Source organism: Sapajus apella, unplaced genomic scaffold, assembly GCF_009761245.1.
Source record: "Sapajus apella isolate SASKATOON/1434 unplaced genomic scaffold, GSC_monkey_1.0 scaffold31, whole genome shotgun sequence".
NCBI lineage: Eukaryota > Metazoa > Chordata > Mammalia > Primates > Cebidae > Sapajus > Sapajus apella.
In genome coordinates, this window is record NW_022436971.1 from 4,662,306 (window position 1) to 4,734,394 (window position 72,089).

The window sequence follows — 72,089 nt, forward strand, 5'->3', positions numbered from 1 at the left end:
TAAGTTCATCTCAGTCCCCAAAGAGCAGCCAGGCTTCCCAGCATGTTCTCTGGTCCTGGTCTTCCAAGGAGCAGCATTGGCAAGGGAGATAGATCACAGGAAAAGAAACACATTAGAACTTCCATTCCCCAAACCGGGCACTTTGGACTCCAGCAAGCACTGGGTGGTGCCACTGTTTCCATCCCACTCGTGCTCTGTTGCGAGTGTGGGACACATGTGCAGAAGGAGGTACTGGTCTCTCTCAAACCCCATGCTCACCGCCCCCCTTCTTCTCCATGGTTCAGTAGTCCTCAGAGTTTCAGCACACAGCTTAGTGTTATCATATTCCTCCTAAAACTGTTTTTCCAAGTTCTTAATCCACAAGCATTGACATCTTACTAGTTGTAAGATATTAAGGATATAATAAATAAGACATCATGTTTGCCTTCAAAGAGATCACAGTCTGGAAGGAAGACGAACACCTAAGTAGACAATTATAAGACTGTGGGGGGACAACAGAGGTAAGAACAGTTAGTTACTCAGAAGAGAGTAACTAACTCTCCCTGGAGTTGGGAGAGACTTCATTGAGGAGGTGGCATCTGAATTGGAAGCAGTAGATGAACAAGAGTTTGCTGCAGTTGACAGAGAGTGTCAGAGGACATGGCTTGCACCAATGCACAGTAGAAAGAACCAGAACCATGGAGGCAGCCAGAAATTCAGATACTAGAACAAGGTGTGTGGGAAGGGGAAGAGGAAGGGAGAGACTGAGGCCAAGTCATGAAGGGTGTTAAATGCCAAACTGAGGAGAAAGTCTCCCCATTTCCTCAGAAACAGGGCTGGTGTCCTTTATAGTTCTATCTCTCCCAGACCTTGCCCAAAGCTGATGAGCTGAGAGCGGTCCTGTCCCCACCACACACACTTGGAGCTGGACCACTTGAATCCCACAAAGAAGAACTAAGTGCCTCGGGAGACTTGGGATGGAAAATCCAGCTTCATCGCCAAGGCTTCTTCCCGGTAGGAGCTGTCCCTGTGAAAACGAGACCCGGAAGCAGGATGGAAAACCTCCCTCTTGTCTGGCTGCTGCGGCTTCGCGGGATCACATAAGCCCAAGTTGCCTGTTCTCAGCCACCGAACCTTTGTAGGGACATGGATGAACCTGGAAACCATCATTCTCAGCAAACTGACAGAGGAGCAGAAGATCAAACACCGCATGTTCTCACTCATAGGCAGGTGTTGAACAATGAGAACACATGGACACAGGGAGGGGAGCACTACACACTGGGGTCAGTTGGGGGGAAATAGGGGAGGGACGGTGGGGGGTGGGGGGGTGGGGAGCTTGGGAGAGATAGCAAGGGGAGAGATGCCAGATGTAGGCAGCAAACCACACTGCCACGTGAGTACCTATGCAACAATCTTGCATGTTCTTCACATGCACCCCAAAACCTAAAATGCAATAAAATAAATAAATGGAAAAAAAAAAAGAAACAGACCAGCTGTCTGCCTTAACTTCCTTCCTGACCCAGGAGAAAGGAAAGAAAAAGACAGACAGACAATAAGACAGAGCTTTATGAGCAAATACAGACAGATACAAAATGGAATTGGGCAATGAGACATGGTAACAAAGAGCAAGAAATAGAGTGAGACAGAGACACAGAGTCAGCCCAGGAAAATAAAAAAGCAAAATTACATTTTAAAAGAAAGCTGAAGCGATCGAATAAAACTGGGGGAGTTATAACCATGTTAAATGATGAATAAATTCGGGGCTGAAAGAAACATGATGAAAAGATTTTTCTCTTCCAACGGTTTGACCACCAAACAGAAAAAGAAAAGAAACATAAGGAAATTCCCTGAGTAATGCTACACCGGCCAATGCTGGGGACTCTCTCCATCCAGCATTTTCCTGAGGCCAGAAGCAATGCTGGGCTCTGGAGCCAACTGCTTGCCAAATGCTGAGTCCTGAAACACCACCTCCACCTCCTGCATTCATAAGTTCCTCCCGCAGGAAGCTAACTAGGGCTGGATTCTCCCTTTACTGAGGAGACAGAGAGAGGAAAAGCGCTAGGATTTTGTGGAAGGCTCTAATTACCTTGGAATTACTCAGAAGAAGGCGCACACGTGTATTTTATTTATTTATTTATTACTGTCAGAAATCTCAGTACGGCTCACTAGCATGACTGGTTCCAACTTCTTCAGCAAAAGCTCTTCTCTCCGATTTTCCTTCTTTAAAAGCCTGAGCTCTTTGCTGACCTCCTGTCTGGGGGCACCTGCCTGCATACTCTGCCCGAGCCTGCCTGCTGCACAGCCCAGGGCCAAGCTCTCTGTCACCTCACTGCCTGCGTCATGGGCTCTCTCACTTCAGCGGCTCCTGGGATGCTCCAGCAGCAAAACCCCAGGAGATACTCAACTCCCGTTGTTCTTCCCTGAAGGAACTTTAACAGATACAAGGATTAGAAAAAATGCAAAGCAGACACAGGAAGGCAGAAAAGGCAGATGAAACTTCTACAACTTATACCAGCAAACATGTTGCCTCCTCTATGTGGCAGACACATTTAGATGCATTGTCTTTTGTTAATTCAGTGCAATTCTAAAATAACCTGCTCCACTTGGAGCACAGAGACAAACCCAGAGACGTTAAAAGGGCCTCTGAATCTAAAAACAGCTGTCAAAGAGCCCATACATTGTACTCTAAAGAAGAGGTAGTACCACCTTCATGTCCTTCCCTGTGGACTCAAAATCATGTTTAAAAATAAAGATACCTAGGATGTTTTTCCTGATCCCAGGTCTTGTCAGTAATTTTTAAGTCCACGGACAATGGATATCACTAAAAGGAACAGCACTGAGAAGGAAGAGCCAAGAGGAATAGTTCAGGATAAGAACTAACTGCCACAGTTTCATGTTGGAAGAAAATGGGTTCTCCTAAAGATCAAGAGAATTTAGAGCTATGGGGGCACCATGTGGAGTATCAGCTTCATTTTACAGATGGGAATACTGAGGCCCAAGGATGAGACACCCTAGGTAATATGGTGTCCGGGCTGCTGCTTTAGGAAGCAATCCATCTTTCCAAAACAGTTCCAGGAAGTATGTGCACATCTAGCCAAGGAGACTTCTGTAATCTGAAATATACACTTTTGCAGACCAGTTCCTTCCCCAAGGACACAAAATAGGCAGTGTGTCCAGGCACCAGGGAGAGGGGGACAGAAATCCAGTTGCACAGAAGTTGTACAGAAGGCAGGCAGCTGTGCTTAGTGCAGGAAGCTAACACAGCCGGCAACAGCAGGTCTGTCTGCCTGGGATCCGGACTCCCATCTCTGGAGACCTAAAGAACGAAAAATCACGTATGGCCAGAGGCAGGGAAATCACCCAGCAAGCCTTGGGCACGCTACTGGATTTGGGCAGCTCCTCTGCTGAATTTTAATGAAGTAATTAAGAGCTAGATAATAGAGATGGGCTCTGCAGAGCAACACTCATGGACCTAACCTCTTTGATATGTTCCTTCATCAGGAAGCAACTCTATCACTAGATGACTTCATTAATATTCAGGCCAGCTCTCTAGCTCTTAAAGTGATCTATGCCAAAGTTTGTTAGTCTTTTAAATTACCTGCCGAGGCCTCCTGAAAAAGAAGAATGAATACATTCTAAAGAAAGGACACCGTCACAGAGGGTGCTAGAAGAGATAAAACCGGCTAGTATTTCCTTTTCAGAAAGTAGTCTGGATAATCAAGAAGAAATAATTATGGGACCACTCAGTGCAGACTGACGAGGGAAGATGGACTGGGGCAGAAAAGATCCAGAGAATGGCAGCCCAGAAGGGCGAGCAGCCTGTTTTCAGCAGGGATACCTGTCTTTTAGCGTTGTCCTCCTGGCAGATACCTTGACTACTGGACAACCCAGCGGTTAACTCCTTAATCCAGAATAAAGACAAAGAAGCCTAATGCCTGGGCTCCAAATGGCCCAGAGAACTTTGTTCAGAGAACCCTAAACTTCTACCCAAGAGGTATACCTTTGTACCCCACGGTCAGGGAACAGAGAAGGGCTGACTCTCCTTTCTGCTCACCTGGTATATTCTCCCTGTTCCCTTTGCCTCCTTGTTCTTCAAGGCCCATATGAAACCTCCCCTCCTGCAGGGAAACTTCCTGTATAATCACAGAGGCTTAGAGTTGGGACCTCAGACTTCAGCCTACTCCATCTTCTCTCCCCGTCCTGTATTATCACTTTAAACAATTCCCAATTAAGAAGATCCAGCTTCGGCTGGGTGCAGTGGCTCACGCCTGTAATCCCAGCACTTTGGGAGGCCGAGGCGGGTGGATCACGAGGTCAAGAGATCGAGACCATCCTGGTCAACATAGTGAAACCCCGTCTCTACTAAAACTACAAAAAATTAGCTGGGCATGGTGGTGCATGCCTGTAATCCCAGCTACTCAGGAGGCTGAGGCAGGAGAATTGTCTGAACCCAGGAGGCGGAGGTTGTGGTGAGCCAAGATCGCGCCATTGCACTCCAGCCTGGGTAACGAGCGAAACTCCGTCTCAAAAAAAAAAAAAGAAGATCCAGCTTCTCCATGACTATTACTAAGGACAGGAAGACTACTCTTTTACAAGTTCAGCATCAGGCATTTCTTGCTATAAACATGTGCTTCTACTGAAAAGGATTCAATTTCCCGAGTACTTAAATGCATTAAAAATAGCTTTCTGGGGCCAGCTTTAGCTCAGCGGTTACTTTGACAATGCTTTCTTTGGTGGAAAACAACCACTCTGTGTGGTTCGAGACCCGCAGGTGCTCTCCGGCCTTTTAAAAAAAAAAAGAAAAAAAAATAGCTTTCTGGTGTGGCTATAAGGGAACAGCATGGGGAAGCCTTATTGTGACGTCTTGTTCTGTATCTTGACTGGTGGTTACATGAAGCCATGATGACCTCTCCCCTGCCCCCACACACATGTGAATTCAGGCAAAGCTGGTGAAACCTGAAAAGGCACTGTGGATTATATCAGTGTTAATTGTCTGATATAGATACAGAATCACAGTTATGCCAAGTGTCAACAATGGAGGAGGCTGGGTGAAGAATGCAGGGACAGTCCCATATATGTCTTTGCAATTTCCTGCCAATCTATGGTTATTTTAAAATAAGAAGTTAAAAAAATAGCAGACATCTTTTGAAAGAATGTGTGTGCCATGCACTGTTCAAATATTTTTTAGGTATTAACTCACTTAAACCTGAAAACCACCATAGAAAGTAGGTACTATTATTTTCCCCATTCTACAGATGGAGACACTTACGCACAGAGAGATGAAGTCACTTTCCCATAATCACACAGCTAGTGGGTGGTGGAGCCAAGATTAGAACCCAAGCTGTCTGATGCCAGAACATCCCTGCCTGACTGGCACTTTGCCTCATGACACTACAGATCTGGCAGGAGGAAGATGAAGTAAACTTCATCACTTATTTAATACACCATATTCGTCACCATAATGAATCTGTTAACAACTCATGTCTCTACAGAATTCTGTCACTCAGAGGAGTTTCACACACTCTATCTCATTTGAGCCTCACAACAATCCTGTGAGACAAGTTTTTATTTCCTGTAATTCCCAGATGAGAACATTGAGCTTCCAGCCCTCAGACACCAGGTCCTAGGCCCCTGCCACCTGGCATTCTCAGTGTTCTGCTACTTTCTTGCAGCTATCAGAAAGTAACCCAGCTATTCCAAAATGATGAGCCTTCATTAATTTTAGTCAGCCTTTCCCTGGAAACACTAACCTGAAATGTCCACTCCCTTGAGTAGCTGGCTAAAGGAAGAGGATGGAGTGACATGCATTTAGGCATCAGGACTGGCTGGCTTAATGAGGCAGCAGGAAGCAGTCTCTGGAGTCCCACCCCCTGGAGAAGTCCCAGGGTATCCTCTCTACCTTCCAACAGCACAGTGTCAGGGCAACCAGGCACTCTTGCAAGCATATGCCCCGAGGCCCCCAGTAATTCTAAATAAAACCAGCTTGTACAATTCATTGCCTACCTCTCTGCCTCATCCAAAAACCACAGAGGAAAAGAAGTGACAGGAGCAAATGAGCAGGCTTCGCCCTAATACCGGAGGATTTAGGGAACCTCTACAGGGGGATTGGGGTGGCGGGGTAGGGGAGCACACAGAACTTTCTACCAGAAAATAGTGACAGTCTAACATAGCGTTTGATATTCTATCATCGGCAAGTCATTTACTTGCGAAGAGAAGACTTTTTTAACTCCAGAATCTCCTTTAAAAACACAGCTATCTCTGAGAAGGTTTATTTCTCACATTCTTATGGAATAAGGTAAATCAAGATCAGCTGACAGCCAGCCTTTTCTGGGATGAAACATCGCAGTGGGTTCTGCTATCTTCTGAGGGGTGAGGGAAGTTGGGAAGGGAGTACAGAAAAAGGAAAGAGGAGCATGATTAAGAGTTGTTTCTAGAAGGGAAATTGCTATGATCTGAATGTTTGTATTCTCTACCCCGAAAATTCCTATGAGGAAACCTAACCCCCAATGTGATGGAACTTGGAGGTGGGGCCTTTGAGAGGAGATTAGGTCCTGAGGCTGGTGTCCTCATGTATGGGATAAGTGCCCTTATAAGAGATAAAGAGAGTTTATTTTCTCTCTGTTTCTCTCTGCTCTCCACCATGTAAGGGAAGAGCAAGAAAAAAGCCCTCTGCAAACCGGGAAGAGAGCCCTCACCAGAGCCTGACCATATTAGTGCCCTGACCTCAAACTTTCCAGTCCCTGAAACTGTGAGAAATACACTTCTGTTGTTTAAACCACCTGTTACTCTGTTAGAGCAGCTTGGACAAATTGAGTCCGAAAATGATATATTTCTAGGCATATTCTATAGCAACCCTCAGAGAGCAAAGCTACAACAATGTTCATGGGTTCGGGACATTTCTAAAAGTTCTCCTCGCATTGACCTTGCCCTACAGGACTACGCCTGTCCTTTTCACAGACTCTCCTCTGATTTGCATCCTGGATGCTCCTACAGAAAGCACTAATTTTGGAAATCAAGCCTCGTCAGCCTGGCTATGTTTCAATTCATTTAAATAAGATTTAGCATACATTTATCATCTAGATACTCAGAGTAGGGTACCAGAAGAGGTGTTGGGAGCACAAAAGGGGATAAGCCATGCCCAGCCATGCTCTCTATAGTCCCCTCTTTGGGAAAAGGTAATCTGAGCAACCCAGTCCAGAAAAGTCAGAGTTTCTCTCTAAGGGACTTACATCAGCCAGCCTAGAGCCATCAGATTCTCCTGCTGATCCCTTCTCTAGTAGAGAGTCCATGTGTCAGTGAATTCATCAGCGGTTGCTTCAAAATAATGATGCATAGCAAACAATCCCCAGGTCTCATTGGGCTTACAACAATAAACATTTGTTTTTCTCCCTCATTCTGCAGGTAGGCTAGGATTCAGCTAATGTCAACTGGGATCAGCAAGGCTTGGATCTGAACTAAGAATTGAATTCACACCAGTAAGAATGGCGATCATTAAAAAACCTGGAGACAACAGATGCTGGACAGGATGTGGAGAAATAGGAACACTTACACTGTTGGTGGGAGTGTAAATTAGTTCAACCATTGTGGAAGACAGTATGGCGATTCCTTAAGGACCTAGAAATAGAAATTCCATTTGACCCAGCAATCTCATTATTGAGTATATATCCAAAGGATTATGAATCGTTCTATGATAAGGACACATGCACACGAATATTCACTGCAGCACTATTTACAACAGCAAAGACTTGGAACCAACCCAAATGCCCATCGATGAGAGACTAGACAGAGAAAACGTGGCACATATACACCGTGGAATACTATGCAGCCATAAAAACTGATGAGTTTGTGTCCTTTGTAGGGATATGGATGAACCTGGAAACCATCATTCTCAGCAAACTGACACAAGAACAGAAAATCAAGCACTACATGTTCTCACTCATAGGTGGGTGTTGAACAATGAGAACACACGGACACTGGAAGGGAAGCATCACACACTGGGGTCTGTGGGGGTGAACTAGGGGAGGAACAGTGGGGGTTGAGGAGTTGGGGAGGGATAACATGGGGAGAAATGCCAAATATAGGTGATGGGGAGAAAGGTAGCAAATGACATTGCCATGTATGTACCTATGCAACAATCTTGCATGTTCTTCACATGTACCCCAAAACCTAAAACACAATAAAATATATATTAAAAAAAAAGAATTGAGTTCAGGTATGCTCCATATGTCTCCTGATTCCATGGACCAGAAATCACTCAAGGTTATGTTTTTCTCATGGCTGACAGCAGAAATGCAAGAGGCCAAGCCAAATAAAGCACATTCAAAGCCTCTGCTCATATCATATATCCTAACATCCACGGTTAAAGCCATGACCGCCATCAATAGGATATATATTCCTGTTCTAGTGGGAGGTATTCCCAAGTCACATGAAAAGCCCACGAACACATCATTCTACTATAGGAAAGGAGAAATGAGTTAAGATCAATAATCCATCTACCAGTCAGTAATAACTAATTTACTGTTTGAGACAAGTTCCTAAAACCTCAGATGCCCCTGACAGAGCAGAGCCTCTGAGGCCCATGACATCAGACAGAATCAATTAGCCAATCAGTTCCACTTCCCTTCCACTGTGGCCTAGCACAACAATGGCCCATTGTAACCAGGAAGCAGCTGTGGACACAAAGGGAAACATCTTTCATTGTGTCTTTCTCGCTTTGTTCCAGGCCCCAATAGGATACAAACCAGAAGCTCAGGCAGTTTTTGCGCAGGACTAAGGTGAATCCTGTTTGTAGCAAGCCTGGCAACCAGAGATGGTAGGATAATAAGGTCAAATATCATGGAGCCAGACCTTACTATCCACTCTCTTCCACTATCCTTAAAGGCTGCGGTTTCCCAGCCCCAAGGAGTACCCAGAGTCATCTAGTCCTCATGGTCAAAGCCTTACATTAATATCTGCCATTTTCTGAAGGGCTTGCCATGTACCAGGCACCCCTGCAAAGTATTTTATTTTGATGTACTTCTCTGAAGACCCTGTGAAGGGTCACCCCACTTTACTGATGAAGTTCAAAGAAGGAAGATCATTTTCTTAAGGCTACACAGCATGGGGTTTTCCAGAGGCAGAGACATAAAGGCAAATGGGACAGAGGTCATGTGGCTGAACGCCAACTCTTCTTTTAAACAACATTCAAGTCGTGAATCCCAATTCTAGGGTCTCAGTTTCACCATTTGTAAGTTGTCACTATATAAGCTGACAGAGGATTCAGTGAAAATTGAGGAAGAGAGTTTGTGTGGAGCTAAGATTTTGGTGCCCCTGGTGGAACAGACACAAGAGCTCTTGAACTATGACTTCAGATGTTACCTTTATCTCAGATGGCCTATCTTTAGAGCATCTCTGAGCTACAGCAAAGTTCATTGGCAAAAAAAATCAAAGGAGGAAAGTCTGGGTCATAATAAGAAATTCTCTCTTGAGTCTGACTGTGAGCCCCTTTCTCCTTAGTGGTGTAGTATGCCTTCCCTGGACCCCTGGACCCCAGCCAACAGGCTGCTCCATGGCAGTCCAGGAGGGAGGTGACCGTCACCCTCTGCTGACAGCATAGTCACAGTGCCCCTGGTTCACACAGTATGAACCAATATGCAGTAGGAGTTGCTCAGTTGTACTGCCATCAAGCGGGCGAGGGGCATACACTGCCACTTTCCTCGGCTACATCAGGGTTTCCTGGCCAGCTCCTCAAAGCTTGGGGAGCCAACCCCTCTAGGAATAGTGGGGCTTAGAAGACAGGGAATTTTGAGTGGTTAGGTCAGATAGAGCCCGCACTCTCTCTGAGGACCTCCTCTCCAGTCCTATAGATTATTCAGAAGGGACTCCATGTCCATCACATACGGAGTCTCAGTGTTCCCTAGTCAGACAACCCCCAGGGCTAGCTGGAGCAGTAAAGCAGTCCTGAGGCCACTTTCTCTGCCCTTCGGTGCTGATATTGCTGGCACCACTTTTTAAGCCAATGTTGAGGAATGGGGCTGGTTGTTGATGAAATGAGAGATAACAGGTCTCTTGAAAAGAACCCAAGAGTTCCTTAGTGGTCAAAGGGAACAAAAGGTGAGCCAGAGCCCAGATCAGGTCAAGCCTCTCTCTGGAGGAGGGCTCCCTCCACCCAGCTCTTTCCATACGCTGTGTGTCATTTAGAATGACAGGCATGGATAAGGGGAAAGAAGGGAGCCAAGGTCCCCGCAGGAAGGCCTCCTTGGCAAAAGGCTTCAATCACAGTTGTCCAGTACCCGTGGAACTGGGGAACCAACTGAAGGCAGCTGAGGCTCCTATCTAACTCCTCCTTCCCTGTATTTTTTGTAATAAAATGTGATTAAGGCCAGAGGGAGGCCCAGAAGTTTCCTTCTTTAGAAAATCATCCTATCAGAGGCCTATTTGACTTTGGAAAATAAAATAAAACAAAAGAGACGAGAACAATTGACCCAAACTTTCTCAAACAGTGAGCCATGCTTTCTGTCAGCGCACTGGCTGGTATTCTTAATAAGTTTGAATAGGAAAAGTACCTTGTCATTTTTTTCCATGTTTTCTGCCTCTCCAGCCCCAGGAAGCCCCTCCAGCTGGTGAAGAGCCTGCCTGGAGCTCGCACAGCCTCTCACAGTCTCTACAGTGTAGTTTGTGCCACACCGGATTGGTATCATCCTTGCTTCCACCTTCTCAAAGGAATAACACTTCCAGCTTTTGTACATTCTGGCTAATAGGAAGGACATTTTCCAGGTCCATTAAATAATAAAGTTCTATTTTACTCAGAAGCCTTATCTGATCCTCCTGTGTCCTCATTCTACCTTCTGGAACGCCACAGGGATTTCCTCTTCTTTGAGTGTTGGGGCACAATGCTCATGTGTCCCAGGAGATATGAAGCCAGCACCGGGCTTAAGTTCAGTCCTCCTAGGTAGAGGGTTCAACAACTCAAATGCAGGGGCCATAGTGGACAAGTCTCTGTACCCCAAGCTCTAGCACCTCCAACAGAGCAGGCTGAAGGTATATGTTGAGTCAGCCTTTACTCAGTGATGCATGGCTGGTGGCGGGACTGTGCCTAGGTAGCACGCCAGCTCCCTAAGTCACTGTAAGTTCGAGGACCAAGGCCAGCTCACCAGCACTGCCTCCTGTCCTGTCTCCTCCTTGGAATCAGAGCAACCCACATTCTCTAGAAAATGCTCCAGTCATGTCTTTCCCATCTCTCTGCAGATAGTTCCAGAGGGAAGCTGCAGCCATGCAGGGAGGGTAGGGAGGAGGAAGAGTGTTCAAGGCAGAGTCAAATCCTGGTCTACAGGGAAGGAAGCTGCAGGCCTAGGAAACCAATGAGCTCAGTACAGACTATGAGACGCAGCTGCTCCCACTCTACCATTGCCCACCTCCACACCTTCTCACCCATCTGCACTTCCCAGTACCTCATATCTGGAGCAGCTGAGCCCATTGCAATCCCTCTGGAAGGCCTTAAGGCCCAGAAGGAACTGAAGGGACTGAGAAGCAAGAAGTTCCTCATAGGAGTCTCTAACTAACATGTGCAAGATCCAAACGTCAGGAACTCAGAAAAGTCCAGACTCTTGCACACGCAAGCTTGCCTCTTGTTGGACTGTATCCATCAGCAGATGTTCTCCATCATCTGGGTGAAATAGATAGAGCAGCTTGAGTCAGTCTCAGCCTCCACAAAGTGCCCACTTAGTATGGGAGGCAAGATTCACACAGAAGCAAGCTAAGGACATCATGTTGTGGATGGATAGATCGCACAGGTGACATATAGACGTTCAGAGCAGCAGGAATTCACATGGAGAAAGAGATCACCTTTGATTGCAGGCCCCTAAAGGTGGAAGGTTTTAACAGGCTCCCAAATGAGAAATACGTCAATTTAAATGGGGAAAAAGCTCAAATTTTCAACGTTAAAGACTATGTAAATGTGGGCTAGGTGATAAGATATGCAAACCGTACATTTTAAGCAATGGCAGAATAGGCCATTCGATGCCACTGTATGAAATGATGCTTTCTTCTTAAGCTCGATATTAGTTTAAAATAAAATAAAACCATTTCCCGCTTGATTACAGTTAGAATCAGAGAAGGTTTTTCAGTCTGACCCTCAGTAGTGTTTAAAACAGTGGAAAAGAACAGATAAGGCATTGAATAAAATAAATGTTTCTGATCTCAATCCAGTTACTGCTGAATGCAGCAGCGGATTGGAAAGGTAGGTCGCCTCTGGCATTCTCAGCCATAAGAAATTTAACGATGGATGAAAATGGATAAAATCAAGATGCTCAGATAGAATGGGAGGCTTCAATATCTCAGAAAATTAGGATCCTTGTAACCAATTTTACAATGGCTGGATTATAGCTAAATAGGATTTTAAGTCTATTGTAAATGAAAGGAAATCTAACTTAACTGGGCCACATCATTTTTACTGAAATGCGATAAATGCTAATTTCCTTACCAGGCACCAGTGACTTGGCTTGTGATAGCTGTTTGCGAAGTGCTCAAGTCTGACCAATCTCAAATTGGCCTTTTCCAGTACTAAGGCTGAGCCTTGAAATCCAACGTTTTCAGGATGGGGAGGGCATTAAGGGAATCAGTCAAAGTTTCCTCTGTTTTGCTCCAGGGCCTCATCGCTGGGTACCCAAGGACATTCAACTACTTTTTTAGAACCACCTCTCTCTACCCACTTCAGCATGACCAAAGCGCCAAGATAGTCTCCCAAGCACCCGATTTTAAGATCTATCCCTCTATATTTTTTTATTGTGACTGTTTATGTTCCAAGCAAAGTATAAACAACCAAAGGCAAAGTTTTCATAAACACAAAAGCAGAGAGGCAGAAAAGGATAGGCCAGCATGACAGTGAGCAGTGAGCATGGTTGGTGCACAAGATATCAGATGGAAAACAATTTATTTGTATATTTTACCGAAAAGCCCCCAGGCTTTCCAATTCTGGGGTAATTCTTTTCTTTAATATCCAAATATAATAACTGGCATCCCTCTTTCATTTCCCTATCATACCACTTCCTTGGGAAAGCAAACATGATGTGATTGCTGCTAGTCTCCAAGGCAACTGCAAACAACCAGTTGACAGTAGATTGTAGTAATTAACCAACCTTCCTGAACACTTGAGGATATACATGCCCCAAGTGCCTGCTGTGAGGACCTGCCTTTTGCTTCTCTCTTTTGTATGCCATACTCTCCACATGCTTGGTGGCAGTCACCATATCTAGCCCAGTGGAAAACCCCTCTGGATGTGACAGAGATTGCCTTGTATGTGGGCCAGAGTGTTGCCCCGTATTCTCTCTCTGCACGAAAGGAGTATGAGTCATCTTCCCCTCGGTGAATTTTCCACTGGGAAAGAAGGTGGAAAAATAAGGCTGCATATCCCATTCACCCCTTTTATCTCTGCCTCTATCCTATCTGGGAAGGGTATTTTTTAGAATAATGAAACATGAAAATTATGCTGAATATGGCATTTCATATAATAAGCAAAATTGTTTACAGACTTGAAAGAGCTAAGCCTAGACACCATGGTTCTATCCCCGCCCTTCCAATAAGTAAGTAGGGTGTTGTTTCCTTGTCCCAGGGCCTGCTAAAGCCAGGATGCTTGGGCCATCGACAATGGGTATAAAAAGAATGAAAGAAAGAACTCCTGGAAGACCATTCAGGGATAGCTCCCTATGAGCCAAAAGGCAATTGGATGAGAAAAATAAATGCATTTTTATGCAACCTTATGAAATCTCTGTGTGTTTGTGATTGGCTGATAGTAGTAACATTTTCTTTCTGGTGATGTCCTAACTGGCATGCCTGTCTAGATGTTTCAGGGCCCAATGGAGCAATGTTTCAGAGTTAGACTTGGAGTTTATCATAGTTTGGAATCAGAAGGGTGAGATATATATCTATACATGTAAATTATACATGTAAATATGCATCTGCATGTATGTATGTGTGTGTGTGTGTGTGTATGGAATGTATATGTGTATGTATATGTATAAATGTACATGTATCCAAGGCATGCATGGTAATCACCACCTGTCAATTGGAATCTATCAGCCTTCCTGAAGGAAGGTTAGATGTGTCACTCCCATACTCTCACATTGAGAGAAATCTTATGTCTCCACTCCTGGATTTTATTAGCCCCTCACCTTCCTCCAGCCCACTCTCCAACCAGCCGTCACCCACCACTCCACTTACTCACTCATTTGGCTTCACCCCACTGGCCTCTGTGCTGTTTCTCAAAGAGCCAAGCAAGCTCCTCCCTGGCAAAGGGCTTATGCAGTCACTTGTTTTTTCCACCCAGAATGCCCTTTTCCCAGGTTGCTTCACATCCTGCTTCTTTTTGTTAAAATTTCTGCCCAATTGTCACCTTCTCAGATAGGCCTTCCTTATTTAGAAGAGCATCTCACCCTATTCTATCTTGATTTTATTTTTCTTTATAGCACTTTGACCTGGGAAAACCGAAGTACTATGTGTGCACATAAATATATATGTGTATGTGTAGGTTCACTGTCCACAGAACCCAATCAGCCCAAAAGCTGCAGGAGAGCAGGGTCTTTTGTCTATTTTGCTCACTCCTATCTCCTCCAAATCTAGAACAGTGCTTGGCATATTATAGGGTATTCAATAAATAAATGACACAAACATTTTATATGATTTTAATGTATGAGTTCATCTTTTTTTCCTCCAAATAAGTAAGCCAGTATCCCCATTATTGGCACAAAATACTTCATCACTTACCTATTAATTGTGCAGTGCTATCTTTATCATAGACCAAGTTCCCATATTTACACGCATTACTTTATGAGTCTTGTATTCTGTTTCTCTTTCTCTTTGCTCCACTTTTCTGAGGCTGACTTATTTATAAACCTAACATAAGTTTTTGGAAACTCGTCAAAATATTCAAAGAATCTAGTTTAAACACTGATTGAGGATTCATGGACTAACTGGGGAAATTTGACTTATATCTAATGTCAGGTCATTCCCGTCCAGGAACACGATGACTCTCTCCATTTATCCAGATTTTCTAATGTCCTTTGATATTGCTTTAAATATATTCGCTAAAAGATTTCTGCAATTCTTCATTAGGTTAATATATGGGTGTTTTGTATATTCATGCCCATTATCAGTATCTTATTTTCTAGTGTTATTTTCCAGTTTATTATTGTGGAAGCAGAGGAAGGTTATTGATTTCTATAAATTGTTCTTGTGTCTAGGAACACCGCTGAGCTGTCTTATTAGTTCTAATTGTTCATCTGATAATTTCAAAAAGTTTTCTATATAAAATATTGTACCATATGCATATGTTGGCAGTTAACTTTTTTCACTTTTGATTTTTAGTCATATTTATATTTCCAGTGATAATTTTAAGCTGTCTTTTCAAAATCTAGTATCTTAGGAATTATTGTGAGCCTTTCTGTGAGTTATAACTGGTGTGTACAGTTTTCAAAAGCTCCCAATGTGATTCTGACACGTTGTCTCATCCCTACCTGACGTGAAGAGCTATGGCTCTCTCCAGCAGTAGTGTGGGCTCCACAATGGAAGATAAAGAAATGGTTTAAGGCATAGACTTTGCCCTTGAATCACTTACTGTCTCAGTGGGGAGACAAAACATGTACTGGACACCATCAGAATATTAAGTACTAAATTTTCTGGGAAATTTTACACATGAAAGAACATTAAACACTGTAGGAGACAGTAAGAAATAATAGCTTGGTAGTGTGTAAAGGATTCACTGTGACTATTAGACTTGATTTTTCTAAAGGACAATAAATAACATGGAATTCTGTCTTGCTCCTTTAGAAAGAAGGTTTAAGTTGGCGGTCTCCTCCACTGCCCATCAGTTTGTTTTGCAGCTAAGTTAACCACGAGGGAAAAATGAACCACATTAACAGAGGAAGTTAACATGGTGGAGGGCTGCTAATTAAAGTCATTTACTTAAAATTAAATGGCTCTGACACAAGTGTCCAACTTGAAGTACATGACTCAATCTGTTGTCTATGACAGTGCACATGCATGTACATGTCTGTGTATTTATGTTTAACTTTTAAAATGATGTTATAATGAACCGCCACATTTGCTCACAACAGGCTGGCCATGGGAACACTGTCCCAAGCAGAAGTCATTAATAAACTAGTGGTTCTTTTCCAGGTGCTTTAGGAAATTTTTATAGAAATATGTACTATGTCTCGAAGTAGAGACTTTTTAAAAACTTAGCCCACCCAACATCCTCACAGAAAATACATGAGAGTCTAGGATTCACGTATTTGTTTTCGACTCACTGCTAGTTTCATGTTTTTCTTTTTTTTTTTTTTCCTCTTCCTTCAATAGTATATCCCCTGGCTTAAAACCATATTGGAGCAATGCAGGGGAAAATACTCATTTCTAGCATCTACTTAGTGGTTTTCAACGTGTGGGCCCCTGACTAGCAGCATCAGCTTCACAAGAGAACTTGTTAAAATTAAAAAGCTTGAGCTCAACCTCAGACATACTGAATCAGAAACTCTAGGGACAGAGCCCAATAATCTATATTTTAATTAGCCTCCCATTGATTCTGATACAGGCTGAAGTGTGAGAACCACTCTCCTAATAGGTGACAAGGATGCCAGTGCTGCAGGAATCATAGGGCAGTCCCAAAAATGAGAGTGGGTAGAGCTTAAAGGATGGACTGCAGTTGGGTTAGATGATTTGGTCATCTTTTAACACTTTGGAAAATTTCAATTCATCATGTGACTTCCAACAATTATACTGCAAACAACTCCCCAGAGATCGTTCAAGCTATGTTGAAATGTCAGCTTTTAATTGAGGCTGTTGGTATGAATTGGGTTTATTTTCATTGAGAATACTTTAGCCCACATTTCTGGAATTGCAGAAGGGCATCCAAGTGCCCCATGGTTAATAGATAGAAACCTGATCATCTGGATCAGCAGTTTTCAACCTTATCAAACCTAACCTTCCTTTATAATCATAAAGTGAAATTCAATATAACTTTCCTATGCACAATTTTAAAATAATAAAACATCCTAATGTTAATATAAAAAAGAAACAGAAATCACGTAATTTATAATAAAATAACATATATTTTAGTAAGTTAATGACTACTGGAGAACACGTAAAGCAGTTAGATGGCTTCCCCCTGAATGAAACCTCTACAAATGCAGGCATACTGCATTTATTATCAGCAGCACTGTTCTCAGCGATGGAATATTCCAAAATGGTGGGCAACACTTGCTAAAATTCCAAACAAAACACAATAGAATTTTCTCCCAATTTACATAATGCTCACATTCCTGGAAAATTCAGTGTCTAGTAAAATAGCGCAAAATAAACTTTGTGTTTATATGTATAATGGAGTTTTTTTCTAAGCTCAAAAAATTATGAACACATTTTTCATCTACCTGAATACATGCTGAGTTATTTGAAAATCAGGTGAGCCATGGGATTACTCAATATGCAGGACTGTATCACATACTGCAGGGTATCTACCACAACTGGTTCATGTCCAGAAAATGTCAGTGACCCCCTTCCTATCATTGTGATAACCAATGTGGCCCCCTTAAATTTCCAAAACACCCTTAAGAGGTAGTAATGTAACCACTGACCTAGACAAAAATCCATCTAAACATTCATTCATTCATTACTCAACAAGTTACACAATTTATTTCCAGCACGGTCCTAGCTAAGTGATGGGACCACAGAGCTTACATTCTATTAGGGGATGATACAGTGTGAATATACCCTCCAAATCTCATGTTGAAATGTGATCCCCAATGTTGGAGATGGGGCCTGGTAGAAGGTATTTGGGTTTTGGGGGCAGATCCTTCATGAATGTCTTGGTGCTGTCTTCGCCATAGATAGTGATTTCTCATGAGATCTGGTTGTTGTAAAGTGTGTTGCCTGCCCCTTCCCACCTTCTCTTGTACCTGCTCTAGCTATGTGATGTGCCTGCTCTCACTTTACCTACTGCCATCAGTAAAAGCTTCCTGAGGCCTCCCTAGAAGCAGATGCTACTGCTGTGCTTTCTGTACAGCCTACAGAACCATGAACCAATTAAACCTCTTTTCTTATAAATTACTCAGTCTTGAGTGTCTCTTTATAGCAAAGCAAGAAAGGCCTAAGACATGGGACATAGAACATATGCAATCATCAAGAGATCACACGGTAGTACATAAATAATGCTATACATAAAAGAAGTATGAAAAGCTATAGGGGTTCATAGGATGAGCACATCACTCCTGTAGGGACTTAACAAAGACACAGTGGAGGGTGTACTTTGATAGGGCATTGAAGGATGGACAGGATATAAACAGATAGAGACAATGAAGGACATTCCAGGAAGAGGTTATGGTTGAGAAAAAATATGCTTGAGCCACAGTTGGGAAAGATACAATCAGAACCTCATATTTATCAGGCAACAAACCTGTTGTTTCTGATTTTCTATTAAAAGTCCCTGAAAACCCTACAGGCTTCTCTTTTCTTATTACTATTGAAAAGGAGCCATCATAAACCTACCTATCTTCCAGACCCCAATGATGTACACGTCTCGGGTTCTATATACCTCTGTCTTAAGGTTCTTCTGACCAAAAATGGCTTTACAGAACAATCACGTGTTTTCAGGTATATTTTGGTGACACATGAATCTCAAGTACACCAACGATGTAGGCCTCCTATCTCATCCCAGAGGCCACCCTGACCCCATAGGAAAGGGACATATAGGGTATTTCTCCACATTTTCTCTATCACTCCTGTTCACTGGAATCTTACACGTCCTATGTGTTACCTGCTCCTTTAAGCCTCTTATGTCTCTAATAGGACATAAATCTCCTTCCTCTGAGTCTCTATAGCCGCTGCTTCCTCTTTGCATTCTGTACTGCGCACTCAATAAGAATTACATGAATGGCTTACCACCCCCCTCCCCACAGGATATAAGGAGACCAAAAGGAAAGAGCCCATGTGTAATAATATCTCTCTGGGCTGACTGACACATTTGTGCTCTCACCCTTGTGAGTTTTAACAAGCAATGTCAGGGCTCTGGTGTAGACCATGGCAAACCAGCATGAAAGGCTCTGCTTATCATAGGAAGCCAGATGAACTTTTTATTTTCTATAAGAGGATGGAGGCAGGAGAGTTTCCGAGCCCAGGGGAATCACAACAAGTAAGATCAGTAGCGAGTTTGAGAAGCAGAACTCTGTCAATCTACCCACGAGAAAAGCTAGCTTTTCCCTATAGGAAACTGATGCTCAGATACATTGTTCACTTTCCTACCAGCCAAAAGAACTGGCCTGCCACTGTCTGGTATTTTAAAGGCAACCTCTCACTTTCTAAAGAATGAAGGAGCCAAAGAATGAAGTGATACCAGAAGTAGGGATTTAAGGGTGGCTCTGAAAATACCAATCCAAGAGAACCACTAGGCAGTCAGCGCATTCAGGGAAGCAGCACCTAACTCTGATCCCTTCTGTAAAAGAAGGGTAGTTGTCCAGTCCAGGATAGCCACAGACAGGCAGTGAACCTCAAGTCTCATTGCTGCAAATATTCTTATTATGAATCTTTAGGATTCCCTCAAATACATTTCTTCAGGACCCCATAGGTTCTATTGCAGGTGAATTGACTGGCCTCCTCCTGCTAAAAGATCTTCCTTACTATATCAAATTGACTACGTTATAAGGTGTCAAGATTGCTAGAATTAGGCATCTTATCCTGGTCCTCTCTGTGACTCTCAGTGTCTGACCCGAAGGAAGTGCTCACCAAAATAACTGGGAACTGATGAAGCTAATTTCTCGGTGAAAAAAGAAAAAAAATGTTGGACTAGAGATCCTATAAATCTTTATGGAAAATATATGCAGAAGAGATTTGTGCCCTTACATAATCATTGTGAATTATTTTTATGGTGTTATGATTTCAATTTCTTCAAATGAGAATATTCTTTTTTATTATAAAAGCATGCTCTTTATTTACATAAATCCAAAAGATACTAACATATATAAAGAGGTGAATATCAGTGCCCTGAAATTCCATTCTTCAAAGACAATCAGCATTAACACTTTTTTGCTATTTCTATGTATTACTATATTTATAAATATTTTTGAATGCCTATGCCTACATACTCTTAAAATGAGGACATTCTCTTCATAGCATAAAGCTGATTTTCTTAATATATCATGGGCATGTTTCCATGTAGGAACACAATTAATTACCTTATTTTAGATAGTTCCAAAGATTTTTATCATATAGGCATAACAATTTGTTTATCTAATTCCTGTGGATAGGTATTTAGGTGATTTCCATTCTTTGATAGTAAAAACATTGCTACAAATAAACACCTCTTGCATAAATCCTTGCATACTTGTATTGTATTTTTTTTTTAGGATTTGTTTCTACAAATAGAATTGCTGAGTAAAATGTGATATATGCTTTAAATTCTAGGCCTTGCAAAATTGTTCTCTAAAAACTGTGAAACTGTGCAATAAGTATTTTCAAAACAGAAGTTGAAATGCCTATTTGCTTACACCCTTATCAACAGTGGATATTATCAAGCCTTTAAATCTTTATCAATAGAATAAGTGAAAAGTTATATATTATTGTTGTTTTAAATTACATCTTTGACTATGGAACATTTTTTCACTTGTTTATTGGCCTTTTTGTACTTTGATAAATTACCTCCCCACGTATTTTACTCATTTTCTCTCACGTTATTCATCTTTTCACTATTGATTTGTAGGAATTCCTTATACTTTTAAAATGTTAACTCATTGTATGGCATATTGACTATATATGGTTCCAGTTTATGCCTTGTAGGTAATAGACACACAGTAAATATTGGTTTAAATGAACGAATGAATGTTATACTTTGTCACGCAGAAATTCTAACTGTTATAAAGTCAAATTTGTGTTCATTTCCTTTGTGGTTTCTGGCCTTGGTGCCAAGCAATGAAAAGCGTTTTTACTGAAAAGATTAAGAGGAAATGTTCTCCTCATAATAGGATTTCTGAAAAATTTAATATGTAATCCAGCTGAGCTTTATTAATGTGTAAAATGGATTGCTTTTCTTGCTAACTCAGGCCAATTCTTCCAAGATCATTGACTAAGAAATCAACATTTTTTTTCCATTGATTGGAAGTGTTAGCTCCATCATACATAAAACTCTGAAATAAACTAGGCTCTGTTTGTGAATTTTATCTTCCCTTTCATTTATCTCCCTATTCCTATGTCAGTACCACATTACTACCACTACATTTACTTTACAGTATACTTTGATATCTTGTAGGGCATATCCCCCCCCACCAGAAGCTTTTTCTGAAAAATTTCTGCCCATTATTATTTAAATTTTCCTTCAAGAAGAAAGTGAAAGTCAATTTCTCAATATTTAAAAAACTTGAAAATGCTATTAAATTAGCACTAAATGTATAAAATATTTTGTCCAGAATCAACATCTTCATAGTAGTTTTCAACTATAGAAAATACACAGATTTTAAAAAATCAACTCTCCACAAATTTGCATGGCCTTGAATGCATTCATCATTTTTAAGCTAATTACAATGAAGTCTAATTATCACCATTAAATTATTATATCCATTTGACATCAAAGATTGAATGCTAATTATAAAACAAATCAATTCCCCATTGACATTTGTTTCAGATTATTGGATGACAGCTTTGTTAAAATATGACATCTAGTTGATGACAGATCCTCTAATAATTGAAATGTTTGTGACTTCCCCAACAGATAAAACTTCCCCCAAGAGTGGGCCCATGAGGGGAGTTACACTTTCAGGTACAGGTGATTATAATAACAGTGATGATAGTTAGGATTACATAGTTGTGCAGATACATAGTGGGCATACATGTGAGTAATATCTGATCAGTTTATTCAGTCTTTCTAGAAAAATAAGGCTTAGGGGAACATTGCCAATATCTAGGGGGACAATGTTGGGGTTTTTGTAGTCCATTATGGTCCAAAGTTAGACCCATCCTGAAGTCCTTTTTTTCCTTCCCTGTCTAATGTGCATTAAGATATTAAGCAAAATGGGGGGGGAATCTCTAAAATACAAATTGAATGAAAGTGATTTCTGCTCTAGGAAAACCTACCACAAAAAAAGGTGTGCCTTGCATAGTTAAAAATCCTACTGGAGAGACTATATTTGGGTACCAGAATGAAGAGACCTGTGGCATTCCACACTTTATCCTAAAGTATTCGACAATCTTCCCTTGCTATATTATATCTGTAATGAAAGGAAATTCAACAAGCAAGGAGGTCCCAGAGAGATTTTGCAAGTAGAAACACAGACATGCGAAGTTTTTGCCGTAAAAATAAACAAGGCAAATATGCAATCAGCGGATTCTAGTTGGGAAGTAATGAAAGATAAAAACTGATATACAAGATGATGTCCAATCACAGGTAGACTTAAATCTCAGTCAAATAATACAGGAGAAAATCATCCCTCTAGCAAAGAAATGAAGAGTCCCCATATAGAACTTTTTGACATGAGACAAGATTCAAAAAGAATTAAAATATAAATATTAGGAAACACTATCAAATATAGATTAAATTATTCTTTCATTTTTTTCAAAAAATGTTTATTGCATAAGAATTCAGCAGTGACCAAATTCCTGCACAGAGCTTTCATGAAGAGAGGAAAGAGTTGCAGTAATAGACAGTATACAGGCAAATATGCAAATATAGTGTTCTGTCATGTCAAGAGCTAGGAAAGAAGGTCAGGCAGGATAGGAAAATACGGAATTGTAAGAAGGTGTTATTTTAGCCTGGTGGCTGAGGATAAGCTCTCAGATAAGACAGACAGACATAAACAAAATCAGAGCATGAGTCACATGAATATCCAAAGGAATACAGAGGATATGGGAGAAGCAAGGATCCCCCATGTCAGGAGCAGGCACAGGGCCTAGTGTGGCTCATGGCAACAGGAATTGAGTTGAATGGAGGTGGAAAATGAGGCCAGGGAGGCAGCTATGGGCCAGAGTACAGAAGTCTGTATGAGGCTTGGTAGGTATTTAGGAGGTGAAAGATCCCTACAATGAGAATTACAAAACACTGCCCAAATAAATCAGAGATGACACAAACAAATGTAAAAACATTCCATGCTCATGGATAAGATGAATTAGCATTATTAAAATGGCCATGCTGTCAAAAACAAATTACAGATTCTATGTGATTTATTAAACTACCAATGACATTCTTCATAGAACTAAAACAAACTATTTAAAAATTCATATGGAACCAAAAAAAAAGAGCCTGAATAGCCAAGGAAATCCTCAGCAAAAAGAACAAGCTAGAGGCATCATGTTACCCAATTTCAACTATAGTACAGGGCTACAGTAACCAAAACAGCATGGTACTGTTACAAAAACAAACACATAGACCAGTGGAAAAGAATAGAGAGCCCAGAAACAAGGCCACACACCTAAAACCACCTGATCTTTGACAAAGCTGACAAAAACAAGCAATGGAGAAAGAACATCTTACTCATGTAATAGTGCTATGATAACTGGCTAACCATATGCAGAAGATTAAAGCTGGTCCCCTTCCTTACACTATATACAAAAATCAACTCAAGATGGATTAAAGATTTAAATGTAAAACGCAAAACTAGAAAAACTCTGGAAGACAACCTAGGCAATACCATTCTGAACATAAGAACTGGCAAAGATTTCATGACAAAAGTGCCAAAAGCAATAGCAACAAAAAGTACAAATTGACAAATGGAATCTAATTAAACTGAAGAGCTTCTGTACAGCAAAAGAAACTATCAACAGAGTAAACAGACAAGCTACAAAATGGAAGAAAAATTTTGCAAACTATGCATCTGACACTTATAAGGAACTTCAATAGATTGACAAGGAAAAAAACATCAAAAAGTGGGCAAAGGACATAAACAGACACTTTTCAAAAGAAGACATACACACAGCTAACAAGCATAGGAAAGAAAGCTTACTATGACCGATCATTAGTGAAATGCAAATCAAACCCACAATATGATATCATCTCACACCAGTTAGAATGACTATTACTAAGAAGTCAAAAAATAACAGATGCTGAGAAGGTTGCAGAGAAAAAGAAAGTTATACATTATTGTTGATAGTGTAAATTAGTTCAACCATTGTGGAAAGCCGTGTGGGGATTTCTCAAACAGGTAAAACAGAACTACTATTCAACCTAGAAATCTCATTACTGGGTATATACCCAAAGGAATATAAATCATCCTATCATAAAGACACCTGCATGCGTATGTTCATTGCAGCACTATTCACAATAGCAAAGACATGGAATCAACCTAAATGTCCATCAATGGTAGACTGGATAAAGAAAATATAGTACATATATACTATGGAATACTATGCAGCCATAAAAAGAGAATGAGATCACATCCTTTGCAGGAACATGGGTGGAGCTGGAGGTCACTATTCTTAGCAAAGTAGAGCCGGAACATAAAACCAAGTATCACATATTTTCATTTATAAGTGGGAGCTGAATGATGACAACACATGGATACAAAGAAGTAAACAGCAGACACTGGGGCCTACCTGAGGCTGGAGAGTAAGAAGGAGGAGAGGATAAGAAAAAATAACTTGGGTACTAGACTTAGTATCTGGGTGATGAAATAATCTGCACAAGAAACCCCCGTGACACTAGTTTACCTGTATAACAAACCTGCACATGTAACTCTGAACCTAAAATAAAAGTTTTTTTAAAAGAATTGGAATTTGTTCTAAGAATGATGAGAATCCCATGGAGGCTTTTGAGCAAGAGGAAGACATCATCTGATTATGTTTCTTTAAAAAAAAAAAAAAGACTGGTGGCTAAATGGAAAGTAAGAAGGAGGAAGGAAAGAATGGGGAAAGGGGGACAAGTTAGAAGTCCAGGCAAGGGGAAAATGCAGTTTGGAGTAAGGAGGTCACAGTGGATGAGGTAAGAAGTGGGATTTGGAATCTATGTTAAGATTATAATTAACAATACTTGCTGATTAACAGGATATTTCCAAGGTTTGGGATGAGAAACTGGGTTAATGGCATCCCTATCTCGCTATGGCTCTTCAAATCCTCTAGTCTGACCCCATTTTCTACCCCGTCTCAATCCCCTTACACAGGCCCTCTGGAACTTGTAGTTCAGCATCAAAAAAATCCCTGATAGCCTCAGCCCTTTTAATGAGTATTCCCTATGACATCTCCCTCTACCTGAAATCTGCCTTACCGCTGAAGGCACTGTTCCTTACAATCTGCTGATGTGATGACTATTTACTTTCCCACATTCTTCACACTTCTGGGCCAGAAGATAATAGACATTTTCCATGTTTCTTATTGCCACTTCTCACTAATTTAAAAATGAGAAATTTAGAAACTTAGCCACTAGAGCACCAATGAAAGTCCACCTCTTGTTTGCGAAATCCTTATTGAGGATGCTTATCATCTTTACATCATGGCTGACAGCCAAGTTCGAAATTGAGTCAAAGATTTTAGAAACACAACACCAGGCTTGAGTTTTCATTTTCTCTTATAAATGCACCATTGTAAACTAAGCAAAAAGTGAATAACAGGGCATGCACAAGCACAGACTTCAGGGTATCGACTGCATCCCCAGAACACAGGGATGCCATCTCCAAGCCCTATTCATTCACCCATGGGGAATGGCTGCCAGCGGAAGATATAGATGGTAAGATCCTAACCACAAGTTTTATCTCATTGGAAAGTTCTAGCTGTGGTAGATCAGTTTTGCTATGCAAAGTATCTACATATGCATGCAGGCAGGCAGGGACTTTTTTTGCAGGTCCACACATAAGCAAGAAATATTTCCCAAAGGGAAATAAATCTCTTGGGGCTATCTCACTGTGACACTTTTTTTTTTTTTTTGCATGTATGTATACATATCATTTTTTTTTCTCCATCCCCCCGTCACCTGTATCTGGCATTTCTCCCCATGTTATCCCTTCCCAACCTCCCTACCTCCCACTGTCCCTTCCCCACCAAACAGAACCCAGTGTGTGATGCTCCCCTCCCTGTGTTCATGTGTTCTCATTGTTCAACACTCACCTATGAGTGAGAGCACGCGGTGTTTGATTTTCTGTTCTTGTGTCAGATTGCTGAGAATTCACAGCCAAGAAGACCCTACACTGGAAGTGAGGAAGTGGAGGGTTCCTGTGACACATGGCCCATCCTCCAGAGAGCCACTCCAGCTCTACAAGGCCTTGGTCCTGTCCACTATAGGCAGGGGCAAAGCTGAAGCTTTCTGCCATCTCTCAGCTTCCTGCTTTCTTGAATATCTTCTACTTCTAATAACTCACTTCATGTATTTGATTAATTAAAGGATGGCCCACGGCTCTTAAGTATTCCCACGGTAACCTTCACTTAGCCCTCTCACAGCACTCATGGCATGTTATCTGTCTATATGACTGTCTCATTAAGCCCTGAGTTCCTGAAGGGTATCTGTGTTCCGAGCACCGGGCCTCTCAAAGAATTGATATCGATGCATAAAGAGATGACATCATTAGTTATGTGAAATGCTTAGTAAAATGCATACTGCGAAAAGGATGTATTTTCAATCACTCTTAACCATACCTCCGTACCCTGAGAAACCATCCTTTCTGAGGAGTTTCCATGAAGTTTTCTTACCTTTTTCCTTTATACAAGCTTATCTTTGATGTTACCCTCAGATTTATGCCACACTTAATATGAGGTTGGTGCAAAAGTAATCATGGTTTTTGCCATCAATTTTAATGGCAAAAACTGTGTACTTTTGCACCAACCTAACAGTAAGTCAATGGGAAAACTTACTATGCAATGTGAATGACTAAAAGGTAAGTTTTCTTTCCCTTCTATATCAGTTTCTGAAGTCCGAAATCTGTAGGGCAAACAGGCAGACTGGAAACGCAGGAGGCAGTAAACGTATTTTTGAGTTCAAAATCTACAGAGCAGTACAGCAGGCTGGAGTAAAAGGGTTAGGGCAGAATTTCTTCTTCTCCGGGAAACTTCAGTTTTCGCTCTAAAGCCCTTCGACTGATTGAAAGAAACCTACCCACATTATCAAGGATCATCTCCTTTACTTAAAGGCAACTGATTGTAGTTGTTCATCACATCTACAAAATAGTTACAGAGCACTATCTAAACTAGTGTTTGACCAAACAATTGGGCACTGTAGCCTAGCCAAGTTGACACACAAAACTTAAGAATCACACCTTCAGTCTGGGGATGACATAGAACTTGCACACTCACTATAACCAAATAGAACACAGACAACATGTATTAAACAACTAGTTTAATATTTTGGGTAGTAATAGAAATTGACAAGCTGATTCTTAAGACTTACCTCAAAACACAGTGGACCCAGGCTAGCCAAAACAACTTACAAAAGGAACAAAATTGGAAAACTAATGCTACCTTTTATCAAGCCTTAACACAGAATTAAAGGAATCAAGATGGTATAGTTTTGGCATAAGGATGGCCACACAGATACATTGACTAGAATGCAGAGTCCAAAAATATATTTGTACATACATGCTCAATTGATTTTTATCAAGGGCCAAAGCAATTCAATTTGAAAAGATGCTTTTTTTCCATAAATGGTGCTGAAATAACTATTCATTTAAAACAAACATGAACCTTCATTCTTAGCTCACCTCATACACAATAAATAATGAGAAGTAGATCACAGACCTAAACATAAAAGCTAAAATGATAAAACTTTCTGAAAAAAATATAGGAAAAAACATGCATGTTGGAATAGGCAAAAATTCCTTAGATAGCATGGCAAAATCTTGAACTATAAAAGAAAAAGAAGAGTGTATACTGAATTTGGTCAACTGCTTAAGATCTGCTCTTTGAAAAACAACATCAAGGAAACAAAATGGCAGAATATTTCAATAATCATATCTGATAAAGACTAGTATCCAGAAAATATTTTTAATCCTACAATTCAAGAATAAAACAACAAAGAACCCAAAGTTTTAAAAATGGGCAAACATTGGAAAAGACACTTAAGCACATAATAAGATGTTCAATGTGATTAATAATAACAAAATGCCATTTAAACTATAATTTGATGCTGCCACATACTCACTAAAATGGTGAGAATTTGAAAAGTTAACAGCACAAGTGTTGATGGAGCAACTTAAACTTTTATCCATTGGGAATTTAAATAGTTAAATCATCCCAGAAAACTATTTGGGAATTTCTTTGACATTAAATAACCACCTACCCTATGACACAGCAATTTCATTCCAGGTGTTTACTCAAGAAAAAAAGGAAAATATATGTCCACATAGAGACTTGTAGAGGAACATCTTTAGTAAACTTACTTATAATAGTCACAAATTGAAAATAACCCACATGTCCACAAACAGGAGTATAAATAAATTGTGGCATATTTATATCATGTAATACTATTCAGTAGTTAAATAGAAAAATCTATTGTTACCGACAACATGGATGAATCTCACAAAAGCTGTAGTGAAGGAAAGAAAATGCACTAAACAAAATACATCCTGAATTATTTCTTTTACATGAATATCAAGAGGAGAAAAAACTACTCTACAGGGATAAAGCCCAGAACAGTAACTGCCTTTGGCTGGGAAAGAATTTTTTAGAAAGAGGAATGAGAACATTCTGGGATGAGGGTGAGGTCTTGATAAAGATATCTGTTGGAGGAATGTATACATTTTTCAAAACTCAACAAACCACATACTTAAAATGGGTCTATTTTATTCATGTAAATCATACCTAAATGAAGAAATAAGGTATTCCTTGATAATAGCAACAATTCAAATGTAAAATTTAAATATGCCATTTATAATAGAAAAATTCTAAGTGATGTAGCCATACACAAGCCTTCTCAACTTAATCTAACAATAATGCCAACAATATATTCTGGAGAACTCGATAAGCTAATATTAAAATATATATTGAAGAATAAAAGGCCAAAAGTTATCATGATTGTGAATTAAACGACTGAATAATGGAGCATGTCCTGACAAATGTGGAGACTGACTCTAAAGCTACAGTAAATAAGGCAATGTGATATTAGCAAACAAACCAAAAACAAGCATACAGAAACGTGTATAGAACAGAGGTAGCACTCAAATCCATAGATAGACTAGCCAATTGTGTTGGGAGAACTACTTATCTACATGGAAAAAATTAGGGCCCCACTTGACATTATACATTCCTGTCAGTATTCAATAAACTAAAAAGGTAAAAGTAGAACTTAAAATGTTTAGATAAAAAGATAAATCCATACATTTATGGCTGTGAGGTATTATAGGAAAGAATTTCTTTAAAAACATACATGCATGCATGTGTACGCATGCACACACACAGACACAGTAACAGATAAAACTGACATATCTGCCTCTATTGATAATTTACTACTTATTAATAAACCACCCAAAACTTAATGGCTTATTATGCTCACAAATCCACAGTATAAGTAGGCTTTGGTGGGGATGACTTGTCTCTTCTCCACATCTGGTGCTACTTCTCTGAGGGTAACCCACTGTGAGGATGGCTCCCTCACAGGCTGGAGAGCCCGTGCAGGCTGCAGCCACACGCTCAGCTGGAACTGTAGTCCAGGGACCTTGGTTCCTTGCCTCATGAGCCTCCTTATAGTCCTCTTGTGCTTCTTCACAGGATGAAGGCTGGATTCCAAGACAAAGTATCCCAAGATAAACTGGCAGAAATAGCATTTTGTGTGTGTGACTTGGCATTAGAAGTCACAAAACAACACTTCTGCCAAACTGTACCAGTCAAGGCAGTCACAGGGTCACTCCCAATTTTAGGTGTAAGAGACATAGATTCCATCTTTTGAGGGAGTAGCAAAGTTCTAGAAGAGTCTGTTGGACAGCAGACACCCTTGTGGCTATCTTTGGAAAATACAATCTGTCACACTGATTAAATTAAAAACAAAAATGTCACAAAGATTAAAAAAAGCTATGGACTAGCAGAAGCATTCAACACATGCTACTGTGAAATATATATCCACAATGTATAAAGAACCTATACAAAGCAATATTAAAAATACAAACAATCCAGTAAAGAAAACAGTAAAGGATATCAATAGATTTCTTACAGAACAGGAAAGTCCAACGACTGACAAAAATAGGAAAATATGCTCAACCACAGTTTCAAGTTCATTTCTCAGTCATCTGAGAAACATAAATTACAAAAATCAGAAATAATTTTAAGCACATCACATTGGCAAAATCAGTGAGTCAATATCAAGTGTTTGCAATGAAGAAAAGAAACTAGAAATCTCAAATACTATTTGTCATAGTTTAACTGATTAAATACTTTTGAGTATTATGCAACATCTGGTAAAGCTGATGATACACAGAACCAATGACTCAATTTCTACCTCCAGTTTTATATGTAGAGGACACTCACATACATGCAGTAGGAGACATTGTTACAGAAGAATGTTTATTACAGTATTGTTTGGAATGGTGAAAAATTAAAAACAATGCAAATGTTTATCAGTAAAAGAATGGCTATACAAATTGTGGCATATTTGTGCAAGGAAGCATTATATACAGTAGAAGTTATTTTTAAATAAATGAAGTAGCTCTACAATAATAAAATATCATAATACATGGAACAATGTTGATCAAAAAGCCAAGCTGCAGAATGGTATGTCAATATAATGTCATTTACATAAAGTTGCAAAACATGAAAAACAATCCTATGTATTGCTTAGGAATATATACTTATTTTGAAAACTGTGAAGCTCATTTACAGTGATACTAAACACAAAATTCAAAATAGTAATTATCTTCAGAAAGGGAGGAAAGGAAGATGCACAATGAGATGAGATGTGGGTACCTAGCATCCTCCAACTTCATGCAGAAGTTTTTGTTACATTAAAATCACATGCAAAGATGGTTGTTTATTATGCTCAAGAACACAATGCTGTACATTTCAAATATATCTTAATAAAGTCCCGTGTTTCTATACCAAAGCTCCATAGAATGAACCTTATAGTTAATCTAATTCAACAATCCTTTCCAACATGATATGAAACTCATTTTACAGATGTAAAAACTGGTGTCCAAAAAGAAGACTAGAGTTCCTTAAGGCTACATGGTGAGTTACTAACATTCATGGGACAAGGGACATCTCCTGACTCCCAGATTAGCCCTCTTCCTCTATACTGTACTCTTCACAGTACAGTGTTTTTAAATTTTATTATTATTATACTTTAAGTTCTGAGATACATGGGCAGAACATGCAGGTTTGTTACATAGGTATACATGTGCCATGGAGGTTTGCTGCACCGACCAACCAGTTATCTACTTAGATATTTCTCCTGTTCTGTGAAGAAGGTCCATGGTAGCTTCATGGGGATAGCTTTGAATCTGTAAATTACTTTGGGGAGTATGGCCATTTTCACAATATTGATTCTTCCTAACCATGGGCATGGAATGTTTTTCCAACTGTTTGTGTCCTCTGTTATTTCCTTGATTAGTGATTTGTAGTTCTCCTTGAAAAGGTCTTTTAAATCCTTTGTTAGTTGTATTCCTAGGTATTTTATTCTCTTTGTAGCCATTGTGAATGGGAGTTAACTCATGATTTGGCTCTCTGTTTTTCTGTTATTGGTGTATAGGAATGCTTGTGATTTCTGCACGTTGATTTTGTATCCTGAGACTTTGCTGAAGTTGCTTATCAGCTAAAAGAGTGTTTGGGCTGAGACAATGTGGCCTTCTAAATATACAATCATGCATCTGCAAATAGAAATAATTTGACTTCCTCTTTTCCTAATTGAATATCCTTTATTTCTTTTTCTTGCCTAATTGCTCCAGCTAGAACTTCCAATACTATATTGAATAGGAGTGGTGAGAGAGGGCATCCTTGACTAGTGCCAGTTTTCAAAGGGAATGCTTCCAGTTTTTGCCCATTCAATATGATATTGGCTGTGGGTTTATCATAAATAGCTTTTATTATTTTGAGATACGTTCCATTGACACCTAGTTTATTGAGAGTTTTTAGCATAAATGGCTGTTGAATTTTATCGAAGGTCTTCTCTGCATCTATTGAGATAATCATGTGATTTTTGTCATTGGTTCTGTTTATGTGATGGATAACATTTATAGATTTGTGTATGTTGAACCAGCCTTACATCCCTGGGATGAAGCCTACTTGATTGTGATGGATAAGCTTTTTGATGTGCTGTTGCATTCGGTTTGCCAGTATTTTATTGAAGATTTTTGTATCTATGTTCATCATGGATACTAGCCTGAAGTTTTCTTTTTCAGTTGTGTCTCTGTCAGTTTTTGGTATCAGGATGATGTTGGTCTCATAAAATGAGTTAGGGAGGATTCCTTCTTTTTGTACTGTTTGGAATAGTTTCAGAAGGAATGGTACCTTTGGAATAGTTTCAGAAGGAATTCACCAGTTCCTCTTTGTATGTCTGGTAGAATTCAGCTGTAAACCCGTCTGGGCCTGGACGTTTTTTGGTTGGTAGGCTATTAATTGCTGCCTCAACTTCAAATCTTGTTTTATTGGTCTATTCAGGATTTCAACTTCTTCCTGGTTTAGTCTTGGGAGGGTTCAACTATCCAGGAATTTAACCATTTCTTCCAGATTTAGTGGTTTACGTGCATAGAGCTGTTTGTAGTATTCTCTGATGGTAGTTTGCATTTCTGCGGAATCAGTGGTGATCTCCCCTTTATCGTTTTTTTATTGCATCTATTTGATTCTTCTCTCTTTTCCTTTTTATTAGTCTGGCTAGCAATCTATCTATTTTGTTGATCTTTTCAAAAAACCAGCTCTTGGATTTATTGATTTTTTGGAGGGCTTTTTGTGTCTCTATCTCCTTCAGTTCTGCTCCAATCTTAGTTATTTCTTGTCTTCTGCTCATTTTTCAGGGTTTTTTTTTTTTCTATCTTGCTCCTCTAGCTCTTTCAATTTTGATGATAGGGTGTCAATTTTAGATCTTTCCTCGCTTCTCATTTGGGCATTTATTGCTATAAATTTCCCTCTAGACACTGCTTTAAATGTATCCCAGATACATTTCTCCTAATGCTAACCTTCCCCAACCTCTCCCCACCCATCCCTTGACAGGTTCCGGTGTGTGATGTTCCCCTTCCTGTGCTCACCACTCCTATTCAACATAGTATTGGAAGTTCTGGCCAGGGCAATCAGGCAAGAGAAATAAATAAAGAGCATTTAAATAGGAAGAGAGGAAGTCAAATTATCTCTGTTTGCAGATGACATGATTGTATATTTAGAAAACCCCATCATCTCAGCCCAAAATCTCCTTAAGCTGATAAGCAACTTCAGCAAAGTCTCAGGATACAAAACAAATGTACAAAAATCACAAGCATTCCTATATACCAATAATAGACAAACAGAGAGGCAAATTATGAGTGAATTCCCATTCACAATTGCTACAAAAAAGAACAAAATATCTAGGAATACTTACAAGAAACGTGAAGGACCACCTCAAGGAACTACAAACCACTGCTCAAGGAAATAAGAGAGGACACAAACAAATGCAAAAACATTCCATGCTTTTGGATAGAAAGAATCAATATCATGAAAATGGTCACACTGCCCAAAGTAATTTATAGATTCAGTGCTATTCCCATTAAGGAGGACTTTAAAATGTGATCTTGGCTGCAACTCTCTGACCCAGACAAGAGTGACGGGTGTGACAATTATTTCTGAAGCAAATTATACAGAAGAGGAATGGCAACTATCCGAGCCTTCATACCTAGGTTGGATTATAGATCTAGGTACAGCATTGTCTAAAACGCTGCAATTAAATAATCATTCCTTTGACTTCAGCTTTGCCTACAGAATGTATGAGCCCTTCAATATTCAGAGTAAGTTTAGAATGGTCCAGAGCTGATGATTTCTATGAGAAAGGACAAGGCTAGACCCTCTACACAATTACGTGGGATTGTACTGAAGCCCATTCATTTTACCTCAGCTAAAATCATTTAGGGACCTCCCTTTAGGCCTGAGTGTGGAGGTCCCAGAGAAAATAGCCAACCATTCTACAGTCTAGGAAATTGACCAGAATGTGGCAGGGAACCAACTTCTATTTCCAGACAACATATTAAAATTTTTGAAGTCTTGTAAATAATTTAAGTAGTCTAATACTCATTAACTTTAATGTATTCTTCACAACTGCTTCCATGAAATACTGATATGTGAGCTATTTTGTTTCCTTTTCCTCTTTTTTTTTTCTTAGCTTAATGAAGCTTTTAGTCTTATTGTAAGCAGCATCATTTATAATGGAAAATAGCCTCCTTGGGAAGCACAACAAAATATCTCCCAAAAATAATAGAAGAGAAAGGCAAGCAAATTGTTTAGATATTCCTCCCAGTTTTCTACCTGACCAAAAGCTGTCAAAAACCCTGGCTGGGATTCTGGAATTATGAAGGACAGTACCAATCCTACTAGCACATAGTACATAATGGTCACATAGTCCACCAGCATGTGACTTCACAAAGCAGCAGGGGCAGGAGATGGTGGCAGCAGTCCCTGTTCTGACACAAATCACTAAGTGACCTTGGGCAAGTCATATTAGCCTTCCTGAGCCCTTCTCTTCATCTGTCAAATTGGCATCATGATACTGACATATACTACACAGAGCTTTCAAAGTTTAGATAAGTGCAGGGAGCAGGTTGGAGATACAACTGTTTCTGGTTGCAGGTGTCTCAGAGATGGCAAAGGTTCTGTGCTCTTGCGTGTGACTCCACAAGTCACTGGGCCAGTGAAAAAAAAGGGAAAACAGGAAGAGAAAGAGGAACCTGAAGGCTATTTGAATCTTCTGTGACCAAAATTCCTTCTCCTACTCTACCTCATTTCCTGTTCTATTCTTCATCCTTCAACTTACCCTACCCTATCCTTTACATGTACCTCAAGTCAGGGTCCCAAGACAGGGTCCTAGTCACCATACAGGTAGTTGCTCAGGGGCTTCCATTGTCAGTGGCCCAATTCCCCCAGCCCTTCATTCATTCCTCACACTACTTCATTCAACAGCTCTAGGATTCAACTGTTGCATAACACATCACATTTTTACCTCTTTTTAATCAATCATGTTAACCCCAAAAGAGGTTCTTCGCAATTAGGTGGAAATAATTCAGATCTGCTGATGTCTACTTTAAAAGCACCATAACAATGCTGAAGCAGATCTCACACCTACCCCCCCAATTCCAGCTATGCTCGAAACTGAACTATATTTTCCTGAGTTTTCTTAATCTGCATTCGAGATTAACTAATGCTCTGTGCCTTTCTTCCCAATTGTCCTTTCATTTATGCTTGCAATAAAGCTGAGATAGATAAAGAAAAACCAAGGCACCATCCAGTTATGAGGTTTCTTCCTGGGCACAACGAACATCATTAACCTTTGCACTACGTCCTCCCTTTCTCCGTAAACAGATGCGCACACCACTTGTACCTGGATGATGACTCTCATCTCCTGTGCCACAGTGGCGGTGTGCATTTTCTTTTTATGTGAAAAAGTTAATTTTAATTTCTAGTCATATTTCTTATGAATGCTGAAAACTCTCCCTATGATATTTGACCCATATATTGAGAAGTCATGCTCTGGGCATATTTTAATCAGTTAAGGTAAATTGACAAGTAATTTGATGCTTTACTTCTTCCTAAATTTCTAATATCATTTCTTTGAAATCAGTTTCTGCAGTTTAAATAAGTCACTTGTTCTTGATCTTCTGAATTTTCTTTAATATAAAATTCAGACTGATCTGCAAGAAATTTCAAGATTGAAGTGCAGTAAAGGTGAGCTAGATGCTGCACTTTATGTGATATAATAATTATTTTTGCCGCATCACCTGTATTTCACTAAGGGAATATAATAAACAGGAGACGAATGCTGTTAAATAGAGTTTTTCTTGTTTTCTACATGACTGAATATTCTGATATTTTCATTACAGTTTCCAAATAGAAACAAATGATGGTATGCCTGATTTTACACAGTATTGGACTAAGGGCTATAAAAAGGAACTCCAATACATGTTTATTGAGTATGTGCAATGTGCCAGTCACTGTGCTTGGTTGGGGACAGGTGTGAGCAAGATAGAATCTCTGACTTTTAGCAGCTTACACTCTGGTGGGGGAATGCAGTCATGTAAAAAGTTATAATTCCATATGATAAATGCTATTAGAAAGGAAAGCAAGACCCAGAGAAGGGACCCTATCCCGGATTACCAAGAGGTCAGAAAATATTAGTAGCTGGTCAAGAGAACAAAGGAAAGGAATGAAGATAGCAAAGTGAGACAGGGGCCCAGACACTGAGGGCCTTGTAGGTTATATTGAGAAATTGACTTCACCTTGAGAGGGATGTAAAGTTATTGCAAAATACTTAAACAGAGAATGAACATAGTTAGGTTTTTGGGGAAAAAAAAAAAAGACATTCTGTCAGTAGTATGGAGATGAATTCAAAGAAGAAGCAGTCTGGAGCCATGAAAAATTAGAACAGAGATGGTAGCAGCCTGCTCTAGAGTTGGCAGTAAAGTTAGAAGGAAAAAGGTTTTGCTGAATATTTAGCAGTAGAATCAATAGGACATGGTGATTGGTTGAATGTGAGAAGGGTTCAAATGATGGAAGCATAGAAGTAAGGAAGGATGTGCTATTTGAAACATCTATAGCACAATCCCAATGAGATTCTGAATAAATCGTTGAATACATAGATCTGGAGCCCAAAAGTAACATAGAGTCTAGATGAATAGCGTGGACATTGTCACTTACAGGTGTAATTGAAATAAACAAGATTGCCGAGGGAGTGCGGTGGTGAAGGGGAGTGTGAAGAGAAGAAGGGAAGGTCCAAAACAAAACCCCAAGAAGCCTCAGCAGTGAAAAGACCCCATGAGGTAAAAGAGCTTGCAAATAAAACAGAAAATCACTGGCTAGCGATGTAGGAGGAAACAAGGGGAGTGCAGTGAGCATGGGTGTCCTAGGAACCATGGCAATACCAAGCAGATATTTTAAAAGGAAGAACAAATGCTCAGACACCAATGGACAACATTCTATGTAGCTAAAAAGGAACTTGAGAAAAATGTTCTTCATCAGTTGTTGTGCATTTTAGGTAATCAGGATTCAGCAAAGGAAAACTCCCAGATAAAAAAATTAAAGCATCTAAAATTAGTAAATATCTTTGCACATCCAATGATTCACCCACCAGTTCTGTGAAGGGAGCTGCACTTGGGATCAGAGAGATCTGAGCCAAAATCCTATCCCTGTCAGTGACAAGAGAGGTGATCGTAGGACAGTCAAATGAACTCAGACTTTCCTGATCTGCAAAATGAAAATAATACCTCCACTGCAGGATTGTTGGAAAGATTACAGATATAAGGAGCTTAGCAATGGGTTTACCACATTGTAATGCTTATTAGTAAATGTCTGTTGAATCTGAATACATTATTTTACAAGACGTCGCTATCCTCCAGGGCCTTACAATTCTTGCACAGGAGAGGTCACTAAATTACTGTGCCTAATTGCAGGCTTGGTATTTCTCCAGTCTACTCTCTCAGATTCCATTAAAATACAGTCATCATCTATAAAAAGAAGGATAGGAGGCTGAAATTAAGAAAACAAGTCCTTGTAAAACACATCCAGCACTGTCACAGCTCTATGTATGGCCAAATGCAATCAAGAGCAGCACTCATAGTATGTAGAGCCTGCTTCCTGGCGGGAGTGAGGGCAAAAAGGCAAAGGAAAAAAAGAGAAAAGATACAGAAATAGCACCATTGTGTCTTTTGGGGAGAAAATTATAACTACTAAGAGAAGGTTCTTTGGATCTCATTTGTCACATGCAAATTAATAAAATAGTGTGGTCAAGTATCCTGAAAGGAAGCAAAGGGATTTTTAAACCTCTAATCCTATTTCACTCATTCCTTTCTCTCTGAACCTATAAGAATCAGAAAGTCCGGGATTTTGATCTGAGTTTAGCCACCTTCTAACCATGTTCTTTGGGTATATTGCTTACTGTTTCTAAGCTTTGGTTTCCTCAACTATAAGATGAAGATAAAAAAACAGTTTATTAAGCACACATACTAAATGCTAAGCATAAATCTTGGACATAGTAAGCACTCAAATGATTGACTGCAGTTCAGTAATGTTAACAATGGTCACAGCAACTCTGCCTCTTGGCCACGTCCTCCTCTATCTCTTCAGTCCTTCCCCTACACTCTTCACTCCTCTCAGCAGTCTTCGCAGCTGCTATCAGGTCAACCAGCTGTGCATTGCAGAGCAGAGTCCCTTCCTGCCCTAAAATAGAGTCACCGAATGCCAAAGGCCACTGTGATAACAATCCAGAAGGAGCCCCACCTGGAGGAGGGCCTCAACTCTGTCGCTTGCAAATCCTGTAACCATACAAAAGTCACTTAGCTTCCGTGAGTTTGTTTAGACATACGCACGGCACAATTACTAACACTGACCTCCACAAGGCTGTTCAGAGAATAACATGACAATATTTATATAATGATGCTTGGAAGTTGTGAAATATTATATGAATGAGAAAATTAGTAGTAGTGCTACCCAAGTGCACAGTGGCTGCTGCTTTCTGTTGTTATCACACTGCCACAGAACACACTATTGGAAAACCCAGAAGATCCCACTGGCACTTAAAAGAGTTGTCTTCTTTGAGCACTTATACAAAGCAATGGTTGCTGAATTTTTCTGTGGCACTTCTAGACTAGAATGCTTTTCACCTTTTACTTTACCTTATTACTTTTTAGTGAAAATTATAGACTCACAAGAAATTACCAAAATCATACATACAGAGAGGTCCTCTATACCCACCACTCAATTTCCCCAAATAGTGATATCTTACATAACTATAGTGCATTATGAAAACCAGTAAATAAAAATTTAAAGATTTATAAAATGATATTGTAAAATGATACAAAGAAAACATTTTGGAGTAGGTTAACCAAAACCCTGGGAATCATAAAAGAAAATAAATCAATAAATGTAACCATATGCAAATATTTTTAAATTCTAAATGAAAAATATAAACAAAATGAAAAGACAAATAGAAAAATGAAAAATTGCAATATATGTAATGAAGTTCTGATTTCTATAAAATGAAAGTAAATAAAGGCAATTTGGTAATACATGTCTTAATATAAAACACCCAGGCCCTTTAATTCACCATTTCTGGTTATTTATTGTATTACTATATTGGTAGATACAAGCTAAGGTATATGGTACTCATTGCAGTAGTGCTAATAATATAAAAATGTTTAATAATATATCGAGTGGGATGGTTTTTATAAATAATGTTTATATCCATGTAAAAGAATGTCACAAAACTATTAAAAGAAAAATACTGCATGATTTTACTCATATGTGGAATATATCCTTAAAAAGTTAAATATACAGAAATAGAGAATAAAACAGTGGTTACCAGGGGTGGAGGGTTGGAGAGGGAAATGGAGAGATACAGGTCAGAAGATACAAAGCAGCAGATACGTAAGATGAACAAATCTAGAGATCTAATATACAACATAAGAACTATAATTAATAAAATTGTATTTGGTATTTTTGAAAATTGATTAGATTTTATCTGCTCTTACCACAAAAAATGAGTAATTATATGAGATGATAGATATGTTAATTTGCTTCCCTATAATTATCATTACCTATATGTAACCCATACATCATGTTGTATACCTTAAATATACACAATCGAATTTATTTTAAAAATAATTTTAAAAAGGAATGAAGTGAATTCCTGTAAATGGAAAGTGATTTCAAATATATACCGTCAAGCGCATAAAGTGCAGAAGAGCATATAGTATGCTTGCATTTGTGTCTGCCTCTTTTAAAAGTGATTCACACATAGTTTACCTGTGAATGGAATAGTTCTGGAAAGATGTACAAAGATCTGTAAGTAATTGTGGCTTGAGAAACCAATTTTTTAATAAGGGATGTTCTCCATTTATTTCTCTGCCACTGTCTTCTCTCACTTTTTCACCACGAAGTTCAAAGGTTTCTCCCTCATGTGTATTAAAGTTTTCCACAGTTCTCAAAAAAAATTCTGACTTGAGTTTAAATAAATAAACAAACAAATAGACATTAAGTAGTTGAAACTATCTCCCCATTCTCCATTCCAAAATATGGTAGGAAAAGGTGCTAATATATTTTCCATTAGTGACAATAATAATTAACATCTACATATAGCAATTTACAATTTATAAACACTTTCTTATATGACTTCAACACTAATCTTCACAACCCGCTATGAAATGAATATTTTCATCCCCATTTCCCAGATTGATAAGAAAGTTAAGTAATTTGCTCAGATTTATACAGCTAGTAAATGGTGGACATGGGCATCAAGCAGACAGATCTTCTTGCTCTACTTTAATTACTTACTAGCAAATGTATTCATATTTTTCAATTTTGAAAAAGAAAATACTTTAAAGATGAGTTTTAAAGAGAACATAAGTAGTGAGAACTAGGAAAAATGATTCAACCTGAATATTAGCAAATGTTAGATCTGGAAAAAGAAATCTCTTTTTAATCAAGAATAAGTGTGCAAAGTAAAACAACCACATGCTGTTTATAAAAGATAACTTCACAGGAGAATACTCCACTATTCAAGAAGCAGTAAAATAATATACTTTATTTAAAAAGAAATATTAATGGTGGGAAAAATAAATAACAAGTGTAAGGATGCCAGAGATAGAGACCTAAGTGGAGTGCAGTCCCAGACCCAGAAGTCGTGGCAGATGGGCAGCAAACTGAACAGAGTGAGAGAAGTTTGTCAAGGCTCATCTTCAACAGGCGCCACATCATGTCATGAAGGAAGCAGCCATGATGGATTGTTGATTGCCATGTGGCAGCCCTCAGGGGCCCTGAAAATAGTGGGGATGAGATCCACTGTTCACAGGTAGCACAGAGCATGTCAGGCACTCAGCTACGTGGTAGGAACATCTTCAGTCAGCACTACTCTACAACACCCTCCAGTAATTCAAGAATGTCTCTGAATTCTCTGGGCCCTACCAAATTTGGGGGTGGGGGTTGTTAATTCAATGAAAACATTTTATAACTAACAAATGAGGACATTTTTCCATCTGCTTTCCACCTGTATTTAATGATATAGTAGCTTGTGGAAGTAGAGAGAGCTTTATAAACTGGAATGAGTTCTACAAATATTTGGGATGTCTAGAGTGTTTTTTCCCCAAAATAATTCTGGTGGAAATTTTTCCAACACTATTGTTTTTTATACAAACTTCTTAATTTTTACTATAAAGCAACATGTCTTTTTTGTTTTATTATCTTAGTTAACACAAAATAGATCCCAGTATCAGTCTTTAGTCTTGTTTTAATTATGCCAGAAATACCAAAACAAAACAAAATGAAAATCCCTCATATTGATGATCTGCTCAACGTCATTCACAACTCTAGTTTCATCTCAAATTATGAAAAGGATTACCTTTTCCAAACAGTAGCTTTTAATGTTTGTGCACGAAGACTATTTTCCTGCTTGGGGGCAGATTCAGTCTAAATTAAGAAGGCTGAAATCAAATCTTTCTTTTTCTGTCTATAAATAAACAAAAGGAATGTAAAGACTATTAGACATATGTTCTAATTTTATTTTCAAATCACATATACTGGTAAAATAATTTTAGGCTATCAGTATGTGTATCAGTTTTGTTAAGTTAGTTAAGTCATGTTTTGGGTTGAATAAAACATAGTAGCAATAGAGTTTTCTTCAGTTAAATGTGACAATGTAAATATGTCTTGTTCTTGTGGTCTTCATTATCCTGGATATATGCTAGCAAAGGCATTCTTCAGCTGAGCTTGAACAATAATGAAGTGAGATGGTTCATATCCAGTAACTTTTCAGGTATACAAATTATGACTTTAATTGATGTATTAAATAAAACATAATTCAATATAATTTTATAATTAACAACTATCTAATAAACTTACTTCTAAAAATATATCTCAAATACATTAATCTAAAATAGAAAAAATATCCATTTGTGTAAAGCTATTTAAAAGTACTGCCATTGGCAACTTACAAAAATTAGAAATCATAAATAGAAAGATCAGCTATCTGTTCACCAAAAATAAGTGCTTTCTTTCCATAGAAGAAGATGTGGCTGCCTAGGTAGGAACTATCTATCCTCTACCCTCTTTTTCTCTGTCTGCTGACTGAATACAGAAGACTCCAAGACCTCAGGGGGAAGATCATAAGTCCCTGAATCACCATGTGTTAGGAAGCCACTTGGAAACCATGAACATTTGCACCAGACCTTTAATGAGCAAGATATAGACTTTCATTGCATTATTTAAGCCACTGAAATGCTGTGCTTAACAAAACCACCAGGTCCATGCTAAATCATATACTAACCAATCTTCAATAGTACAGGCTGATTAAAAGAAGCTACAGCATTTTAAGACAGATAGATAGTACCCTGATATTTATTAACAACTTGATTAAGAAGTAGAAAACAAAACTATATGTGCAGAATAGTATAAGACCAAATGCTCTGAAGGGGTCATCTGGTATTAGCCATACAGGAATGACTAATACTGAATACTGAATTGCTGGGTTTACTGTTTCTTTATAACTAGTCTCCACTGTAAAGGAATATGGCTAATTGTTAGGGGAAAGACTCATTAAGAATCCTTCCATCCATATCATCCATAGATTGGCAGAAGATTGTTCATATGGTGTCACGTGTCAATATAATCATCTCTCCTCAAAGATATAAGTATCTCTGGGGCAGACACTGTGTTGAAGTCCCATGTACCTAGCACAGGGTGGAACATATGCAAATTACTCACTACCTACTGAACAGGTGTAGAAATCCATTTATCCAAAGACAATTGCCCCATTCAGATTTAACTACACATTTTTCTGAAGGTAGTCTATTCTCCTTTCCCACCTAACCTGCAATTTCTTAGTCCAATCTCTTTAAGCTGTTCAGCCTCTTTCTCTAAACCAATATACTGAGCAAACCATATAAAAAGCAATAGAGAATTAACTTGAGATTATCAGACTAATGATACAGCTATCACAGTGTGGAATGCTTTGTGAAAAGAATGTTATTGCTGGAGAATAAATGTGAACACATTTTTTAAGATTTCGCCAGGCAGCTACACCTGTGTGCATGTGACAGGTTTTTGTTTGGTGTTTGCCTGAGCTGCTTAAGGCTTTTGTCCAGTGGAGGGACAATACGGCCTAATTGCTACATTCCATTTGTCCTACACCTAAGAATCCACAGCCTCCTTCTTTATTAACTTCTCCCAGCAAAACAGAACCATGACACAGAACTTGAACTCAATCCAATTAGGGAACTTTTAAGTTGAAATAAAAGAAAGAGGCTCCTTGCATACCTCCTAATACCTGTTTTCTAGAAATAGATCTGAAACATCCAGGTGGGCCAGAGCCAGCAACTTCGCTTTCCTGTCACCAAGTCACCACTAATAAGAGAAAGGACACCTCTGTATCACCGAAGAGTATTTCCTTATCTGCCAAAAGAAACTCACGTTCCCCTCGAGGAAGCCAACCCTTCCAATCTCACATTCGTCACTAATCTCCTCCCTGGCACAACATTTATAAGGAAGCAAGTGAGCAACCCACTAGCTTAGCTCTGTTTAATGGATGCTTGTTCTTTATGTTTCCTTCCCTAGCCCCCTTATATTTTACTCTCAATACAGAAGCTACACCAAACCTTTAAAAATAGGTCAAATCATATCAATCCTCTCTCAAAGCTCTGTGTTGGCTTCCCATTTTCCTCCAAATAACAAACTTGGAAGGGACTTAGAAAGTCTTTATGATCTGACCCCCGTGATCTCTGGCATCTCTTCCTCTCCCCTCACTCACTCTGCTCCATGAACACTGCCTCCTTGCTATTATTCAAACACAGAGATCACTCAAAAGCCCATGCAAAGCCTTTACACTTGCTGGTCTCTCTATATGGAAGCCTCCTCCTTTTCCAGACACTCACTATAACTAACTCACAGACCTCCTTCAGACGTTTGCTCTAATATGACCTCCTGAATGAGCCATCCCCCAAATACACACACACACACACACACACACACACACACACACACACACACACACACACACATTATCCCTTTTTCCTGCTTTATTCTCCCCCATACCATTTATTATCTTCCAGCATACTAAATCTTTTCTTAATTTGTTTAACTGCTTTCTTCTACTATAATCTAAGCTCCATAAGGACAGGGATTTTTGTCTGTCTATTTACCATCGTACCCTCAATCCCTAACTCATAATAGGTATCCAATGAATATTTATTGAAAGAACAAATTAAAAGCCCATTATATACAAAAAATAGTGTGCACAGTAGTGTAACCACTGTATAGACTACATGATTGTAATAACAAAGTAACAATGGACAGTCTTTGGGAACAACAATGTATCCATGAACAAACATGAGATGAAGGAGCTTCTCTGAAAATAGAGATTAATATTCCTTATTTATCATCACCTTCACAAAAACCCAAACTACTATGTTTTTCTCATTTATCCTGTTTGCGCTCCCTACCACAGGCTACAGCCACCTCAATTCTTTCTTTCTTTCTTTCTTTTTTGACAGTTGTCAGATTTTGCTGTTGTTCTGCTAAAAAAGATTATTTGAAGCTGGTTCTTCTATATCTTTGTTTCAGAGTATCTCCACGATCTTCATTTAATTCCTGAGCACACATTACCTTACCTGGATACAGTGGCTTTCCAACTGTTAAATAAAAGATGTAGCCATTGGACCCAAAAAGAAAATTAAGCCTATTTCTAATTCTAATACCATGTAACAAAACCCTGAGTTCTCTAGTTTAAGACACATTTAACAACAAAACAAGTTGTTCTCAATTTTCATACTATATTTGTACATAGCTATTGATTAGGCATTTTGTTTCCAGGTTTTTTCTTTGGATTTTTTCAGCATTGAACAAGTAACAGAGTTTTTTTTTAAATGACCACAATATAAAGCTGCCTCATCTTTCCCTGAAAAATCCTGAAACAAAGACAGCACCCACTATTTCTTTTCCAGTCTTTCCCTAAAGAGTACTGTTTCTCTGAGGGGGAAAAATGCCATCTTAGACACAAAAGAAAGTAATACTCAAACATAGTCAGGGCAGCCCCTAGCAACAATAGAGGCAGATACAACGTTACTATTTATTTATAATAAATCATTCTACAACAGAAGTTAGGGTATTTTACAGAAGAATAGCTGAACTTTAAGAGACGTGAATTTGCTCAAAGTCACAAAGCACTAAGTAACAGCTAGAATCCAAATCTAGCCCTGCAGACCAGCCTTCTGTTCTTCCCACATAGCTGTGCTGCCTCTGCGCCAGGGCTGAGTCCACTCCTGACCAAACCTCCTCAATGGAAATTTACAGCCTGGAACTTCCGGTGTTATTAAGGAAATGAATCATTTATACTTGGCAACATTTACTAATTCCTAGTGAACAGATTATATAACACTCTGCATTCAATCTTTTACTAATCAGCTAAATTACTATTTTAATCTAATGTGAAAACAGCTCTGATATTGTCAGTGTTAATGAGAAATTGCCATACACATATTAGCGACTCCCACTCCTAAATAATTGATATCTTATTCATATCGCAGCATATAGAATGATGTTTACTAGAGTTAAGTTTAATTTTACCACGCAACTTGGAAGGCATAGAAATTTATGAGAATTAAATCAGGCATTTTAAATTTGAGGAGAACAAATCATATTTTATGGTATTAGAATCCAATGGATAGCAAATCTACTCCAACTTGCCCTACTCCAGCCTTCTAAATTTACCTCTACATAAGACAGATCATTAAGATTCAAAAGTAACAACTGCATAGTTCTAGGTTTAAATGAAACAACACCAGAGCATAGGAAAAATTATAAAAATTTTCTTCTAAGTTAAGACCAAAGAGTTAAAACGTAAGTCAGATGACAGGGCTGAATTCCTCTACCCTTGATTTGCTTCCCAAAATGCACAAGAAATCTCAGAATGAGAAAGTCAGTTGCAAGAGCATGGGAAATTGGTAATATTAACAAATGATTTCTCAGTGGAAAAAAAATACTTTTTAATTTACAAAAGTATGGGCCAAAGTAATGTTAGATTTCCATGCAAACCACTGCCTACTTCAATCTCAAAGTCAGTGAGTGGTGGCAGGAACAGAAAAAAAATGTATGGAAGAAATAATGGAAAGTTTCCAAATTTAGTAAAAACTCTAAACCCACAGATCCAACAATTCCAACTAACCACAAACACATGCAAAATAGAAAGGAGAATACATTATGATATGCTATTATCAAATTGCCCAAAAGCAGTGATAAAAGGAAATCATCAAAGCAGCCGGACGGAGGGAGTGGGAGGGGAAGCACAGAGGGGCAGACTAAGCAGAGGGGAGCAAAGATCACAGTGACAGCAGATTTCTCGTCAGAAACATTGTACTCAATATAGAGTGGAGCGAAGTGTTTACATACTGGAAGAAAAAAAAATCTGCCCATCTATTTTTCTATATCCAGCCAAAGTATACTTAAAACGTCAAGGTGAAATAAGGAATTTTTCAAGCATGTAAAAGCTGAAAAATTATCACCAGTAAACCCACACCACAATAAATGTTAAAGGAAGAAGGCAGAAAAGGCAGGCCCTTTCTTCAGGCAGAATAAAAAGGATAAAAGGTGGAAATATGAGTTTAAACAAAGGAAGAAAGAACACTGGAAAAGGTAACCACATGGATAAATATACAAGATTGAGTTTAAAACATATTTAAAAGTAAAACGTCTGAAAACGAATGTGTTAAAGAAACAGAAGCATACAACTGCAAAATATACCATATGTGAGGTGGTATAATATCACTTCAAAGTAAAAGTTAAACATGTAACTATAAGCCTTAAAGTAACCACTAAATTAACAAAGCTAAGAGCTATACCTAATAAGCCAGCAAACGCAGTTACAAGAGCACTGGACATATTAACAAATGATTTCTCAGTGAAAAAAAATACTTTTTAATTTACAAAAGCATAGGTGGGGTCCTAGGTCAGATAGAATACAATCAATTAATCCAAAAAGAAGGCAAAAGAAGAGAAAATGAGGAATGAAGAATAGAATAAACAGAAAATAACAAGATGATAGGTGTAAAATAGATTTAAAGAGGTCAACAACCACATTAAATGTAAATACGAATGGTCTGATAACACAGTTTAAAATCCAGAGACTGTCAGATTGGATACCATAGGAAGACCCAACTACATGCTGCCTGCAAAAATGCATTTTAAACATAAAGAAACAGATAGGTTAAGAGAAAAAGACTAAAAAACAATACACCATGATAAGACTAACCAAAAGAAAGCTAGAATGGTTATATTAATATCAGACAAAGTATTATTCAAAGAACAGACTATTAATAGCCATTAGAAAATAAATTCATAATTATAAAGAGATCAACTTATCAAAAGGAGATAATAATCCTACACATTTCTGCACCTAACAACACAGCTTCAAAATACATGATGCAAAAACTGAAAGCACTGCAAAGAGAAATAGACCCAATCACAATTACAACTGGAGATTCCTACATGCTCTTTCTAAGTGATAGACCAAGTGGATACAAAATCCTGAAGGATACAGAAGGCTTAAACAAAACAATGAACGAACTTGACCTGATTAACATTTATGGAACACTCCAACTCACAACAGCAGAAAACATGTATTTTTCAAGTGCACCCAGAACATATACCACATTTTGGGCCATAATATAAGTCTTAATAAATATAAAAAGTTCAAATCATAAGTCTGCACTTCCATCAGGGATTTTTTAAGTTTTCAGATTTTTTTTCATTCTATACTACTGGTGGGTAATATTCATAAGTTCATGGGTGAGGAAAAACATTCTCACACTCAGTCCCTCCCTTAAAAAGTTATATCAGAGCCTACTGTGTAAGGACATCAAAAATGAACATGTTCCTCTAAACTGGGGTGAGTTTTCAGGAGATGGGACCCCACCAACTATTGATCCAAAGAACCTGAGTCTCTCCCACACACAAAAGACTGTAAATACCTCCAGCAATATTAAGGCAATATTGAGGAAGTGTTCCTTTTTTTCTCAAAATCTCTTCCTCACCTCTTTTAGCCACTGAGGTTGCCCTAGATTTTATCTATACCCCAAATTGCAGTGAACAGCCAATGATTTTACTTGAAATAATTGCTAGTCTGCATTGTAGATTTTTACATAAAATATGATGTGTAACTGACAGCACTTCAGACCCAGATAGTAGCAGCATTTTAGCTGTCATGTGGCAATTAGCCACAAAATTAGGTCAACAAAAGACAGGACAAGTGATCCCAAAGAAAAGGAGCATTTATAAGATGGAAAATGGGATCAGAGGAGGACATGACAGAAACATATTATAAAATCATTAGAAAAATTATCTAGATTATCCTTCTTAAAAGAAATGTGATCTTTTATATCATACAAAATAATATCCTTTCTAGTATGGTCATATAACTGCTCCCATTTATAATACTTGGCTATCTTGACCAAGAAAATATTTTCTTGGTATCTGCTTTTCTCTCTATCCATTTTGCAATCTGCGATAAACTTTCTTCTCACTTTAACCCTACAGAAAATTTTTAGTTAGGCTGACACACAAGCCAGAGCTTTATAGCAGTGTTCTGGTGCATGTTTCCAAGGAACAAAAACCTCCAATAAGCCTCCTGAATGCCAGCCCCTCCAGTTCAGAGTTAATGATTCTATTTAGACTACAGATACAGCATATACCCTGTGGTGAGAGCCTCAGTGATTTTATATCCTCTACTACACTGGGATGATTTTTAAAGTCAAAGATAGAGCTGCCCCTAAGGTCTCCCACCCAATGAGACCTAGGAGAGACAGGGAGGGAAAGAAGAGGGGAGAAAGAGAGAGACAGAGGGATACCATAAAGCCACCACAAAAGGTAATCTGTAATAAGACCTATAAAAAGTTGTTTGTTTTGTTTGTTTGTTTGTTTTGGGGTGGTTATAACTCAGAGTAGATTTTTTTATTAAGTGCATAATAGTTACACATATTTTATGGTATACGTGATATTTTTGATACATACATATAAGGTATAATTATGAAATCAGGATTACTGATCTTTCCATTGCCTCAAACATTTATCTTTTCTTTATGTTGGGGACATTTTAATTCTTCTCTTCTAGCTATTTTGAAATATGCAATACATTACTGTAAACTATAGTCACTCTACTGTACTATCAAACACCAGATCTTATTACTTCTGTGTTTGTGTGCTACTTAATCACCCTCTCTTCATCCCTCCTTCCCCTTACACTTCCCATACTCCAGTAAATACCAACCTACTCTAGCTCCATGAAATCCACATTTTTTCTAGTTCCCACATGTAAGTAAAAATATGCAATATCTGTCTTTCTGTGCCTGGCTTATTTCACTTAACATACCATTTTCAGTTCAATTCATGTTGCTGCAAATGACAGGATTTCATTCTTTTTTATGGTTGCATAATAGTTTTCCATCGTGGCTGTACTAATTTACATTCCTGCCAACAGTGTAGGAGCATTCTCCTTTCTCAGGGAGGGTTTCTGTGGAGACCCTATCTCTTTCCTCAATCTTTTCTCTTCTCTCTCCTCCATTTACCATGTTTTAGTTAGAGTGGCTATTTAACAATTCTTAGAACAGAGTAAGTTCCTCCCTAATCAAGATCATTGTACCTGCAGTTTCCTTTATCTGGAATGCCCTTCCCCTTGGCTTTTATCTCTCACATGTTCGATGTACTATCTCTTCAGAGAGAACTACCCTGGCCATCTCTCCAAAGTCAGATCCTCCCATCCAATTATTTTCTAGTGTAGCACCTTCTTAATTTCCTTCATAGAACTGATGACATGCTTTTGTTTATTTATTTCTCTATTACTTAACTGCCTCACCCACTAGAATGTAAACTTTTTGTGGGCAGAAACTACATCTACCTACATAGCCATTATATCCCCAGACCTTAGCACAGTGCCTGGGAAATTTTTTTCAAGCAGAATAAAAATGTATTCAATAAACAACTCATCAATACACACCTTCCCCTTCAGAACCCAGAATTCAGTTTATAAATCAAGCTGTGAAATAACATGAGAAGCAGTTGCCTATATGCATTCACATTGTCTGTAAGGGGATTCATATATGTGCTGGAATCTTTCCTTTCACCAAGGGAAGATACCTTATCCCCCAGACTCCTTAAAGCTTCCATCCAAACAGCAAACAAATGGGACAGAGAAGTCAATATGTATGCATAAAATTTAGTTATTGTTTATACCAACCACAAACAATATGAGCAGCAGACACAAAAGCTCTACAGTAACCACAGAATTTCCAAGCAGAAAAATTTCAATTCAACGCTTTTGACGCATAGAAAAACATTTGCCCGCATGATTTTTGTTGAGAAAGGCAATCTGAAATGGGCCTTGGGATCTCTGCACATTCTTACTGGTTATGCCAAGCATATGACATACTGACAGCTCTCTACCCAGGCCATCTTTCAGGGTTACATTTGCAACAAATAATCTTTAAGAATCAGGGAATATCTCCTTTTAAAACAAAGAGAGAGCTTGCTTACTGTTTGTTATACAGGTGGTGAATTCTCCAAGATCAGTGTTCTCAGCTCTAATCAAGGCCAGCCTCAAGGGCATGCAATCTGTGTGGTCTTACCTTGAAGAGAGCCCTGCACTTGGCTTAATACTCTTCTTGTGTCATCTTACATTCTTGATGATTTTGTCATTGAACTTATATTTTGTAAGTAAAGTACAAGGAGACTTGGAGCACACAAATGAGCAGAGGAGAGATGTACAATATGCATGTCCACCATTCCTCGGGGCCCATTCACATGTAATATTTGCAATACTTCACAGAATTCTGGGATTTCAGTGAGACTCAAACCAAGTACAAGGTAAGCCCGTCATATCTATGACTGAATAAGTGAGGGCTCTGACAGCCCCATAACCACACCCTTTTCATTGTACCAGAACTTGCTTAGAATACACAAAAAAGCAATGACATTCTAAAAAATAGAAGCTACCAAGGAACCTAATCATATCCTTTCTTACTCATGGAGCTTCCTTGTATTAGCCTGCCACTTAACAGTCAAAATGACGGCATAGAAGGAAAGGGAAAGATACAGCAAACCACAGTTTCTTTTCGTTTTAGTCCTTCCTTACTCATCAATAAGGCAATGCTAGAGAAATTAACAGAATACATGGATATCAAGAAATAAAATAAAACTGTTGAATTGGTTTTGTGTATTATTTCCACTGTTCTGGAAAGTGTTATACTCTAATGCCTTTAATGGCAATTGCTTTTGAATAATGAGCACTGCATTTTATTCTGCACTGACTCTCACTAATTATGTAGCCATTCCTGGCTGAAATAAAAATCCACTGTATGCACAGCACCCATCTTGGACTCTTCATGTTGCCGCTAAATAACCTGGGGACAAGGAGAAACATAAGGAACACACTTATGTTCATGCTGACTGGTGTACCATGAGAAATAAAGTTGTTTGTCTCTGACCCAGGAATCGTGTGTCTTTTGCTAACATCTCTGAAACAGTAACAGGCTAACTTATTAGCTTGCGACTAGGATAAAATTTTAGATTCTGAAAGTTTTTACACCAACCACAAAAGTAACAAAACACATAAAAGACCTACTGTGGCCACAGAATTTCTAAGAAGATAAGCCCAGTTTAACTCTTTTACGCTTAATGCAAATTCTTCCCCTTATGATCTCACTCTTTGTTGCATGATTTTATTTTGATGATTTTTTTCTTCTATCTCATTTGGCCAAGCCACACTAGTATCCTTATTTCATTATGCTCTTTAGGTAATGAAAATGTTAACACCCTCCTTAATTTGTTGTTTTTCCATGAGGTCTCATTCATTTGAATATTTTGCCTTAATTTTTTAATTAATTCATTTTATTTCTACCATATAATCCTGATAACTTTTCCCTTCATCCACAATAAATATGACTGCTCAATAGTGCAGCTAATGAAACGTTTCCTTGTCACGTCTTTATTACCCATTCAAACGTCTTAAAGAGTTGCTATTCACAAGGAGCAGTCTTTCCAAACGTACTACATTGTAACTTCTCTTTCACTGCTGATCCTAGTGACAAAGTTTCTAGTGAAAGATGAAATTAAAATATTACCTTAAAATTCTCTCAAAAATATTATGGTCCCAATCTTGCTTAAACTCTGTATGCAGATGATATGGTTTGGTTATGTTCCCACCTAAATCTCATCTTCAGTTGTAGTTCCCATAATCCCCATGTGTCATGGGAGTGACCAGATGTAGATAACTGAATCATAGCGGTGGTTTCCCCCATCCTGTTCTCGTGATAGTGAATTAGTTCTCACGAGATCTGATGGTTTTATGAGTGGCTTTCTCCTTAGCTGGGCGTTCATTCTTTTCCTTCCTGCCACCATGTGAAGAAGGACATGTTTGCTTAAACTTCTGTCATGACTGTATGTTTTTTGAGGTCTCCCCAGACCTGTGGAACTGTGAGTCAATTAAATCTCTTTCCTTTATAAATTATTCAGTCTAAGGTATGTCCTTATAGCAGCAGGAGAATGAAATAATGCAGCATATATGTTATGAACATATATATTTGTACAAGCATAGAAAAATTGGGGAAAATATACAAATTAATTGCAACTCACTCAGATATGTAAGTAGAAACGCAAAAAAAGAAGACTTCATGTTTCTACTGGCTGAATTTCATAATTAAAATATTTTACTTTTGTAATAAAACAAACCAACCATATTAAATTTTGAGAAATTATTTGCAAAATACTCACAAGTAACAACAAAGAATTATTTTCTATTTGATGCTGCCTTATTCAAAAATTCTATAGCTACACCTTATTATCTATCACATGGAATATGAAATTCTGCCCTTGATATTCAGGGCCTTTCATAGGTGGCGCTTATTCTACCACTCTGCCCACCATTGCCAATGAACATGCTTATCCCCCCTCTTCTTTCCATCTGCTGTTGTTGGTGGAAATAATTCAGTAAGCCCCTCCTTCCAACAACACAGATCATATTTGCTTTTGCTTCCAGAATTATTTGCATGCTGAACATGTCTTTTCCTTACCTCCACATCATCTAAATCTATCCATCCAGCTCAAACCCATATTTATTTTAAAATATTCACTGAGCTTCTATTAATGTTAAATGACACTTAAAATAAGATTATACTGTTTGCTACTTAATTGGATCTTACTCTTCTGTGAATGTTATTCTTGAAGCCAAGCATAGAGATGTTTAAGTTTATTGAAGGTAGAGATCATACTTTACCATTTTACTATCGTCTCTAAAGCGCCTTAGAAGCAGTGGATACTACAACTCAAGAGGGCCTGGTTTGCCCTCATTGACCACAGAAGGAAAGGAAGGCAATACCAACATAGGAACCTGTCAGAAAAAATCTGTTAAAGGAGAAATGTGCCTATTCTACTTAAATTTATCCTAGCAACAGAACTTTTGCCTTTTGAAAAAAAAATGGCATTATAAGGTAGCTAAGTTAAGATACTATATGATCTGTTATAGAATAACTAGAAGAGAAGAGTTTAAATGTTCACATCACAAAGAAATGATCATGTTTGAGTTGATGGATAAGCTAAATACCCTGATTTAATCATTATACAATTCATATATGTATCAAAACATCACACTGTACCCCATAAATGTATTAATTATGTGTCAGTTGAAAATGAAATAAAATAAATTATTTAATGCCACTATAATGAGAAAAAACATATGCACATAACATAAATGATTAGGGGTAGAGTTACATTTGGTCTAGTTAATGCCAACTTAGAAAGTTCAGGTATGATTGGAAGGGGAGGTAGAGCAAAAATGCAAGACTATGAAACAGAACATTTTAAATTATGCATAAAAAACTTGGCTCTTGAGAGGATTTCAGGTATTAATGGTCTCTTGATTCTCGTGTTGAGTCTGGTCAGGTTGATGGAGATAATAAGCAATTATATTTTATATCCATGTTGTCTTACTTATAATGAAACTTGTTATATTCCTACATATAGTAAAGGAGCCATGAGTTAAGGAAAGGTATTACAGAAGCTCACTCTTGTGGTGCCTGTAGGAGTAGGCCAGCCCTTGAACTTTTAAGACTGTTTGCCTTATTCATCCCATAACACTCAGGAAGTTTGGGCTTGCCTAGAAATGGAAGTAGGGCAGGCAGTCAACACCTGAGTTCCTTAAGGCTCAGTTGAATATTTGGATTGAATCACTATCTTCCTTTTAGTCTCAAGTCTTCTGTGTTTACTCATGCTTCCTCATTCCATCTCTCCCTCTTCAGCCATGTTCCTATTACTTTACCTATAATTAGATTAAAGGACTAGAAGAAACAAAAACCCTATGAAATCTACCAAAAAAAAAAAACAAACATATTCTACAGAAGGCAAAGCAAAAAAAAAACATCTTCTACATCTTTAGTAAGATTCTGTGCCAGAGCTATCTTTTATAGGTAATTTAGTCCCTATATATCATCCAGTGTTCCAGCACATGGTAAAATGAAGTTGTTATTGATATGTTCAATAAATAAAGACTCCTATATTTATTTTTTGATTGCTAAAAATTCTGTTGGTATAATTTTCTACCAGAAAAGAAAAATAAAGGCTAACAATATTTTAATAAGGACTATCATCATGTATCTTCTACCTCAGAAACCATAAAACATAGTATATTTATATCAGGGCAACTATATGATCATAGTGTGTGCAAGTGGTTTTCGGAGATTTTTTTAGAAATTGAAAGGCATAACACCAGCAATATGAAAATAATCTCTACTGCATTTGAACAATCTTCAGGGTAGAGCTACGTGCTCAATGATTCAAATAAGAATTGTCTTTTTTAATCAATCACATAGAAGAGAATGTGTTAATCATTACAAAGAACACGAAAAAGACAAAAAAAAAAAAAACCGAAAAACTTAGAATGATATGAGTAGCCAAGTTATCACAGTTTACCCGGGTCTTTCCCAGGTTAAGCATTGAAAGTATCACATCCTGAGAGCTCCCTAAGACCTGGACAACTTAAATAGTTGGTCACTGAGGCACTTGATTTGTTAAAGTTGTAATTAAGATGAGTCTAACTATAGTCAAAACTGAAAAGTCATTTAAACTTCAGACTTTAGTGTCGGGTCTAAAACCAGAACATATTTGCATGATCTGGTATAACTCTTACTATAAACTAAGAGTGTTCAGACATTTAATTATACCTAAGCCCCAACAAAAGGAGTTGATACTTAGATTTTCTGACACAGATATCTCAGAATTCCAACTTCTCTACGTGCAATGCAAAGTTTAACACTTACTCTTTTTGTTAAAGAAACAAAAATCTTTAAAGAAAGTTTAATTTTCCTCGACAGTTAATACTTTAATCTGATTTAAAGTATAAAAACTGATAAGTTATAATATCATGACTATAAATAAGTATTCATTGGATTCTGTCCTCAGAGGATCTCTTGGCACTATTTAAAGGAAAGTTATCTACTGCAAAAGGTTAATCAACTCAAACTCAACAAAAGGTCAGACTTTAATTGAAAGTCCAAATGTCAAAATCTGAGACAGGCTTTAAATAGAGCAAAACAAATTTAACATGTTGGATGCTAAAAATTCTCCCGTTTAAATTTGCATCCCCAAGTCCTTGCTAGGATGACAGTACATAGTTTGTTGGAATGACAGCAGACACTTGCTAAAATGACAGTACACATTTTGATGATAATTTCAGAGCATATATGTGAGAAATATTGGTCTATAGTTTAATTAAAATCCTTTTTCTGGTTTTAGTATCAGGGTAATGCTGGACTTTAAAAAATAAGTTAGGAAGTGTTCTCTCCTTTTTTTCTGTGGAGGAGTTTGTGTAGAACTGGTATTTCTTTTTTTTTTTTTTTAAAGACAGGGTCACATTCTGTGCCAAGGCTGGAGTGCAGTGGCATGATCTTGGCTCAGTGCAACCTCTGCCTTCTGGGCTCAAGCAACCTTCCCACATAAGACTCCAGAGTAGCTGGGACTATAGGTATGTGCTACCACCTCTGGCTAATTTTTTTATTTTTAGTAGAGACATGTTTTCAACATGTTGCCCAGGCAGGGCTCAAACTCCTGAGCACAAGTGACGCACCCTCATCAGCTTCCCAAAGAGCTGAGATGACAGGCATGAGCCACTATGCCCAGCCTAGAACTGATATTTCTGCCTCAAGTGTTTGATATAGTTTGCCAAAAAAATTGTCTGGACGTAGAGCTTCCATACCATTAGCATGTTTTCAATTATAAGTTTATTTAATTTAACAGATAATATATTCATGTCTATTTCTTCTCAAAGGCAGTTTTGTAGTTTGCATCTTCAAGGAAATTTTCAATTTTGTCAAAGTTGTAAAACTTTTAGGTATGAAATTTTTAATAATATTCCCTCATTGTCCTTTTAATATCTGAAAGCTCTATACAGTACTGGTATTTTTTTTTTTTACTCTTGATATAAGTAAAAAACTCCCACATTTTTTTTTCTTGATGAGTTGGCCTTGATCAGTCATTTATATTGCTCTTTCCAAAGATCAGCTTTTATTTTTGCTGATTTTATTCACTGTTTTCCTGATTCCATCTTCATTTATTTCTATTTTTGTATTATTTCCTTGTTCCTACTTGCCCTAGGTTATATTTGCTCTTTTTGTTTTTTTTACAGTAGAAGTTTAAATCACTGATTTGAGACTCATACTCTTTCTGATATAAATATTTAATGGTATAGATTTCTCTTTAGGAAGTACATTAGCTGTACCTCATAAATTTGGATTTGTTGCACTTTTGTTTTTATTTAAATAAAAATATGTTTTGATTTTCCATGTAACTTTATTTTTGATCCAAGGATAGCTTTACAGTGTATTGTTTCATTTTTTAAGTATTAGTTGTATTATTGATTGCTAGTTCTAATTTCATTATAGTAAAAAAAAAAAGTATGATTTGAATTCTAGTAAGTAAGAGGCAATTTTATCTATGGTTCAAAATATAGCCTGTTTTGGTTAATATCCCATGTGCACTTTGAGAAGAATATATATCCTGTAGCTGTTGGATAAAGTTTTGTATAAATGTTAACTAGCTTAAGTTGGTTAATTGTATTCTTCGAGTCTTCTATATCCTTACTAGTTTTCTATCTACATGTTCTATTAATTATTAATATTGGGATCCTGAAATCTGCTATTACAATTGTGGATTTTTTTCTTTCTCCTTTATAGATTATTGAGGTTATTTGCTTCATTCATTATGAAGTTATCTTATTAAGGGGCATAAATGTTTAGGATTGTACACAGGTTATCAGTAGTATATAAAGACTCGAAGAACACAATTAGCCAACATGATATAGCTGGCATTTATAGAATGAAGCTGCCCACTATTTGCTCTTCTAATCAACAATGTATAACAGAGAAATACAAAAGATAGTCATTGCCAACATTGATTATAATAGCCAAAAATGTGAGAACTACCAGAAGTAGAGAAATAGACACATAAACCATGGTTTATTCATATGATGACTACTATGAAGTAGCTGAAATGAATAAATCTTCGTGAGTCAATTTGATTAAATCTCAAAGACAAACTGTTGAATGTAAGAAGCAAGTTACAAAAGGATGCATGTAATATCATAGAACTTAGCTTTACATCTATCCAATTAATTTATCATCTCTACAAAAAAGCAAAAAATGTAATCATATTAATTTAAAGATATTTGATATAATCCAAGCAGTTCATTCTAATAAAAATACTGTGCAAAGTAGGATTATGAAGAAACAAATTTAATATGACAAATATATATTGAAAATTCTAGCACAACCAAGAGAAAAGTAAACACAGAGATACAATTAATAAGCCAATAATGGAGGTAAATCAGATTTATAATGAATACTAGATTAATCCAAAAGAAAGTAGAAAAAGAGGAAAAAAGAAAAAAAGAAGAGATGGCATAAATAAAGAATAATTCACAAAAGGCAAATTTTAAATCCTATCTTATTAAAAAGAAACATTAAATAGAGATAGTTTAAGCAACTCAATTTAAAAAACAGAGATTATAAGATTGGACTCAAAAAACACACTATATTTTATCTACCAGAAATAAACTTTATAAAAACATGGAATGTTTAAAAGTATGATTTTTAAAATACCAGTAAATGCTAATCAAAAGAAAGCAAGAATCCCATCTGAAAGACAAAGCAGAGCTCATACCCAGGAATATTACCAGGTTTAAGGGAGATATTACATTACATTAAAGGAGATGATTCACTAAATGGGTATAACAACCCTTAACGTGTTTGTACCTAAGAGTAGAGCTTTGAAACACATAAAGCAAAAAAAAAAAAAAAAAAAAAAAAAAAGACAGAATGAAAAAAATAGAGAAATCCACAACTATAATTGGAAACTTAAATAGTTCTCTCTAATAATCAATAAAGACAGGAAATAAAACATCAGTAAGGACATAGGAGACCCGAAAGACTCTAAAACCAACTTAATTTAGTTGACATTTATAGAGCATTCTTGCCACTAATAGAAAAACACATGTTCTCTTTAGGTGCACATGGAACCCTGAACAAAACAGAATATTTTCTCTGGTATAAAACAAATCTTAACAAATGTAAAAGATTGGAATTGTCAAATTTGTGTTTCATGATCACAAAAGAATCAAGCTATAAATTAATAACAGAAAGATATCTGAAAGAAAATCAAACGTGGAAATTAAAAATATATTTCTACATAACCAAGGGATAAAATGGGAAATCACAAGGAAAAGTAGAAAATGTTTAAGCATAATAAAAACACAGGGTACCAAAATATGCTTATACAGATAAGCAGGATATAAAAGAAAATATATAGCATTACATATTCATATGAAAAAAGGTATTTCAAGTTAATTACCTGTATCTTTACATTAAACACTAGAAAATAAAAGCAAAAGTAACCCAAAGCAAGCATAAGAAAGGAAATAATAAAGATAAGAGTAGAAATCAATAAAGCTGCAAACCAAGAAACAATAGAGAAAATGAAAGAAACCAAAAGCGAATTGTTTGAAAAGATCAATGAAATTGATAACCCTTCAGGCAAGCTGATAAAGAAAAACAGAGAAGGCACACAAATGATCAATATGAGGAAATGAATTAAGTACAGCTACATTCATCACAATGACTGAACTGCTATAATACAGTACTCAATGAAAAATGTCATTTATATAAAAACTGAAAAATGAAAAATGTAAATATTATTTTGTTAACATTGAACACAAATGTGGCAAAACTATACAGAAAAGCATTGAAATGACGATCATTGAAATGAAGATTTTCGCTTCCTTAGTAAAGACAGCATGCGTAATTAGGATGGGGCACACAAAGCCTTTCAAAGGTATTGGTAATACTTTGTTTCTCAACTTGGATAACAGGCCCTCTAATATTTTTATTGTTATTAGTTAAGCCATAGGGGAAAAAAACACTCTATTTTCCAATTACTTAAACAATAAACCTGAATTATTTTTAACTCTAAAATTCCTTAACAGAAGCCAGCGGATTTCAGGAAAATTGCCAAAAATATCCACAATTAGCAAGTATAAGTCTAGCAGAACTTTTTTTCATCTCTAGCCATATCATAAACTCTTGCTCTTTGTAGTCTAACAAAATAACACAGATTTTACAAGATGCTTTCTTTTCTTGGGGACAGAGCTACCACATAGCAACTAAATGTACAGCTGAAATAACCTGTAATGTTGAAACCTCTAAGCTAAATATCAGTGCTGGCAATATTCTTTATTAGAATCTCTTCTTATAAGTGGACATTTTAATTTTCCCCCAACCCACCCCACTCTTCCAATGAGAAAAACAAACCAAGATAAATAAAATCAAACAGCTCAATGGTAAAGATTAAATCTTAATTTTTATATTAGCCATAAAACTCCATGAATCAAAAAGGAAATGTTGAAATGTTCAATATGGTTTGCTTTTTATAACTATTTGCTTTTCAAGAGAATCTGAGGATATTCAGCTTGTTCATTTCCCCACAACTATAAAAGTGTATCCTACTAAAGAGGCTGATCACTAAATTTAACAAAGGAAAGATTCTAGATAAATCTGTTTATCAAAAGTTATTTCTTCAGCAAAAAACACAGAGATGTTGTTCAGACCTGCCCTTAGCCTTCTCAGAATAGACATGTCAGCAACCAGGAAAGAGTTATGCAAAAGGCAAAAATGGTAAGATATCAAAATTTCTATTCTGTTAACAAATATGTTGATATTTGAAAGCATCAACATGATAATATAGAAATAGCAATAGTAAACATGGTCAAAATCAATGACATTTTGTTGGAGCCCAATTTTGTTTGTAAATGCGGAAAGGTACAGATAATAACATCATTGGCACAGGATTCCCTAAATCACATTGTTACTAATTCTATCCCAACAACGACATGAAATCTTCCAAACCACAAACATAGGCAATGTAGCAACTAAGGATATTCCAACTTTTCAGCTGCCATTAGCAGTTTATAAACTTTCCTGAACAACGCATGTCTTGGGGAATTTTATGGGCAGGGAAGAAATGGAAGGGGTTGTGTCAATGACTTATGTATAAGTCAACTAGAAACCCCTACCGAAATGCTTCCACTTTTGTTGTAAATCTTCATTACCATATTTAATGGAGAAGGCCATGGTCTCATCAAAATTCAAACTCATTTACTCTATTTTGACACTTAAAAATGTCTGATTAATAGAGCCAGTGGGTTTCACAGCTATTACATATTTTGTTTTTACATCATTTATGTCAAGGAGAATATCTACACAGTTTGTGCCCATTTGTCTCCCTTCATCAACCTATGATCATTTAAGGAGATATTCTCCAAAATTCATCACAAGATCCAGGAGATTTAATAGGCTGTCCCTGCTGGGCTGGAAAGATGATCAGCAGGACAGAGGGCAACACTGATGTCTCGCTCATTGGTCAAGCTGCTTCTGCTGAAAGTTCAGAAAGAAAAGTAACATTGCAGTAATCGCCAGTGTGATACAGTCACGAGCAATCATTTAAAGAAACAAGCTCAAAAACAAACTTTAAGAAAAGTACCTCAAAGACTACGTAAATCAAAGGCAAGAATAACAGAAACCAAAGAGAAAAAAAAAACCCTTTTATGATGTTACTGTAAAAAACAAAACAAGCATGTTTTTACTAATTTTAAAAACTGTCAGTTCCTTCTTAGTGAAAACATGAGTCCATATGGCATATCGGGTCTGCTAGATCATGAGGATATGATCCCATATATGAATTTATTTAAAGGTAATTTTAAAAGGGACAATGTTAATCAATTTAAGCATTTACTTTTAAGGTATCACTTGTCATTATAACTGGCTGCCGCTTTTTTACATCCACACAAAACCAGGACATCAACGAATTGGACTGATGTTATCTTCAGCTCTCATTTATTTATACCTTGGTTTATTTGGTGTGGAGGCATTGTTTAAAAAATAATTAAGCTGGCTTAAAATAAAGCACATGTAAAACAAAATAAATACAGTCATATTTAGAACCTAGCAGAAGTATCATAGCCCAGCACTCTACTCAAGTACCTGAATCCTACCGGGAGCCTCCAGCAACCAGGCAGAATCACAAATAAAGATGAAGTCACCACAGAAGCTTCTGAAAGGTTATGTTTCTCTTTTACTGCACATTAAATTGACTAGTTGGCTCCGTATCTCCACATGAAACAAGTGGATTCATAGTGGCCAAGATGATAGCATTTTGAAATCCTTTTTGAGGAAAACTTAAATGCCAGCTCTAGCACACACAATCTAAAGTACTCCAGAACAAATGACTATTCATATTGACCACCTCCCTGTGTCCTCTACATTGCTCTGTGTAGCTCAGCAATGTTCTAATTGCAAAGACGAAGTTTCCATATTCCCCAAAGCAATCTCAAAGGACTCCATAGCATACAATTCTACAGTTAAAATCTACAGATTAATCACTGGGAAAACAGCTAGATCTCTTCCCCTCCCCTGAAAACACTAGGCCCCAGGGAGGGCAACCCTTCACATATCTTTGTAGCTGCCAAATAGTAAGAGATTAGATGTGATACGATATCCATTATGCTTTGGAGGATAATTTTAATTATGTGTGTATTATCCATTATTGTGCATATTCTTAAACATTAAAGTGGAAAAATACACTAATCTCAATCATGACTATTCCATAAAAAAAATAAAAAGAATGAGAGTGTGCTCTGCAGATCCACGGCCCATATTTCTCCAGATTCTGGGCACACATGGTGCACAGCTGTTGCCTAAATCTGGCCTTTGGGGGCCAGGATGAAAGAAAACACAATTAGAGGTGAAATAAGCAGGTGTTTTCCTTTGTTTGTTTGCTCTCATGATTTGAGTGGGAAGAACAAGACAACTTTCTGTATGGCAAAGTACACAGAAAAATTCGAACTTTTCATCTAATTTGTTTCTTAATGGCAAAGTGACAGTGTTCTTTCTGAAAATAAATTTACCGTCATGGCCATGGAGTACAAGAATACAAAAGAAATGTCTTTGTTGGTCTGAGCTAAAATTAAAATACATTTATGACACTAAATCCTACTCTTTCCCACTCCTTAAATATTAAATAAACATTAATGCAGAACTTACTCCAGCCCACCTTTTATTATAGATAACTGTAATTTCCTCATCTCCCCTATCAGAAATAAACTCCTTGAGGTCAGGAATGATATTATTCATTTGTGTTCCAAACGCAGATCTTGCATAAATATTTATGAAATTATTTGCATCCAGCCAACACACCAAAATATCTGTAGAATGAATCAGTTCTGCGTCCCTGAGGGAAATGCTATGAGAACAAGATCTCTTTTGGAATTATGATATTTGAGACAAGTGTAGTCTATTCACACAGGTAACAAATTTTGCTTGCTGGCAGTAATTTAGTGCAAGGAAACAAGGTGGACAATTCAAGGAAAATCCTCATATTTCCAAAGCAGAGACATAACAGAATGAAGATTTTTTGTTTCTCTCTCTCTCCAACATCATCCCATGTGTATATTCCTACTGGATTGTTCTTATACTAGTTATATAATTTTAAAACATTTGTTATCCTCATGAACACATAAAATGATCTCGAACTGATGTATATATTTTTATTAATATATAAATATGTATTTCATATATATATATGAAATACATATTAATCTGCGAGCTGATTCTAGCCTAAAAGCTATCAGTATGATGTTGGCCATAATGTCTCTGAGAAAGTTTTAGGCAGAAGGAGTTGTGTGGGGGAAAAAAAGAAAATCCTGTGCCTAAATTTTAAAGAGGCAGCCAGTGTTGGATTAAGCACATGCAAGTAAGGGTATTAAAATATGTTTAAATGGATTTTATGTGTTACATATATAAATACATATGTATGTAATGCATTGAACTAGTCATCATTAGAAGAATAAAAACAGTCACTTTTACTCTCTCACTCTCTCATATTTTTAACAATGACATAAAACCTTCCATTCATAATCACGCTTGCAAAAAAAAAATTCTTAGTTTTTTTGAAAAAAAAAAAAAATAAAGTCTTTTTTTTCTTTTTAAATTATTAGTGATCTTCTGTCACTAACGTCCTCTAAAGGTTTGGTGTGGCCCGGGGGACAGGTCCTTTAACCAGCATGGTGACAGTACCAAAGTAAGAAAATTCCAAGGAGAAAACAAACTTTTAGAAGCAAAATTGGGAGTAATAAAAATAATCCCCACCTCATTTCCATATTCAAGATTTTTATTTCAATTATTTTTTAATTTCTAGGGTTTATTTTATAAAGAATGATATCATTACTTTGAGAAAACTCTAATAGGTAAAAACCGTGAAAAAAATGAGTTTTAAATATGTGTAAAAGAAGGTTATAAAATATTTCTCCGAATTAGAAAAAAAAGGTTTTCTTCTTCATAGGATTTTATATCTCCATACACAGTAAAAATGATAATTTTATAAGCCATGTTTTAACATAGCATACAGCTGCATTTACAGATTCGAAAAAGTTTTTAAACCTAAATAAGTCCTTAGAATAAAAATTTTATACAGTGTATCAAAATTTAAAAAATATATGTTTCTCCCTGTATTTCTCAAGTTGACTGCTGTTCCACACATCTGATCCTAAATCCTGTCACAATATCTTCTGAACTTACAAAGCTCAAAATCAGAAGACACCTCTCATCTGTATTACCAGCACCTTAATTTCAGAGTGTGATTTTCAACAGCCTCATATCATCCTGAGTATAGGGAAACTATTCTTCGTCATTCTGCCTACCAGGAAGTGACTGGATCCATCTAAGAGCCAATACACTTATATCTAACCCTAGAAAGCATCTCTCTTCTTAAATTTGAAGAAAAAGAAGGGAAGGGAAGATTACATTTAACTACTTTTATATTTGAATCACAGCACAGTTATCCTAGAAATGCTAATTTACTAATTTTCAAATTAAAAGATGACTGCCATGAAGTTTTATCTTGAGTAAAGTTCAGAATTATTTTTACTAAGTAGCTTCAATAGGTTGGTGGCTTGGATAAATTAAGTTGATGCAGATCTTCCTTTTGTTACACTTAATCTACTATGTCTTTCCCCATTGGGTAATTGTAGGTTTGCTATTAGAGGTGCAAAGCTCTTAATCTTCCTCAGTATGATAACTACAGCCACACAGTCCTGAGGACAATCATGAAAAGAGGCAGAAAGCAGTAGCACATGCTGTTCATTCATCGGGTGCTGATAGTGCTTGTGACATGGGGCATTGTTCTGATTTACTTGAACAAATCTTCAGAGCTTTAAGTGATTTCAGCAGAGACTTTAATCTCTTGCTGCAATTAGTGCTCTCCACAGACTTGACATATTATCTAATCATTATATCTCTGGCCTTAACAAATCTCACTGCCCTTTTACTAATTTGATTTAAAAAAAAAAAAAAAAAAAAAAAAAAAAAAAAAAAAAAAGGGCTTCTTGTTTCCAGAGCTGGTGGTTTTTACCTCTAAAATATATTCTGATAACATTAAAATACATATAAAATGCCCACTTATAGCTCACAATATATATGACAGAAATCCTTTGTTCTCAAAATTCTACACTCTCAACAGTTCTTGAATTTTCTCGATGTTAAGAGAAATGTATACAAGCAAGGGTAAAAGGTCAAAAGTGGTTTTCTATTTTACATTTCAGTTTTCACACTAGCTTTGAATACCACAATTATTTTGTGAAAAACTATCCACACATCTCCACAAAAAACCACGCAGACATTTTCTCTGGTTCCTATCTTTCTATAGCTACTGCCTTTTTCCAAAACATTTTCTTATAAAACTAATTAAACTCAGAATACAAAAGAAGAACAAAAGACACATATCAAACTCATTGCCTCTCATTTTATTTTTGCCAACAAAGAAAGGAGAGAAGAGGAAATACATGGACATAAAACATAATTGACTCAATTTTTTTATCAGCGGCTATAAAGGTCCATAAAGGGATATGGTTAAAGTATTTGCTAGGAGATAGTCTGGACTTAACAGTGGATTGTCATAAGCACAGATAAACAATTCAACATTGAATTCCATGCTTTTTCTCTACCATGCCTTTATTCATGCTGTTTTTCTACTTTGAATGCTCTTTCTTCCTCACTCTGAAAATTCCACTAAGCCTTCAGGGCCATTTCGAATGCATTCATCAGTGAAGCCATACCCCAAAATACCAAGGCTAAACTATTTCTTCCTCAGTGTTCCAAAACATATTTTATATTTTACATTATAATTTATAATCCAAACTCCTTATATATCTCCCCTCCACGACCACCAGGGTTAAGAAATACCCAGTATTACATAAGAGTAGACACACATTTATAGCAAACTGAATTGGCAATAAGCTTATAAGATCTCTTACACAGAAACAATCAGAAGTCAAATAGCAATGCAAAACTCAGTATATCCTTTTTTTTCTCATCCCTGTGATTATCTGGAGATATATATCTTTTCAATGAAATATTGCACAGCCATTAAAAATATGTTTACCAAAAGCTAGGGAATTTTTCTGATATACTGTTAGGTGAAAAAAGCAGAAAGTTAAATTGTATAGAATTTTGGTTTCAACTATGTATGAAATATATACATTGAGAAAAGACTGGAAGAAAATACCAAAGTAAATAGCCTTCAAGATCTTAAAATGATCAAATATATTTAACTCCTGTTTCAAATTCCTAACTTGGAAGTAAGTGGGTGGCACTGACACCCCAAACAGAATCCCCACTGACAATTCCCAAAACTTAGGGTGGCAGAGACTGCAGACAGAAGTGGACTATGAAGCAACTGTCACTGTGGATTCTGCCTGCAGCTCTAGGCAGAGACACCTGTCCCCCCACGCAGAAGAATGGGCCATGATACTCATCCCGGCCCACCCTTAGAAAAGCCCAAAGTGAGCAAGAGAAGCTCCTAGGGTGCAGAGTTTGAGAAGGCGCCGATTCTCAGGTTCCTGCAGTCCTGCTAGGCTTGCCTCACACTAGTCAGCCTCATACTCTAACCAAATAGAGAGTGTCTACCTATTTGGTTACATTAAAAAATAAAATAAAAACAAATTTCTAAAAAGATCCCCATTATCATATGGGTGAGAGTCTTGCCAAGAGGCTGCTGCCTACTCTTTCTCTACATCATTAAAAGTAGTTAGTCCCCTAATCTAGCTAGGTAAAATTTAAAGTAGTTTTACTTTTCTTTCTCTCTTAAATTATATAAATTCCAATATTGTACCAATATACACTTCCTCCACCACAAACACAACCATCATTAACAAAATGAACAATAGGGAATTAAAGGGAAAAAAAGCAGCCTTATGAGAGAATTTTTTAGTTTGAAAGATATTGACCAATCTAAAAGAATTAAAGCAAATACTCTTTTATGAAGCATATTTGCAGCAAAAACGAGACATTATTAAATATGATGTTAGTGTTCTTATGCAAATTTGAAAACACTGTATCTATAAAGAAAAAATAACAGAAATGGATGTCAAAACATACTATAAATTTATAATAATTAAAAAGTATGATACTAGCACCAAAATAGACATACACTAGAAATGAACACAGTAAAAATCTCAGAAACAACACTGTGTATATTAAGAAATAATTGATTTGACCACACTGATATTTAAAAATTTGCATATAACTTTAAAACCTCATTACAAACAAAGTTAAAGGGTAATCAAATGTAAACAAAGCTAAATAGAAAAAGCAAAACTAGGAAAACAACTTTTAACATGAGAAAGAGAAAGTAAATATTCCTACAACATAAAGAGCTACTTTAAAAAGAGAAATAGAGCAATATCTCAAAAGATAATTCATCTCAAAAAAAAAAAAAAAACATATTGATCATTGCATTAGTTTGCAAGTACTGCCTTAACAGAATACCACAGGCAAGGTGACTTACACAACAGAACTTTATTTTCTCACAATTCTGGAAGCTAAAAGTCCAAGATCAAGATGTTGGCAGAATTGGTTTCTTTTGAGGCCTCTTTGATTTGAGAATGGCTCCCTGTATCTTCACATGGTTCTTCCTCTGTGTCCAAATCTCCTCTTCTTCTAAGAATGCCAGTCATATTGAATTAGGACCCATACTTTCATAACCTAATTTTAACTTAATTGCCTGTTTAACAATCTCCTCTTCCAGTAGAGTCACATTCTGAGGTACTGGGGGCTAGAAGGTTAGGACTTAATGTAAGAATTGGTTAGGGGAGGATATAATAGCCCCCCAAAGCACCTACCATTTGCCATTTTTCTAGGCACATCAATACACAAAGCAGATGACAAATCTTTGCCTTATACAGCTGACATTCTAGCAGAGATGTCCATTAGAGAAAAGCAATAAACAGCAAACATAATAAATTATATAATATGTTAGACAGTAAGAAGTACTACAGAATAAAAGTAAAAACAATGTAGTTTAAGAAGGATCAGAAATGCATAATGAAGATTGCAATTTTAAAATAGGATAGTGAGGATAGGCCTCATCAAGTAGAAGGCACAAGAAATGACTGGGAAATTATACATACTCAAAATAATTAGAAATAAACAATAAACCTGAAATTTGCTCAACTCCAACAAAGCATCATTTATCATCTAGTAAACTGACAAAAACTTTTTCAAAATAACACCAAATGCTGGCCAAGGTAATGAATTAAGGGTTAATGGGAGTATACATTTGTACAACCACAAAAGAATAGGGAAATTAAAAGAGAAAGTCTACGGAGAAAAAGTTCCCTACATTGCATCATGATCAAAGATGAATATAAGATGAGTCAACAATCTAAATATGAAAGGCAAACACAAAAATAAATAAAACAAAGATTATAACAAAATAACATTTTAAGAAGCATCTACGTGACCTAATGATAGACAAATATTTCTTAAAAGAGATTCCAAAAACACAAATCATACATTAAAAAAAAAAAAGATGGATTTGATTCTGTTCAACAAAGGACACCACAGACAACAACAATGACTAGGAGAAAATAATTGTAACATCTGAAACCAATAACAGATTACTCTCTCAGGATATATGGGGAATATTTACACATCAAGAAGAAAAATATTCTGTAGAAGCTTAAGCTCATTTTAAAACAAAAACAAAAAGAGAAGAAAAATAAAGGAAGCCTATGAAAAACAAACAATTCCCTGAAAAGAAAGCCTGAATGGCTCATAAATAAATAAAAAGATACTGAAGCTTAAAAATAACCAGAGAAATGCTAATGGTAATAAGAAGAAAGATACTAATTCATATGATTGGACTTAGAAAACTGTCAAAAGAGGAAAATACCAAGTGTTGGCAAAGCTATTAGAAGCAGAGCCCTCACACACTAGAGAGTAGTGTCACCCAAATATAATCTGGTAGTATTTAGGTTTAACTGCCCTATGCCCCAACAATTCATGTTTGCAGATGAATTCTTGCTCACAGAGTTCCATGAAGGGACAAATGACATGGTTGTTCACTGCAGGTACATTAAATAGCAGGTAAATGGAGCCTGAGTGTCCACTAACAGGGAAATGAAAAAACAAAATGTGGTGGAGATAAAAAATAAAATACTATCCAGCAGCTAGAACTAGGTGGTCTACAGTTAACTACAACAAACTAGATATACATACAGCAACATGGATAGATGCCAGGGGCATTGTTATGAGTTAAAAAAATTAAGAAATATATATATTGGACAATATTATCTATGTAAATCAAAAACATACACACCCACAATGTAACTAGAACTATACAAGGATACACATTATTTGAAGACATATGTCAAACATGGTATCAGAATGGATGTCTATCAAGAGTAGGCAATGGAGGTGGCAGCACTTCCATAAAGGAAGGAAAAGAAAACATGAAATAAAACAAAGAGGGAAAAAAACAAAGAAGGTAAAGCGTGAATTGATCATAATAATATGTTAAGAACTGAGAAGTATTATAAATTCAGGTCTCTCTACCTGAGGGCCACAAAAGAGAGGGAAGATGAAAACTATCCCATATAAATTATTGAAATTAGTGCAATGCCAATTAGGAGTCCAATTTTTGAAGCTGAATCAGGTTTAAAATTTAATTTAGAAGCATAAATAGTTAAGAGGAAGCATTAAGAAGAAGCATTAAAATCTTCTACTAAAAGAGGAGAGAAGATTTACACTTCCAGTCATTAACAAAAACAGAAGCTTACAATAATTAACAAAAGATAGTATGGATGTCAGAAGAACATACAGTCAGGGAAATAAAGTTCAGAAGTGTACCAAAGATTGTATTAGATTCAGGGTTTAGAGCAGTTAGCCTTTCTTCAGTCTCAGAGCAAGTCCTTTATCTATGCCCTTAAAGCATACTCTCCCATCTCATCCATTGATTGGAAAGATGTCCACAATATACTAAATCTACAGTGAGTTGCCTATCAACTCAGGTAAATAATTTTACTTATTTTTATGATCATTCTAAATAAAAAAGAACCTAGAAGAAACCTCAAATTTTATCTAATCCAACAATTCTTAAATGGTTGTCATCAAAGCACTTCCACTTGGCTTGTTGTTCGTGTCCTTTGTCGGGACATGGATGAACCTGGAGACCATCATTCTCAGCAAACTGACACAAGAACAGAAAATCAAACACTGCATGTTCTCACTCATAAACAGGTGTTGAACAATGAGAGCACATGGACACAGGGAGGGGAACATCACACACTGGGGTCTGTTGGGGGGAAATAGGGGAGGGACAGTGGGGGGCAGGGAGTTGGGAAGAGATAGCATGGGGAGAAATGCCAGATATAGGTGAAGGGGAGGAAGGCAGCAAATCACTCTGCCATGTGTGTACCCATGCAACAGTCTTGCATGTTCTTCACATGTACCCCAAAACCTAAAATGCAATAAAAAAATATTTATTCCTTTATAATCTCACAAAGTCTAAAGGAATGGCAGTCAGAAAGTGAGGCTGTCCATTTTGGCTATCCAGTGTGGAATCCTCCACACCCTCTGGTATGATTTGGATTTGTGTCCCCACCCAAATCTCATGTTGGATTGCAATACCCAGTGTTGGAGGAGGGACCTGGTGGTGGGTGACTGGATCATAGGAGTGGACATCCCCCTTGCTGCTCTCATGACAGTGAGTTCTCACAAGATCTGGTTGTTAAACAGTGTGTAGCACCTCCTCCTTTATCCTCTTCCTCCTTCCCCTGCCATGTAAGACATGCTGCTTCCCCTTCACCTTCCACTAGGATTATAAATTTCCTGAGGCCTCCACAGCCAGGCTTCCTGTACAACCTGCAGAACTGTGAGTCAATTAAACTTCTTTTCCTTATAAATTGCCCAGTAGTTCTTTACAGCAATGTGAGAACAGACTAATACACCCTTCCCACCCATTTTCCCAGTACTCTGAATACCCTCTATTTACAGGCGTTTTTCATCTATTTGTACTGGAAGACTCCCTCTGCCCTATCCCAACTCCCCCCTACCAAAAGTCTCTGACTCATCTTTAACATTTGCAGGTATTTGGGGAGGTTTTCAGAAAGAAGTAACTTCCAAGGTGAGAACTGAAGGAGAATGAATAGGGCTTAACCCATATGAAGGAAGTGACATGGGGGAAAAGCCAAAAGTTCCAGATGACTTGACAGCAATTTGAACAAGTAGACACAAGAGGACTTAATGACTGACTAGGAGGCACATTGAAATGGAGGAGGAAAGCACGATGCTCTTTCCTGAACTGGGTACCTGAGAGGACGGGAATAGGATTAATTAAATTAGAAAACATGACAAAGCAGAATAAGATCCACAGTTTGAAATAAATCAAGGAAAATAGTATGTCCATTGGAAATATAGTGTTTTGATGCTAGTAAGATTCAAGCTAGATGTGCAGATCAGGATCCACAGCAGCCAAGCTTGGAGAAGAGAGAATGGAAGATGTAACCAACAGCCTGACTGTAGAGAGAGAAGGGCAGAGCTGGAGTGACAGAACACTGGGAAAACTCATTTCAGCCAACTGGGAGATTGAATGAAAAAAAAGATGAAAAAAACAGAGTAAAGAAAAAAATGGAAGTGTAACATAAGAACCTCTGTACATTTCAGTATGAAAGAATCCAACTAGGAAACAAGAAAACAAAATGGTTGTAAAAACTAAAACCATATAAATGTGTGAGAAAGAAATAATTTTAAACAATTTAGGTTATAGTTTAATCGTAAAACTAAAAAGTAAAAAAACATTTTCTTAAAAATATACATTGTAATTTTGGATAAGTTAATATTTTTAGAATATGCTAATTCAATGTATTAATATGTAGACTATCATCACCTATCTCTATGTTAATGTTCAATTACACATTAAAAATATATATTACGTTTTAATATAGTCGACATTAATAAAGTTATATTTTAATATTTTAGAATAATTTTCCTTTCACTAAAAACAAAATATACTTATAGAAAACACTCATTTAATATTTACTGTATATGAACCAAGAGTAAAATAAGTGAAAAAGAAAAAAAAATCATCCAATGGTCTCTGTAAATATTCCTGATGGCCTTGACTACCCTTGATCTTTTGAA